At 38.7% G+C, this 72,089-nt stretch overlaps 3 protein-coding genes across 4 annotated transcripts in view; 1 reads left to right on the plus strand and 2 right to left on the minus strand.

Annotated features, from left to right (window-relative positions):
* Nucleotides 1-26,312: 26,312 nt before the first annotated feature.
* mag (myelin associated glycoprotein) lies at nucleotides 26,313-37,995 on the minus strand. 2 transcript variants are annotated; one of them, XM_030782343.1, is made up of 9 exons: nucleotides 37,638-37,995; nucleotides 37,066-37,362; nucleotides 31,769-32,026; nucleotides 31,246-31,506; nucleotides 29,561-29,869; nucleotides 29,002-29,101; nucleotides 27,505-27,607; nucleotides 26,815-26,871; nucleotides 26,313-26,471 (listed from the first exon to the last, which is right to left on the minus strand). In XM_030782343.1, exons 1-9 carry the CDS (start codon nucleotides 37,978-37,980, stop codon nucleotides 26,313-26,315), a joined length of 1,887 nt encoding a protein of 628 aa, XP_030638203.1. In that variant the 5' UTR covers nucleotides 37,981-37,995. The 2 variants fall into 2 exon arrangements, with proteins under 2 accessions (XP_030638203.1, XP_030638204.1); XM_030782344.1 differs by lacking the exon at nucleotides 26,815-26,871.
* Nucleotides 37,996-51,506: 13,511 nt separating this feature from the next.
* Nucleotides 51,507-62,887, minus strand: lsr (lipolysis stimulated lipoprotein receptor). The gene is made up of 10 exons (XM_030782596.1): nucleotides 62,713-62,887; nucleotides 60,211-60,537; nucleotides 59,327-59,446; nucleotides 56,565-56,711; nucleotides 55,857-56,054; nucleotides 55,308-55,364; nucleotides 54,656-54,778; nucleotides 54,054-54,348; nucleotides 53,354-53,810; nucleotides 51,507-52,199 (listed from the first exon to the last, which is right to left on the minus strand). The coding sequence occupies exons 1-10, from the start codon at nucleotides 62,750-62,752 to the stop codon at nucleotides 52,164-52,166; spliced, it is 1,800 nt and encodes a 599-aa protein (XP_030638456.1). The 5' UTR covers nucleotides 62,753-62,887; the 3' UTR covers nucleotides 51,507-52,163.
* Nucleotides 62,888-71,256: 8,369 nt separating this feature from the next.
* Nucleotides 71,257-72,089, plus strand: part of seraf (Schwann cell-specific EGF-like repeat autocrine factor) — a 1,991-nt gene continuing 1,158 nt past the window's right edge. The window contains exons 1-3 of the mRNA XM_030783010.1: nucleotides 71,257-71,491; nucleotides 71,705-71,800; nucleotides 72,057-72,089. The exon at nucleotides 72,057-72,089 is cut by the window's right edge and continues 72 nt beyond it. Coding sequence (XP_030638870.1) covers nucleotides 71,257-71,491; nucleotides 71,705-71,800; nucleotides 72,057-72,089 — 364 coding nt within the window. The remainder of the gene's footprint in view (nucleotides 71,492-71,704; nucleotides 71,801-72,056) is intronic.

The raw sequence follows: 72,089 nt of genomic DNA on the forward strand, positions 1-72,089 counted from the left end.
TGATGCGGAAATGGCAGTAAAAATGGTCAGCAATGTTCATTCGCTCTTCTCACGATTTATAGATAAGGCCTATTGCGAATTGGGTCGCGATGGTTTGTCACTTTTAAAAGATTGGTCCTCAGAAAAAAGTTTGGGAAACACTAACCATATGGAATTTGGCAGTGGAGCAGTTTAAATGAACGGTCTTTGTACTGGAGGCGTAAAAGGAGGAAAGATCAAGTTTACGAAGACCTCAACAGAATCTCCTCCCCCCAATACTTTTTCTAGGTACTCAACTGACTTTTACTCAAGGACTGTATAGTACGACAGATTAAAACGGATCAATGGCTCAGTCTGAGAAATGTGATACAAAATTTTATTGGGATCGCGAAAAACATGAATGTGTTCTGTGCAGTGACAAGTTTGAGATACGTGAAGGTGAGTGGCGGAAAGTATACGTCAGTGAGACAAACATGTTGATGTAACCTTTCGCAACCGCTTCTCAACTCATTTGTTCGTTGATTTTCTCATTAGGTTTTGAATTTACTTCACACTGTGGCAGGGATGATGAGGGGGGGAGGCCTGATGCTACCTATCGGGGATGCCCTCCAGGCACCTACAACGACGGTAAATTTACAAGCTGCCAACGGTGTTCAATATGTGACCCAAAACGAACAGTGACGGAATGCAATAATGCCTCTGACACACGCTGCTGTGCGGACTGGTAAGAACAGAGCAGATACCCCAGCCTATTTTTTTCTTCAGGTTAGGCTTTAGCTTTGTTTCAAAACTGCCCGGTGCCAAAATCTTTCATTCAGAGTCGCGCATATTTAACAAATGTCTACTTTTCTAACTGCTGTTTTGACATCTTTTGTGAATGTGTGTGGACCCTGTGTGATTTTTTTTTTAAATCGTTTAAGATGTTGACGATAGCCAATATCTGTTTTTAGTGAAACAGAATAAATAGGACGACAGTGAAAACGGCATCTGTTTTCCTTTTCTTTTGCAAGTGTATATAAATTGCAGAGGGCTGATCTGCACAAAATGGTCATTGCAACAGATAAGATTCAGAAATTAGAGTCATAGCCAGTGCCTCAAATAACTTCTAAATGAAACAGAGCTGTACCCGTGATTAAAACAATGCCAGTGAATTTCTAATTATTGTATTGCATCTGTCAAAACCAAATGTGAATCAGCACCAACATTTTACTACACAGACACTCAGGTTAGCTCATTTTACCATTGTATTTCCAGAAATCGTCTAATGTGGCATTTATATACTATAAACTCCATGATTTGGTTAAGGAACATGATTTGGTACTTCTGATCTTGCTCTCTGTGGCATTCTTATCCTACTTCATTACAGCAGCTGCACACAAGATGAGTATTAAATTAAGACATGCTAACTGACTGATGAACACTCTCTGACATACACCCACCTTTCTCTGAGTTCACCACTAAATTTGCGGGTATCCCACTGACACAAGTAGTTGTTGAAGTGTTGCTCAAAAGGAGATTAACATGTCTGGATGACCTACCCAAAATTAGTTGTATTCTTTGCAATGTCCAGCCCAGCTGGTGGTAACGCTGTGATTCACACTCTTAACCTGAGATGGGATGCAGTGTAATTTATCAGTGCTATTTAGGCTTCAGTTTGCATTTGCCTCTCATACCATTGACTAAAAACCCCATTGCCAGTGGACTGAGAACTATAGTTTGGGTGGAGCTATGGCTCCTCTACCTGGACAAAGATCTTAGTGCATTGGATCCATATGAATGTGTAATACTTCTGTTCAGCTCAGTACCTCAAATACCTCAAAGACAAATAAAATCTGGTTAGTGACATTTTGAAATATTCAGCCATGATTAAAACTAACATTAAAAGTGCCATTCTAGTTACTTTCTTGCTTAACATAATGTGACTGATTAGTACAATTACAGTTTGGTGCTGTTTAAACTCTGTCAAATGAAGCCCAAAACTCATTAGCAAAACAGTCGCTTGATCAAAACAATAAGTACTTGCCAAGGAATTCTTAATTTTCTCAGGATCTTTAGGAAAAGGTTCTGCTTTAATCTCCAATCAGAAAAAAAAAGTAATAACAATGGTGCATACCAGTTCAAAGTTATTGTAATCACGATACAACTAAGGCAGCAATCAAGAGCACAGTATAATTTCTGTGGAGCACTACTGCTGACTGCTTGTGTTTAGCTCTTCTTAGTCTTCTTCCCTCTGGTTTCTCCTTATCGAATAGATTGCACTCTGTAATTATTTGAAGAAAGACACGTCAGTGGTATGATTAGTACATTTCAGAGTTTTTAGGTCTATCTTAGTGGCCTTTTGAGTTTGAGAGCTCCTAACAACCCCATTTTGAACTAATAGCACAAATAGTTAGCTAGCTAGTAGTTTCATTTATGTATCATGACTATGGCATGTTGTTTTAACATTTATTCATCCCACTGTAGCTAGCTACCTACCCCTGTATCTTACACCCGTTTCACACAGACGGCCCACGAAGAAATGCTACATAACTAACTAGTTAAGTTGTGTGCCACCAAACTAGATAGCTGGGTTTGAGGCCGATAGTTTGTTAACTAGCTGGCCTTTAGTGCAGTTAATTTGGTTGTAAGGGCAGCTAGCTGGTAAAAATGGCAGCTAGCTAACTAATTTCTGTTAACAAGGTGAATCATATGGGTTGTAATGTAATGCAGAATAAACCGACTTGTTTGTATCATGTCATAGCATATTGTAGCGTGCCACGCTCGATGTATACACTTAGGGGCCGGGGGTCCTAGTGGTCAACTCACACTGCAGGCACCCAGGGACCCAGGGGCCCTCATCACCAGCTCATGCTTTGAGCACTGTGGGGCCTCACATTGTAAGCGCTGCGGGGCCTGGGGCCCCCAGTGCTCAGCTCATGCTTTAAGAACAGAAGGGTCCAGGGACCCTAACACTGTAGGTGCCAAGGGGCCCTAGTGGTCAACTCACTATTTAAACGCCAAGGGGTCTGGGGGTCCTCACATTGTAAGCACTGAGGGGCCTGGGAGGGCCCTAGCAGTGAGCTCACATTTTAATCACCAAGGGGCCCGGGGGCCTTCACATTGTAAGCGCTGAAGGATCTGGGGGGCCCTAGTGGTCAGCTCAGGCTATTAGCACAAAGGGGCCTAGTGGTCAGCTTGCGCTGTGCATACTGAGGGCCCTGACATTCAACTTCCTTTCGAAATCTTGGGCAATGCATTGTGCGCACCCTTAGGCTTGGAGGCCCCCTGGCAGTCCGAGGCCCCGGAGCACTGGCCCGACTGGCCCGGTCCATAATCCAGCCCTGCTGAGGGGTAAAATTAAATTGTAAAAGGAATGAATTATTTATCTTTGCATTTCTTTCACTCAAGGAACTCTGTCTATTTATTTTGTGTATAACTATTTTTTCTAGAATTTGATACTTTCAACTTTTTCTCACTGACTATTAATCTGTCAAACATGTTAAAAGTCAAACTGACCAAGATTACATTCACGAACATGGTGTAGAGTATCTATGGCACTCTTTTTGCGTTTCTGTCAGCTGGAATTTACACAGCTCATGTATGCAGCCATGCAATAAAATCTCATAAGTGATTTTGACAGATTTTTGATGGAAACAATCTGAAGGATTATTAGTTTAAACCATCCATCTGAAATGTGTCTGATCTAAATCATGGTAGAAAGATTTAAGAAAATAGCCTTTGCAAATATCTGAGATAGACCAAGAACTTAAAAAGCCAAGATTCTTTTTAATAAAGGTAGGAAAAGTGAGTGAGAGAGGAGAGGTATGGCTATAGATGAGGCTAGCTAAGTCAGCAAAATTGAAATATGTATGTAAGATACTATTTATTTATTTATTTATCCATCCATACCTCCTTTTAGTGCACTGAGAAGTCGACTGAATCATTTTAAAACAATATTGAGTCAATATTATGTAGTTCTGTTGTCAGGCACATCAGCTGGTTCCACATTAAATGGCGTAGCAAATAGGTTCAGTTCCTCTCGTTTACTTTTCATGTCCTGAAACCTCTAGCCAAATGCCTGAAGGAGTTTTGCACACTCACCAGCATATTCAGATATCATAGCACTCTTTTTTTTTTTTTTACACAGTGTTACCCTTTTCCAGTTGCACTTGCCACAGCTTTAATTTCACTTCAAATGATTTCACATTTGAAAGCAGAGAGCTGAGAGGCTGGTTGGGACCGTGGAGCTTGACGCTCAGCTCTGAGAGGTACTTGGTAATGTCCACCATGAAGGCCAAATCACACAGCCTTTTGCTATCACTGAGTTCCACAACAGGTTTTCCCATCATCTCCATGAATTGTTTTACTTCTTCCCTCAGTTTGTAAAACTGTGTGAGCAACTCAGCCATCATACCTCACAATAGTAAACCAGATCTCCATACTCTGACTCATGATGACTTGAACTGGCAGCTGTTTAGCCCTCTGCTTTTGATGAAATTTATGGTGGAAACAACAGTTGTCATTACATTGTTGAGCTTCAGGGAATGTATCTTGATGTATGATACAGTGGCACACAACTAAGTCACTTGGATCGAGATTGAAACAACTGACTTCTTTTTTTACCAAAGCAGTTAGTCCCTTTTGCGGGCCAACCATGGCTGGGGCTCCATCTGTGGCAAGGCCACTTAACTTTTCAAATGGTAGTTCAAATTTGTTAATAGCCAAAACAACTTGCTCAAACAAATCCTTACCTTTGGTAGTGCCATGCATGGCTTGCAAAGACAGCAATTCCTCCCTCATATCAAACTTGGCAGTAATCCCACACACAAAAATGGCTAGTTAGGCGGTATTTGTTATGTCTGTTGTTCATCACAGGCCAGAGAGAAAAACTGGAAATTTCTTGTGGTGTCCTTCAGTGGCTTTTCACTATCTTGTGCCGTATCAGTAATCCGCCCTGCGACGGTTCTTCAAGACAAACTGACATTCTGGAATAATTTTACTTTGTCTGGTGCTAGCAGCTCCGCAGCGGCAACAAGGCACTCCTTCACAAATTCTCCTTCTGAATGAGGTTTCAGCTTCTTAGCTGTTAGCTCACTCACTACAAAACTTGCCTGCATAACATTGTCTCTGTCAGAATGCGGTCTTGTGAAAGCTGTTGGGCACGCAAACTCCGCCAAACAGCGTTAACTTTATCCAAGTGCTTTTGTCCTTGCAGCTCATCCAGTTTAGCATGTTTCGAGCTGTAATGACGCTTGAGATTGGCTTTTATCATCACTGCGAGTGCATCCCCACAAACTAGGCACATTGGCTGGCCAACAAAAAAATAATCATTTGTCCATTTCTCTTGGAAAGCGCTGCATTCCGCATCTACTTTTCTTTTCTTGACAGTCGTTATGATTCATGTCAGTGATGGCACTACTGTTATGTGCATGTTACGTTCACCCTGACCATTACTCGGACAGGCATACAGCTGGAAGGGACCACTTGGACCTGACTCTGCTATTTTATGTTATTTTCTTTCATCGCAGGAAAAAAAGTAATTGCTTTTTTTTTTTTGTATTTTTTAGTTGCTTTTTTTTTGTATTTATTAAGTGCCTTGCAGGCTGGATCAAACTGTCTTACGGGCCGCACATGGCCTGGAGGCCAGACGTCCCCCACCCCTACTCTAGACAATGAGGCAGACAAACCTAGTCAGAACAAATCCAGTCAGGCAGAAAAATCCAGTCAGGACTAATATATTAAGTTCTAAGCATGAATTAGCTAGCTAAGTTATCCAGATCCATAGAAATGCTAACAATATCCAATTCAATCAGCACGTCTTTTTTAAGAGAGCAAATGCTTTGGTAGTAAGCTGTTTTTCATTTACTTTTTGGTTCACGCGAGTGTAGTGTAGTTTTATGCCATCAAGGCCAAGATTTGACTTAGGACCAGCTTTTTTACCAACTGAATAAGATATGCAACTGCTCCAGCACATAAATGCCCTCCACAGTATGTACTGTTGCTTCAATAAAGAAAGTAAGCACTCTTTCAATGACAATACACTTACTTTATATATACTACCTTACTATATATATGTAGTAAGGCCTCTGTTTCCCTATGTCTGGAGAAACACTGCCACCTGTAGTGTGATAGTAGTCGCATACGTTAGTTTTCTAACATGGCCTGAGCTTCATTAAAAGAAAACAACCAGGTTTTGTGACTGTCACTAAGCTGGTTTCTGGCTAGATCCATACAGTAGACTATTCATACATTAGTAACTAACAAATAATTTTAAGTGTACATAAACCTTAGGCGCTTTCAGACCAAACAGTTCTAAGGACTCATTGAGAGGAACTATGCACTGGGGAGCTCCGCCGAGAACCATATACCTTCAAGGGCTTTTTTTCTGTTTGCATTCGCACCGCCAATAGGAACGCTGAAGTGACGTAAGCTGGCTGACTGTAGGTACAGCGATGCCTAATGTAGCAAGCCAAGAGGAAGTGCTATATTAATAATATTACGGGATTAAAGTCGTAATTTTAGGCTACGTTTTATTTTAGAGGGGAAATTTCTGAAGAGCAACCTGCCACCTGCGTTGAAATGAGGAATGTGGAGCATCTTGTGAAGTTATACTTTAGTATAGGTTTCACAAATAACAAAATGCTTAATCTTTTGGCACATCAGCACCGTGGCGGCAGGATGCCCCTCTGATATTTACTCTCTAAAATAAAAGACCTCCCCTCTAAAATAAAAAAAAGTTGTGACCTTATTGTCATATTATGATGACTTTTTCATGTAAAATTACAACTTTATTCTTGTAATATTATGACTTTGATTTCACCCAACGAAACTGCAATTGTCAACCTCAACCGGTGCATTTATACTAAGACTCACACACATTTACATAAAAAAGAGTAAGAAATTGTCATGCTGGTGGTGTGGTGCAGGACCCAAGTGCAGAGACACGATGATGAAGGTGACCAAACGGAAGACTTTACTTAAAATGAAGATCAAAATACAAGTGCAAACTAATAACAAAAGCCGATAACAAAAAGGTGCAGCGTAACAGTGTGCTCTAAAACACAAACAACGATAGACAAAAGACAAGGCAAACACTAGGGCATAAATAGAGAGGGACCTAAACAGGGCAAAACAGGATTGGATAAAACTAACAAGGTTAATAATGAGACAAACGGGAACAGGTGGGGGGCGGAGACAGACAGAGAACAGGCGCACAAGGACATGACAAACTAAAAGTCCAAAATGAGGTGCAGGCTGTGACAGAAATATAAAAAATATAAAATATCAGCAGTAAAATAAGGAATATAAATATCAGCGATAAAAAAAAGTTCAGAACCTAAGCAATAAGTACGAAACATAAACAATGTAAAGTATGAAATACAATTAATGATAAAGACAACTATCAAGAATGCAAAAGTGCCAGTCGCAAACGTGCAGTAAAGATATGGTGTGGCATGGAGTGATGGTGTTTTGGGAGTACCTATCATGAAGTAGGAGCTAAAAAAAAATCCTCAAAATGGAGTTCTAAGCACTACGATCATCCTCAGTTCCTGCAGTGCAGACACACAAAAAAGGGGTAACTCCTGCAAGAACAATGAGAAAGTTCCTCTGGTCCAGAAGTGCCTATTATGTATCTAAGAATGTGGAAGTCTGAAAACAAGATGATGCAGTAATGGTAGTGTTGGCTGATGTCACTCCAGTTAACATTTAGAACTAAGATCTGAAAATCCCCTAATTGTACGGGCATCAGTTAGAATCAATACAATGGGGAAGTAGAAAAGGGTGTGTATTACTCGCAAATGGACTGTATCAGGTTATTAATATGATGTCACCATGACAGTTATAAATGTAGAAATAAATAAATAAATAAAAAACCCTCCTGCATTTCAGATTCTCTCTCCATATAGCTCAAACAGTCCATTTTGTTATTTCATTCTGCCTTCTTGGAATTCCCCACAGTGGAGTTGGGTGAAATGTAATAAATGCACGGCACACACGTGTGCAAACACACACACACACATACGGCATGCCCCTTTAAAAATAGCCATGGTCATGGAAAGTATATATATATATATATATATATATATATAGTCAGATATATATGAGTCAGAGTAGAACAATTCCAAGAAAATGGGAAGAGGAAGTGTGAAGAGCAAGAAAAGAGGAAGGCAGAAAGAAACATGGTTACCGCAATGACATGAGGTCACATTAATTTCAAATCAGACATTTTTTAACAGAGGTTGCTGCCTATAAAGCTGTGTGTTGTATCCAGCAAACTTGGTTTTCCATAAAACCATTGTTTCAAAAGTGACACTATTTAGATGGACTGTCTGAACTATCAATTGTTCCCCACAGCTCAGTCCATGGGTAAACTCCTTACTGGTAAAGTGGTGGATATTTCCCTCTGGCACCCGACTGATTTCTTAATTAATTACTTTTTTAATTACTTAAAAACAAACGGAAAGAGAATAGGCAAACTGATATGAAAAAACATCATTTAGAATCTTAGTGCATATGAATATAGCTGTAGCCGAGGATGACAAGGGACATTTGCCTTCACACATACAGCTCCTCCAGTTAGTCTAGATTATTTTAGGGTTGCAGTGCATGTGTGAATGGGGCTTTTGTGTGTGTGTGTGTGTGTGTGTGTGTGTGTGTGTGTGTGTGTGTGGTGGTACACTATTCTTGTCTAATTCGTTAATGAAGTTTTTTCAGAACCTGACATCAAGGTGATACACTACACAGCAAAATTGTCACAGTTGATTTTCTGGTGTTAAGCAAAAGTGTTAAATACAGAGTTGAACTGACACTGTAAAAATATGATTTAACGCTAAAGGAGTCAATTGCATAAGAGAGTTGGTGTCATTGAGAAGTGCTGGTGATTCAACTCGTACTATAGAGTTATGAAACCAGTGTAGCAAACAGATAACTTTTTCTGGTGTTAAGCAGAGTTCATTTTTAACTATGCACAGAATTATTTTAACACTGCATCTGAGTTGTATTATTAACACTTTAGGAGGTGTTAACACTGCAAAGATTGGGACAAAATAAGCACCAGCATAATGTTATAATGAACTCTCTCAGAGTAGATTTAACACTATAGAATTTGATGTGTAGTTCTCAGGACTGCAGACGTTTTGTTATGACTGACATTTTGATATCTGTGTAGGTGGCAGTAAAAAGTGCCACATGGTCAGACATGAAACAATGGTCTGACCATAAAGTTTGATCGAAATTGTTCAATGTGTTCAGACGAAGCAGCTCATTTCCTGTTTTACACCTTTGTTGCCTATATAGGTCTCACATACCTTTAGATAGGTAGTTTCATTTTGCACCTGCTTTCGATGTCAAGCTGGTAAACACATTGGACATTTGAAGTGTGTATTCTGGACAGCTGGCTCAGAAGAAAACAACCCAGAAGAAAACAACTTTTCAATGTTCAGAGTAATGATAGAAGGAAGTGGTCTCACTGGAGAAAAGAGGTGTCATTGTAGTGATGGTCTCTGTCTGGTTGAACATTTAGGATGCAAACATGGCGTGTGTTGGTGAAGTGGTGACTGATCTGTGAGTTTTCAGTTTGTGTAAGGTGGCCTTTAAATTTCTCCAATGGGTGGGACAAAAACATGTGAATGTTGTCATAGACCAGTGGAAAGATTCATTGTCATTGATCAATTTGTTAAGCAGACACAGCTCCCCTCCTGTTTAACACATTTGCTGCTGATATTAGTGGTAAGATATGATGGCTTTGCCTAACATGTAACTTTGTGTGTGTGTGTGTGTGTGTGTGTGTGTGTGTGTGTGTGTGTGTGGTGTGTGTGTGTGTGTGTGTGTGTGTGTGTGTGCGTGCGTGTTTGATGCAGACACTGGAGTAGTGTGTTGGCTTTGAAAGTGTGAAAACACTAGCCCTGGCCAGTGATGGTTTCCCCACCTCACAGTAACTCACAGTATGGGCCCTATTTGTAAAACCTTTCTTCTACACCACAGCCTGTTTAGTCAGTGTTTAGCAATTCAGCTGTCCCAGAAAGCAGCATCAAATCACCAAATCACACTGTTCAAGTCATAAATGTGGATCTAATGAAGGAGAAAATGTATTATGTGAACTGTCTGTATTGCCTTAGGTACCATCCTATTTATTCAATTTTGTGTGTAAAAACAAACGGAGATGACGAATATGTCCTGTCAGAAAATCTTCATTTTTAAAAGCAGAGATGTGAGCATAACTAGGCATTGAATTTATGACAGTCATCAAGAGTCAATGCACTTTTAAACTTCTCCTATGTGCTTTGTCTCTTAGACAAATCTGAAACTGGTGCTGGTGCTGAAACTTTTGAATTTGAAGTCTTAACTGGGAACAAAACTTTTTCATTTCATTTCAATTATATGTAGTTCCAGGAAGACCTACTCACATTTAGAACCTCTTGTTTTATAAAGGGGGATATTAAGCCCTGAGAGGAGTGTGTTCCTCTCCAAAAACTTTGGGTAACTAGCAATAACCAAGTCATATCCAGGGGAACTTAAACCCACACAGCAGGAAATGAACACTGGGATGTGGTTTGTGTAGGCATGTCTGGGGATGGCTCACGTTTTGAGCCTTGATAAAGCAAATAAGTAGAACTGATTCAACAGACTGTACAGTCTTGAAAAATTGCTTATCTCCCCAGACTATAACACCAAAGAGGAACACAGTCCTCCCACCAACACCTTGGACCACATCAGCAGGGCCCAGAGACTGCTAGAAAGTGACAGGCTGTGTTTTGTTTTTCCATCATCTATTTTTATTTCTTCTTGTTTTACCGAAAGTACCTATACCGTGGAAACTTATTACATCCCTTATTATTATTTTAACTTTCAAGTGTCACATGTTAGGTCATAAAGGTTTTTGAGTGACTTATTTATGCAAGAAGGGAAGTGATTAATATTAAGGATCAGCTACATAAAATAAGTTTGAACTTTAGAACATTATAGAACATTCTACCATAACAATCTTTATTCAGCTGTTATACAAAGACAGTCTGGAGTCTGACTTAGAAAAGCAATAGCTACCACCTTCAGTATGACATGGTGATCAGAGAGCTTGCTTCACCAGTAATGATACCTGTGAGACAGCTATATAGGGAGCCATGGCTGTGGTGGGAGGAACAATAATGGAAAGAGTCTTGTTGACTTATGGCTTGAAAATAACTGCATAGTTGATGGTACCATCTTCCCACATAAGAATATCCACACTCACTTGGAGGTCAACTGATGGTCTTACAACTAACCAGATCGACCACATCTTAATCAACGGGTAGTGGCGCAGGTCTCTCCAAGATCTTAGAGCTTGTCGTGGTACATACACCAACATTGACTGCTACCTGGTGACAGCTAATATCAAGCTGAAACTCCGGAAAGTAAAACAGCATGGTCAACGCTGGAGATAACTTGACATTGGCAAACTGAAAATTACTGAATATCAGCAAACAATTTGTGTTGGAGCTGAGAAATCCCCTCACTGCTCTTGGTGCTCTGGTGGATTCAACTAATAGGAATAAGGATAAAGAGGTCAAAAAGAGTGCAAGGAATTACAAAAGGGCCTTTGCTGAGATGCTTGCTTGCAAAGCACCCTGGGCAGCTTCAAGAGGCGAAATGAGTGTTGTATACAAACTCACCAAACAACTCTGTGGCAAGAACTTCAGTCAGTCTGCTCCTGTAATAGATAAGGATGGTAACAACCTCTTAACAGAGAGTGAACAGGCAGCGAGATGAGTGCCGCACTTTTGTGAAGTCCTCAACTGCCCTGAGCCAGAACATCCTGCTAACCCTACACCTGCAGATAACATACTCAACATCAACACAAGCCCCCCAACTGAAACAGAAGTCAAGAGTTCCATTAAAGCAACAAAGAATGGGAAAGCTGCAGGCATTTATCTCCATTCATGCTGAGATGCTGAAGGCTGACCTCAACAGTTCAGTCAAAGTTCTCACAGACCTGTTCAGAAACATCTGGGACAGAAATGCCATTCCTGAGTACTGGGCCAAAGATCTGATTGCCAAAATTCCAAAGAAAGGCAATCTTCAAAACTGCAACAACTGGCGAGGCATCACATTGCTATCCATACCATCCAAGGTCTTTTGCAGCGTCTTGCTGGGCAGAACTGAAATGGCGATTGACACCAAACTAAGGCAGGAACAGGCAGGCTTCAGGAAAGGAAGAGGGTGCACAGACCAGATCTTTGCTCAAAGGAACATCATTGAACAACGCCTGGAGTGGAACAATCCATTATGCATCAACCGACATCCAGAAAGCTTTTCACAGCTTAGCACCCAATGGAAAATTATGCAATCATATGGAGTTTCCCCAAAGATGACTGCATCGATGAAGATGTTTTACAATCAATTTGAGTGTAGTATCATCATAAATGGCAGCCTCACTGATTGTTTCCCCGTGGAATCTGGTGTATGCCAGGGATATATCATTTCCCTGATACTCTACCTGACTGCCATTGACTGGACCATGCGAAAGGCCACCTCAGATAAGTCAAGAGGCATCCAGTGGACTCTCTTTACCTAGCTAGAAGATCTTGATTATGCTGATGACCTGGCTATTCTCTCCACAAATCACACTCACCTGCAAGAGAAAACAGACAGGATTAACAGATTTGTGAAACAGACAGGTTTGAATATTAATATCTCCAAACCCAAATGATGTGCATAAATTCAACACCACATGCACCAGTCACTGTGGATGGTAACCCTCTTGATTATGCCGAGGAGTTTACATATTTGGGAAGTCTCCTCAGTAAGGATAATGCATGCAGCAAAGACGTCAGTATAAGGCTCAGGAAAGTTCACAGTACATTGCAAGCCTCCAAACCATTTGGAAGTCAAAGCAGTACAGCTGAAGATCCGACTGTATAAAAGTAATGTTAAATCAGTTTTTGCTGTACGGCTCAGAATGCTGGCAAGTGGTTGAGAGTGACATGAAAAAGATCAATGCATTCCACAATGGATGCCTTTGGAAGATATGTCGCATCTTTTGGCCAGAAAAGATATCTAGTGAAGACCTGTATAAAAACACAAACTGTCGCAATGTGGCGCCGGAAATTAAACACCAACGGCTCCAATGGCTCGGACATGTCCTTAGAATGGACCAGGACTGTATTCCTAAAGTAGCCCTGAGATGGACTCCACTTGGCAAGAGAAAACAAGGGAGGCCAAAAAAAAACCTGGGGGAAAACTGTGACTTTAGAACTGAAAGCGGCTAACCTAACTTGGGGCGAGGCACAACATACTGCACAGGATAGGACTAGATGGAGACAGATAGTCGCAGCCTTATGTTCCACAGGGAGTGAAGAGGAGTAAGCTAAACTAAGCTTAGTATGACATGGAGGCAAACATGTAGTGGTTCTAGCTTGAAAACTATTGGATAAAATGTATTTCAGAAACCAGTATGGAAAAAGAGAACAAACTAGATGATGTAAAATTTGTAGAGAAACTTTGAAGCCTGGTCACTTTCTCCAAAGCCTAATGCTCACTGCATTAACTGAAAAAGTGATGTGTTGTGTGCAGGCAATTATGGTGTTGCTAGGAGGTCAACAAACTATAAGTAGTAGCAGTAACAGGTTTCAGTTTGTCTGTCATACTCTGGATAACATCCGAGCAAGACCAATGAGTAGTTTGCTACTACTAGTTGGGTGCACATGAAACCAGCGGTCACTGTTACATTTTAAGTCACAGCCTTTTTCATGACACCACAGCTGGTGTTCCACCCACTCGTACAACACAGGTCTGTGATGGAGTATACCAGGAAAATGACTAGTTATCTGTTGACATCTCTATGTTCTTAAATGTGTGTTTTGGTCAACTCCAAAGCTCTGATTTCATCTCGTATGTTTGCAAAGGACATGTAAGATTGTTGCCTGCATGTGCATCACCCTGAAAAGGAAATGAAAGGAATAGTACTGCTCACCAAATCATTAGAGAGCATCACTCCCATTTCATTTTGTTTTGCTCCAAAAGAAAACTGGTGTTTCACTTTACCAATGACAGTTTGGAACCACCGAAGCATAAAGTGCAGGGCTTTTCAAAGAAGCCAGATCTATTCCCTGCATTTATCTGCCTGACACTGTCTACTCCCACATTTATGTGCCTGACACTGTCAGAAAGTGAACAAAGATATACAAGCTGCAGGTTACCACACAAATTAAATGCCATGTTGGTGTGGGATTTCTGTCTGTAATTATATTAGTGTTTGTTATGACTGTTTTAATATGTTTTGGATTATACTGAGTAACTTTATGTTCCAAATAATTTTAGTATTTCATTTTCTTGGTGCTGTGGTTATTGCCTTGATGATACTATTGTATCCTTGGTGATACAGTCCCATCCAGTATTACTCATACACATGAACCTATCCTTAACATGCAAGTATTTTGATGTAAGTAAAATGTTTAAAACTTGCTGATCTTCACTGTGCCTGTCTGGGGGAAAGATTGTTAGCTAAACAAATCTCAGGAAGTTTCAGCATTTAGGAGGAAGACACAAGGTCAGTTCTACTTAAACCACAGTTTTATGAAAACACATTGTGAAACAAGGGTATTTACATACCTTTGCAGAATTTGGACTTTTTTTTTTGCTTTTTTGTATAGAAAAGGGAACTAAAACTGCAAAAAAATGCAACAACACAAGAATGATGCAGTGATGATGTTCTCTGTCTCCTTAGGGAGGTGAATGGAGTATGCGGGAGTCAGCATACTGAAGTAAGTTGATGGCCTGAGCAGTTTCTCACTGCAAGAAATGTTTTGTTTTGACTTTTTTCCATTTCTTTTTCATTCAGTTGCATTACACTTAGAAATATTCTCTTTCTCTCCCAGTATCTCTTGCTTCTTCTTCATCTTCAGATGGATTGGAATAATTTCTTTTCTTTTATCTCTTAAAAATACCCCAGGACTCGTTATTTGGAAGTGGTACTCAAGTTATTTCCGGCCATATTATAACAAGTTTTTGTAACTATATACATACCTACGTTATACTACATTATAACTATATGTTTAGTTATTTTATGCCATAAATTCCACTGAGAGTAATCAATATCTTTTTCAGGACTAATCAGTGAACGTAATAGTCACTCACATAAAGTATTAGTAGCTTGGGGAATGTCAATCAAATGTATAAACTTGGATACTGGATACTTCACAGGTGTAAAAAGATTTCTTTAACTGATTGATGACCCCATCAAAGAATCAAACATACTTTTTGTTTCAGCCACTGACAGCTGCACCCATGAACAGGAACGCTGGAAAGAATTTTGTGTATAGTGTACAGTGTATAGTACAAAGTCATACTATATGCTGTACTTGTACTCCATTGAACTAAACCGACAGGATAATTTATCTCTAATGATTTTAGCCAAAGAACCTCACACAAAGCAGGAAGCCAAAACAATTATATAATTGCACAAAGCACACCAAAAGACATGAAAATTGTGAAACCCGGCTTGGCATACCAGTGATATAGGCTTACGCAATGTGCAAATCAAAAGAAATCATCTCTAACTCAGTTACCAAAAACTGCATTAACAATACATACATCAGTTCAACAACTTTAACTCTTACTACTGTTGAATTCGTAAGCAATGGTAAATGTCTTGAAGAGCAGATATAGAAAAACAGCCAACTTAAACTACTTGGTAAACATTGTAAATGTTACGTGTCCCAAGGCTGGTACCACAGTGACAAATGATCTGGGTTCAATGCCTCTCAGTTCCCTGAAAAACACAGAAGTATCGTTCGAAAGAATGGAGACATGAACCAAAATTTCTCTTCCCAATTTTCATCTTTTATTACAGAATTTCTATACCATGAAATAAACATTGAAATCTTTCCCTAGTGCATTAGTGTCTCTTTGTTTCAATATCCATTGTTTGTTTCACTGTCCTTGCTTTGTTTCAATGAAGTATATGGGTATGGGTTTTTCCCCTTTTAACTCAGTCAATTCCACCATACTCCTTAAACCAAATGAACATCATTGTTTGTTCCATTGAATCTTTTCAGCATCTGTGCTGTTTCCATGGCTACAACTACATAATACAGTTCAATCAACTAGAAGTTACATTTTACTTATTAATTCACTGAGCAGCATAAAACAACATACTTTCACTTTAAGCTATTTTTAGTAGTTTAAAACATTCATCACGTCACATAGGGAATGTCAGTTAACTCGAGATGTAAATTCGATTCACACTCACAAAATTGAGAACTCTCGTCTTAACTTTAACTAAGTGCGTTTCTGCAATGAACTCGTTCACAAATCTTATAAGCATCCTATCAACAGAAATAATGTCGCTGTACAATCATGCCAATAATGTGACCATCACTATCCTCCAAGAACGCTGCCGTAAGCAGCTCTAAAATCTCATGCATCATAACTTGACACTAAACATTCAAATCCGCCAACAAGACTCATCACACTCGTGCCACACAACGTTCAGTTCCGGGAGGTGGAGTTTTGTGATTTTCAGGGTATACTAAGACAAGAACTAAAGTCTCTCTTCCCAATTTTCGTCTCAGGAGGGGGCAGAAACCCCCACCTTAGAAAACCTGGGCACAACACATCCTGGGGGGTATTTCAGAAAGCAGGTTTAGTGAAAACTCAGAGTTAGTTAACTTAGAGAAAGTAGTAAACCTCCTAATAGAAGAGCCCTATGGCTTTGTTTTGCTAGGAGAATGAAGCCACAGGACTCTTCTATTAGGAAGTTTACTACTTACTCTAAGTTAACTAACTTCTCTTTCCCAATAAACCAAGGCTTCTTCTCACATGTGAAATTAATTACTTTGGGTCAATTGAATACTTAAATGTTTGACGTGCTACAACTAGCATAAATAAATAAATAAATAAATAAATAAATAAGTAGATAATCCAGCAATAGAAAATAATAATAATAATAATAATAATAATTATTATTATTATTATTATTATAGTGACTACAAACAAACTAAAAAGTCACTGAGAGGCTAAGTGAGGGAGTATTGCACCTCTGACTCGCTACAAACTCCAGCTCCAGCTACAAAATCCAGCTTCCAGGCATCTACATTCGATCGTTTATTTCCACTAATAAAAACAAGACTATTTCAGACGTCAAACCTGAATACTTGCACAGGAATGCAAAGCAAAACAAGGCAAGATCATGAGCATCCCAACAGTAAGTGGTCAACAAAAAATTCACACTCCCTACTCACCCCCTCTCCATGCTGCCATACTGGTGAATAGGTGAATATTTTCCCTTATTCTTTCAAACGCTACCTACACCTACACCCACGTGACATGTGTGACAACCGTAAACCCAGAAGCTGATGCGCAAACACAAACACAAAACAAACATTTCATAGGACATTGCATATGGCTCTACTACTACTACTACTACTACTACTACTACTACTACTACTACTAATAAAAATAATACACAATTATTCCAGAAACAAACTCAAAGGTGATCACAGATTTTGAGTGTACCACATAAACATAAGAACACAGAAATTACACATGGGAGAGGAGTGAGATAAGGAGAGAGAGGGAGAGAGAGCAGATGGGATGCCAGACTACAACAACCCAGTTCGACGCAAGTGTTAGGGACGGACAGCGTGTTGGGAATTGGACACTGTGGCTGAAGCTGAATCATCACTCGTCCTTGAAAGTTTTGCTTTAGTGTTTTTAAAAAAGTCAGAAATTCTCTTTTTCCACATTTTGAACAATGCTAAACGCATGCGGTGCGTGTTGCGTGTGTAACAGAAACTACATCCCTCTGTGGGTACGTCAGTCGTAATCGGCAAAGGCAAATCTGACTGGTTAATACACATTTTGAAAATAAGTAAATCAAACATAAAAATAAAATCTCCACCCTCTCTGCTCATAGTTTTACACTAAACCCAAAATATCCCAGTTTAAAAAAACATTTCATTAATATATGCATATTTTTAATTGCCATTGCAGTTAAACAATACAGAAGAAGCAAGGGGTTCTACAGTGCCGTCAGCATCCCCACCTCTCACGTTTGTACCTGTGAAACAGCATCAACACCTTCAAGGTAAATAATTTCATAATCAACTTTTGGTTTGCTTTCTCAGCCATGGGTGAACGGCAAGCTTCTGGTGCAATCTCAATTTTATAACCATGTGAGGAACATTATTGTGAGAAGTGTGGTAATGAAAGGGAAAGCAAAATGTATGGCAAAGTCTCACTAACAGGAAATCAGGTTTGTCTTCATGATACATGCATCGCATCCTGTGAAACTTAATGAAGAAATTCAGCATAAAGTAGAGCATGACAGACTGGACTTCTGAAATCCCACTATCACACCTCAGAGGTCAAATATTTTAATATGTTTATTCTTGCTCAGTCATCTTCTATTGCTATAGGCATAATTTGGTAAAATTTGAACTTTATTCAAAACTTTATTGTTTCAAAATTATATTTAATATTATAAGTTATAAACATACTTTGCTGAACATGCTGACTGACTACTGGTATCTCTCATTATCTTTGTTACCTGTGTGAAAACAGGAAATGGTGCTTATCTGTTTCTCTGTTCACAGCTGTTACTAGGAGATCTAAATCAGTAACGGCTAGATGTTTGTAAATACGATTTTATGAAACAGCTTATCATTTTCAAACTGCAGTATATTGTTTTCTTATGATTGGTTAGTTGCTGAACACATATAAGATGATTCTTTTTTTTTAATTTCATTTGTTTATTTAGTTTGATGTTGTATTAAGGACTACTATTGCAACTTTGTGTTGAATTGAAGAAAAAAAAAGTTATGCTGCTCCTTACTTTTGGCAAACATGCTAGGGCCCCCTAATCAAACAAAAACATCAATGAGATGTCATGAATGTGTAACCCAATTTAGATGTAAATTTGGAAAACTGTGTTCATTGGTTTCATCTCTCTCTCTCTTTGTCCTCTTTTATATGAGTCTGTGACAAGCCCATTGACGCACTTTTTGAAAGCTGACTTAATAGTCAGCGAATACAGAAATGTGTCACACGTTAAGTTTTTTTATAGGCATAACCAGGGTCGGCCCAAGCTTTTATGGGGCCCTAAGCAGAATTTGATTTGAGGGCCCCCCACTGCCCTGGTGCCACTAATACTATTGACTATTGTCAATACCTGATTGTTTGCACACCTACTGTACATATAACACACCCATTATCAATTTTATTAGTTGTAGCTGTGTTGCTTACATCATATCAATGTCAGCCTGGCATGTTTTTACCCTTCTATGGTGGTCTGGTGTCAATTTACACTTTAATATCCAAAGTGATACAGTACTAAGTGGCATACTGAACGTAGTGTATGAAAAGTTACAAAATAAACCAGCAGAGAATGCACTTACTGTAAACATGTTAACCACTTTAATTTCTTTTGGTTTAAAAAATTTGCAACGTGCACAACAACTACAATGGAGTTATAGGGCCACATGAGGGAAAAAAAAATTCTGAGATTACGAGAGTAAAGTCGTAACTAAATGAGAATAAAGTCAAAATATTGCAAGAAAAAAATCATAATATTACGAGAAAACAAATCATAATACTATGAGTATAAAATTGTAAAATTTTGAGAAAAAACATAATTTTTAGGAAAATATATTACCGGCACCCTACAAAATGGGCAAGATGCTACCAGTTAATGGTAGCCTGATCCTGTTTCTGGCAACTGCTGTTTGTCTCAGGCATCGTGCCGTGCCACACACGTCAGTCAGCTTATAATAATGTGGTGCTGATGTGCCAAAAGATTAAGCATTTCGTTACTTGTGAAACCTATACTATACCCTCATAAAATTACTTTATTCTCGTAATATTATGACTTTTTCTTGTAAATTTAGAACTATATTCTTGCAATATTAAGACCTTATTCTCGAAATCTCAGAATTGTTTTCCCTCACGGTGGCCCCTAATACTCCGTCATACACAACAATCAGCTACAATTACAATCAAATAACTTAGATAAACAGTACCTCCCTCAGTTTTGCACATATCCACACTGCATGATAATTACAAGGAAAACAAGAATGTGTCATCATCATCATCATCATGGAGAATCCTCACTATATCACAGTGTTGAGAAATAGCACCAGCAGTTACTGTGACTGAAATGCAGCATTTTTTTTAATTACATTAAAATGTTTCATGTTGCATTAAAAATGATGGCTGTTCTATCCAGGACTGACTCATTATAGCATGAAGGGAGTCATCCAGTACAGCATTTGTCATGTTATGAGTTGAACTCAGAGAGTTGCACAACACAACTTCTGAGGACTTTTGAAGCAAGCTTATTTCTCTTTCTCTAAACAATTGTCATTATGACTTTAATGTGGTAGGTAACTTAGGCTTGCTTTGTACTCTGTGGTTAGGATGTTTGTTTGTGGAAGGTTAGTTTGATAATCTTACTGATGGTGAACAGTTGTGTTGCCTTTTGTCTTTACAGGAATAATACCAGGGGCAGTCATCTGTTTTGTCTTACTGGGCCTGCTCTGCTTCATAATAATAAGAAGACGAAAAGGTCACTGCAAGTTTGGAGGTCAGTGGAGGGGAGCCACCAAGTTTGGAGGTCAGTGGAGGGGAGCCACCATACTAAAGTCATATGCTTCAAATCCCGGTTGCTATCCACTTAAACTACATAAAGTTAGTGATGCTTTCACAGGAAATAGGTGGTTGACTATTCCCTTAACTATAAGATAAATGTTTATATATTCACTTTGGACATCCTTAGTAACGGGCCCTATTCGCAAACTTTTTAAATGGTATAGTAAACATCAGTAATGACCAACAAATGGCAGATCAGTGATATGGTTCTAGGCATCACTGATATGTGCTTTCTATAAACTGTCTTCTTTTGAAAAGCACCAGTTGGGTTTTGCAGCAGAGGCAGAAATGAAGATTTGGCCCTTGAAAATAAGGCTGTACATGACAATCAGCAAGTGAATGGAAAGGCATTTGTTCAACAGCCCGACTTCAAGGATCCTAACAACTTTTTGGGTGAGTATGTGAGCTGGAGAATGATTTTGTAAGATAAATGGGGCTAAAGCATATGTGCTGTGCACACAGCCAACTTTTGTGTTTTAGAGTCAGTAGGTATGACAAGGAGGGCGGGGTTTATGCCGGAGGAGAGAGGGTTTTAATCATCCTCAATGAGAGAACTGAACTTCACCCAGATGGTGGGGCTTCAAAAATGTTATTACAGCCAGAAAGATGTTAAAGCGTATTTCATAGTTGTGTGGCTCATCTAAATAAATATGTGTCACAGTCTGTCATGCAGCATCATGGGTCAGAGATGGGTGTCAGTAGACCTGTAGTTACTGCTGAATGGTATGACCCACCATTTAGATTTAAGAGTTTGGGGTTCAGCATTTTTATTTTTGCCCTGTCATGTGGATGCCAGCCAAAATCATTTTCAAAATGTTAATGTTAAAATGTTAAAATGTTCAATTTCAGCCTATATTAAAAAGAAGCTTATGGTGCATTTCTTACTATGTTTTAAGAACTGTGGTCATTGAATGGTTATTATAACTTATAGCCTTGCTCTGTACTTACCTGTTTGGTTCAGACTATAAATTACTCATTTTGTGATACAGAGATGCGGCTGGCCAGAAAATGTATTTATTCATTGTAACAGTTGATTTCTCTTATGTGCATGCTTGGCTAGAAGATTTGACATCAGATGTTGACATCTGTCCACATACGTTCATATCTAATGTCTATTTTATGCGATAAGCTTCAACAGAAAGAAGTTACATCTGTAATATAAATGCAGTCACAATATACTTAAGATTAGTGCAGAAATCCTCAAATATATTTTGAGTGCAATGTACACATCTCGAAATATTTCCATTAATATTTTGTTCATCTTTTTATTTTTCCATTTTTTCAGCTCCAAAAGTTCAGGCAGCACCCCTGGAAACAGTGTTAAACAACCTGGATGTGCTTGAAGAGCTAAAAATCTTGCTAGATCCGGACACTACTGGAATCAAAAACACTCGCCACCTAGCTGCCCTCTGTTCCTATCCTTACACATGGATAAATTATGCTTACTCAATGAGAGATAGCAAGAGCCCCCTGACTGCTGTGCTGGAAGGCTTAGTCTCCAAACACCCAGACTGGAACGTGGGCCATCTCGCACAGCTGCTGATAAAGTTGGGCCGTACTGATGCAGTGGCTGTGCTAGCAAAGCTTCCTGTACTTGTGGAGACAGTGTAGCTGTAGTCTGACTGTGTGAAGAGTTTAGTGGGGAATTTTTTTATAGTTTACCTGAGCTGCTCTTTTTCTGTGTTGAGTGCTGTGTGATTGGTAGCGATTGTCATTCCTCAACACTTTCACTAAATCCTAGTTGTTTTTCCATCTCTCTTTTTTGTAAGATTTTATTCCAGTATTTTCTTTTGTAAAGACATTATCCTCTCAGACTTTTTCTGAAGAACCTGAAGATTTGAAGACTTAGTTTGGGAGGCTGTTTCCAGGTCCTTTTCTAAGCTGTATCTACTAAAATAGGACTCTGTAAGAAGGTTAAAGAAGATTAAGAAGATTATTAATTATTAGATATATAGCTAAGATGCACCTAAAATCAACATCTAAATATACAGTAAACAATAAAATGATCATTGATGAACTCAAAATACTTTTTTATACATAGAATACCTTTCTGAAATACTCTGCTATAAATTCCAGGAGATCATTCTTGGGTGTCCCACAGTTTGCATATGGATACCATGAGGTCACAGTCCTCCTGATGATCAGTATGTCTGTCATTTGTCATCTGGTAATGTCAATGGTGCATCATTGTCTTAGCTGGACAGCTAACAGTATCTGTCAAGTTATGGAATCGTATAGCCTTTTTTTGAGTTTAGCTTATTGCCTCTAATCAACACAAAGAAGCCGAAAAAAGACAGTGGACAATAACCATTTCCTTTTTTTGTTTTTTTGCTTTGAAAAAAGACAGCATTGTTTGAGATGGAACATATTTCTTTCAAATAAAACAAAAAAGCTAGCAAAAAAAAAACCCCTCCAGAAAACAATAACAACAAAATTGAAATCAGTGTGAATTCATAGACAATTGCACAATTTGGGTCAGAATTACTGTGTCAATGAGAAAAAAAAATTACTCATAATTATAGTCATCATACAGTCAAGTCCATAAAATATCTTTACAACACACAAAGTGAAAAATTAGATTGGACTGGAAAAATTGCCCCCTCTATATTTGCCCATGCTTTCACATAAATGAAATGTTCTGAAGCATTTTTAGGTACATTTTTCAAATACATTTTCAGAGTTATAATTTCTAAATGCATTTTAATCTCTCCTCATTGTTTATCTGATTTCCTTCAAAATATAAAGCATGGTGATACATATTCAGAAGTACGCTAACATAGCAATGTCATGCAAGGTATTGACAACAAATGGTTCGACTTAACCCATTCAGCTACTTCATTTCAATTGCTTTACGAATATGAATTAATTCTTTTACGTTAATGCTTTTGTAAATGCATGCTGCAAGAATCAGTTATTTGAGTTGAATGGCTCAAGCTGTCTTATAAACAGGATACTTCCTAATCGACAATAACAAGATTATGCTTAGAATTAAAGAATTATAAGCTTATCTGGAGCATTGTTTGTCAAATTCTTACTTTTTCCACCTGAAGCACTTTGTCCTGTTTTTGATTGAAAAAAGAAGAAATAAATGACAGAGATGGGACCTCAGGCCTGTGTAAATGCACATGAGAGGTCATCTTTATCAAACATACCACTGCATGATCGTTATTGTGATCAGATTAAGTCTGCTATTGAAACAATATATCCATCTTTTTTTTTTTTTTTCAAAAACTGAAAATTTGATGATTATATGTTGATAATACATTATCTTAGGTCCAATGTACAAAAAAGCAACATTTTTTCGAGGAAAATTTGTTCATCTTAAATTTCAGTTAGTCTTTAAGGATTCATTACTTGAATTAAAATTAAATATATGGAAATGGGATAAAGTCCTCATCGTTGTAAAAAGTTTCTAGAGCTGGAAAACATTTGCTTTTTTTGTTTTTACTTTTATGGCTTTGACTTGATGTTAATCTCAATCTCAACCTACAACTGTAATCGGAGACGGGTATATATATATATACATATATATATATATACATATACATATATATACATATATATATATGTATATGTGTGTGTGTGTGTGTGTGTGTGTGTGTGTATATATATATATATATATATATATATATATACACAGAGACACACACACACATATTTATATAGTCTCAGACACATAACAGAGAAAAGCAGACATAATGGAAAATGAGTCAGAACTGGACAATTCCAAGAAAATTGTCTGTTTAAAACTGTTGGTTTAAGAAAAGGAAGTGTGGCTCTATATAGCAGAGAGAAATCAGGTTACCACAAAGAAATGAGGTCACATTCATTCCAAAACCAGATATCAGTTTTTTTTAGCAGAGGTTGCTGTTTACAAACCTTTACGTTGTGTCCAGCCAACTTGGCTTTCCATGAAACATTGTTTAAAAAATGACATTAGATGGACTATCTGAACTATCAGTTGTTCCCAAGGGAACAGTCCATACTCTTTTCATGCCAGCCTCTGTTATCATGTAGTTATTATGCTTATTATATATATATATATATATATATATATATATATACACACACACACACACACACACATATACATATATATATATATATATATATATATATATATATATATATATATATATATATATATACACACACACACACATATATATATGTATGTGTGTGTGTGTGTGTGTATATATATATATATATATATATATATATATATATATATATATATATGTGTGTGTGTGTGTGTGTGTGTGTGTGTGTGTGTGTGTGTGTGTGTAAACAATGGCTATTTATTATTATTTTGGGGATACTTAGGCAATACTAGGCTTCATTTTCTTAGGTTTTGGTTAAATAATGACTTGATACTTTTCTTTTTCCAAACTATTGTTAAAAGCATATTTTGAAAGTCTTTTGACCCAAAGGTGGGTTAAGCACCTGAGAGGTAGCCACTGATGAGTGCTGACATCACAACATGTGTAATATTTTTAGAGTTTTCTGAAAAGCAAAAGAAAAAAAAAACAAGAAAACAAGATCTACATAGCTTTCTATTGAAACATGTCAGTCTGTAGTTGTGTTATGTACATGTGTATGTATATGTATGTATGCATGTATGTATGTATAACAAGGCAAACATATTTTCAGAGACAAACAGTCATCCATATTTTTCCACCTTTCATTGCCATAGTAGCTGGTCTCAAAGAGATTTAACATAAACATAACATAGAGAAAACAAGGAAAACATTTTATCAGTTAAAACCTACCACTGAGTCACAGCAAACTCTAGAACTATTATCATTTGGGGGCAGGTGATGAGAAAAACTGTCTGGATTGACACTTCACTGTAGCCACAGTCTTGAATGTTTAAGATGTGAGTACAATAACTTCTAGGTTAAATGGAGTCTTCTATCCAGGGACTCAATGCTGAAAATGATGCGAGAATAATGAAGAAAAGAAACAAAGCTTTTTTCCCCAAAAGTGTTAACCATCAAAGACCATGATAAGGAAAGTAATATGGTTAGAAAACCAGACACACTGGCTGCACCTCGTTACACATTTCCCATTTTACATTTTACACAATTTTCTGTCCTAACTGCTTGTCCTCAAGAGAGACTACACTGGTAAACTGAAATGGGTCTAGTTCTTGAAAATCACAATCTTTTCTTGGTATTTCTATTCTCAGCCAATGTGTTTACATACTTAGGTTTCCTTGGAATAAATATTTTCATACATAACCTTTTCTGTGGGGAAGGTTTCTCTTTTTTCATTTTTTGTTTGCATTTCTCAAATTTGTGAAGGACGCAGCCAAGGACAGGCAGGAAGACAGCAAATGTCCAAATGTTAAATGAACAAAACCTACACAAAAATATTGTTAGCAAAACAAAACTCCAAGGTATTCTGGTTGAAACATATTGTGGGAGAGGCTAGTCATACATGAAAGGAAAGACGTGACATAAAGGTGGTACAGGGGGAAGAAAAGGACACTGAGATCATGGTGGTACATTGTCTGCCAAATCTCAGCCTCTCAGCATGTATTGGCAGCTATGAAAGGATAGGCCTGATCGAATTCTAGTGTGGGCAGAACACCCAGTTTGTGGGCTAAGTGATGTAATGGAACTGTCCAAAACAAACTCTTTTTGGATGAGGTGGTTGGGGTTGGGTAGAGCTGATGGGGCACACAGATGCCAAAATATCATGCCAGGCTAAGGCGTTAGGGGAAGGATTGCAATCTATTTGGTCTTAATCTCAGTGTATTCGCTGCTGTCTTCCCTAGTCCCTGTTGCCCTGCCTCGTGGAGACCCTCTAATGAATGACAGGGCAGCGTAGTTCAGCTCCTGTCTCTCCAGGCTTGCCATAGAGCTGACAGGTTGAGAATCTCCTTCCTCTCCCTGCAGAGAGAAAAAAAAGTACCAACAATAAGGGTAACTGGCAAGTTACCATCAGCATTTGTGACATGGAGGAGTGACATTCAACAAAAGGTCAGGGTTTACCGTTAGCCACAGGTGAGACCAGGAAAAGCCATTGGCATAACGAGTTAGCACACAGGTCATAATGAGAAAGCAGTGTTACAGATGAAATATTGAGAAACAAAGAAGCATGTCTAGTGAGAAACTCTGTTGCGATAATCTGTTTTATTTTATTGTAGTTTTGGAGAATTGGAGAATTTGATCTGTGTTGTATACAATTTGATTTTCCATGTCTCAGTTTTGCTCTTGATAGTCGTAGCCTTACCGTAGAACTCTCCTCTAGGATGGAGTTAAACTTAGAGCCCAGGAGCTCAGTCTTAAGCTGTTATGTTATAGGAAAGAAACAGACAGAAATGCAGAGAAGCAATGAAAGAGGAGAGCATAGAGGTCTGGAAAAGCCGCAGCTAACAGCATACAGGTTTTTATTTCTCTATTCATCATCCACACATGGCATGATAACTGTACATCCATTTGTATTAACTCTGCAAATTATCAGTTGCTTGCTTGTCAGTAAGCACTGACAACATTGTAATGGCTGAATACAATCAGTTGTATAATAAAAGCTATTTCAAAAAATCTTGTCAATGCTTTGCCATCATATTGGCGTCAGTGATCCTGCCCTGTGTGGATTGGCCTTTATCAACACTGGTAAGAGAACTTACACTGTAGGTTACATAGGTGCAATAGAGGGACAGGTTTTGGGGGGGAAAGGGAAAGGTATGTTTCTTTACCTTCACTGTCATGTATGTAGCATTAACTGACCTAACAACAAAAACAAGTTCCTTTCTATGTAAGGAGAACAGCTAAAATTCTAAAGGTAAATAAATAAATAAATAAGTAAAACTGACTAAACATCACTAAATGAACAATCTTTTTTTTTTTAAATCCAGCTATTATTGCTGCAGTCATTACTGCATTTCCATTCAAAATTGTATGCATCATCACAGTATCTCACCACTTTTTTCCTCAGACTCTGTTTGTCCTTCTTGACTGCGCTGTAGAACATTGAGGGGTTCTCCGGTTTAGATCCCAGGTCCTGCCCAGGATTCCCGTTCTCTCTGGAGGACGGAGTCAGATGATCATACTCTGTCTCACTGCCTCTCTCTAGCTCAGGGCAACACAGTAAGCCTGGGCATCCATTTTTATAAGAAGGGTATCCTTTTTCACCCCCACCTAAGTTAACCTGAAGGCCATTGCAATCCAAATAGTCTGACATTATGATTTAGTGGTTTGGATGGAAAGAGATTGCAGGATAAATTTCATGTTTTTTTTTTTCAGAGCAAAATATTGTCTGGTTGTTTGCTGAAGCACTTTTGGTTAAGTGCCTTTGCTTAGCTTAGTTTAGCAGTTTGGGGCTAGAAAGCAACAGAAGAGCAAATTGAGCCTGCAATGATCTTGTTAGTCTGTTTTTGTTTAAAGTTTAATTGATGTATGTGGCAGCTGTTTTCTTTTTATCCATGTCTGCAGTAGCTGTTTTCTTTGCTTATTATTTGCATACCCCCTCATCTTCATCATCACCTCATCATCTTTCAAAAGTGTATTTTTGCTGATGCTTGTTGTGTCTCCATGGAATAGAGGTAGAAGATGTGGCCAAACTAAATGGATGTCTAGGCTTGAGTGTTTCCTTACTCTGCTCTCTTAATGACATGAATAATGGGGTGCCATGGCACATAGTGACCGTAGGACCTGATAAATAAATCTCTTTACAATGCTATTCAACTGAGTGCGTACCCTTCATAAAGAAAGAAAAATCTATAAGCATAAATAAATAAAATCAATGGCCTATATATTAAGATGCTCTCTTCCTTGACCAGGCCTGCTCATCACGGCACCAGTGGTTTTATGTTTCTTTAATTATTAGCCTAATAGTGAAAAGTGTTTTGAAGACCAGAGTAATTATGTTGTTGTCTGGGTTATTGGATTCTATCTCAAACATGGCAAACATGGGTGTAAAAAGACGTGTTTCCATAGAAATGTTACAATTAACGTTCAATATTTTCTCTAGGTGGTTATATTTTTAACAACCAATATATATTTGTTCCATTTTCAGTAGAAATGCATAGTTTGCAAGCTGTACTGCTCTTTTCATATGACATCTTTTTTTTTTTTTAAAGCATTGATAATTTTGGAGTGTACTGCATTGAAAATGATAATTTATTCATTTGTTACTTATGAAAAGGGAATTTTGTCCTGAGACTTCATAACCTGGAATGTGGTGATATCAAAATGAGACACTGTCACATTAGTATGTTTAATGAAAGTCCTGGAAAAGGTTTTTGACTAAGCAATGAATTCCTGACAATAATTGTAATAATTTCAAATAATAAGATCAATTCAAAATGCAATGATGATTTAATTGTGTTTCTATGGCTAAGACCAGATGTGTTACAGAAAGTTATGAACAGACCCCAGCTGCGAGGTCCCAGCTCCCAGCCTAAAGCATGTAACTCACTTTTTGTTGTTGTGGCCCACATATCTCACTGCTGCGATGATGAAGGCAATGACTGCCACACCTCCAATTGTCCCCACAATCACAGCCATCATATACTTCTCTGGAAAATAACATGTACAAATTCTCACTGATATGCTTTAATCTACCTCATCTACCACACTGGTCAAACAATATTCTGATCTTCTTAGGTTTTATTTATTTTTCAATGCAGGTCATACTGTCCTACATGTATCACTGACATAGCTTGCTTCCTTCAAGTCACAGGAACCCAAACTACCACTTCCATAGACTCAGCTGACCTTTAGAGAATAACATGTAATTGTAGTTTCAGTAGAGTTAATTTTGATACTGATCATAGCTTTTTCTGGGGGGGAACAGGGGGTCACAATTTTAACAAAGTCGTCTTCTATGAGCAACTTCACCTACATAAAGTTTTGAGTTCAAAATAAATGTTTTACCACATGATAAAGGAAAGCGATACATCGTCTCTAAATCATCAGCTGCTTTCACAGAGTAGAGCCCTGTCTTGGGTGATATTCAGGATTGGTGGCCCACTCACTCTCTTGCTGTAGCTCCAGTCGGATTGTTTCTGCCCCGTACATATTGGACATGCTACAGTGCACATGCACGGCTGTGCCTCCATTGTTCGCCTGTTCACCCTTCCCGCGGAGTTTTATCACAGCAGTGGAGGTGTACCCATCGGTGTGAGTGTAATAACTGAAGCGTCCATTCGTTTCATTGATGGTGATGTTAAGGTCAGGCAGGTAAAACTCGATAACAGGCTCTGGGTTTCCTGTCGCCATGCACACACACTGCACACCCTCTCGAACCACTGTGCACTTGGAATCATCCAGAAAGATTGGGGCAACTAGAGAGGAGAGGTTTTAGTTTATATATACATTTTTTTCAATTACATAACAAAACACTTTACCAGGTAAAACAGCATTTCTGTCCGTACATTATTTTTAGGAATATTTAACTGATAACAGTGCTTGCTCTACCTTCATTTTCTATTAGCAGTATTGTAACTTGTAAATTTTTGCTTTCTTTGTACAGCTACATCACACAATCAATTGCGCAGAAGAACTGTATTTTTAGATGGCATTGAGGAGCCAGGAAAGCTCCTCTTTTATGGGAACAAATCTTGTATAGTGCTTTGTGTCTATACAAACATGTTCAAAGTTTTTGTTTTTGGTCAAATTTATGATATTTTCTCCAAGTAATCCTCACTTGTTAATAAAGTATGTACACCTGCTTTATAAAACTGTAACCTTCTAGTTTTCTCTTTATAAAGGGTTCAATTTACAGCAAATAATCATCAGTGTGGTTTTGTTAGATTTGATCATAACTAGATTATTTTAGTAAAACAAAAGCTAGCTATACATCTTTTTAGTGTTTTATATCAAAATCAAGGTGATAGTCAGACACTTTAGCTTGCAATTGTATTAAGCAAATGTATCGACTCTGGCTTTAGTATTTTGGTTACTTAATGAATCTCTGTTCATTTCTAATTAAAGAAAACAGTAATGTTTGGATTGCAAACATGATAACATAGGAAGGGTGAAAATCAGATTATAAAACTAATTATATGATTAAGTTTTGGCTTCTCCCAAATCAATGTCAAGTCCCAACTGCTAAATAGTATGATTTGCTGGCAGACATTTTGTCTTGTTTAACTGATGGTTGTAACCAGAGCTGATCTCATGAACCCACAATTAAACGATTCCCCATCGATCTCAGAAATCCAGAAGTGACAACATAGACTCTCATCACTCAGAGACTTTCATCATAATAGAGATTTCCTCCCTCTGTCTTCTACATTAGCACCATTCTGCCTTGTAGTTCAATGGACAAGATAGCATACATTTATATGTTGGAGAAATGGATCATTTGCGTTTGCTAACCCTCTTCAGCTCGGGGAAAGTAGCAGACATAAAAGAAAATCCAAGTTGCTTGATAATCCTTGGTAAGGGGCTATTTTCTTTGATTTCCACAGTGTAATTAACAATCAATTATTAACACATACTGAATTTATTCATTTTTTAATTTAACCTGCATTTGACTTCTGAGATGTCCTCTTTTTCTGCGTGGTGGCAGCAAATACCACTATTCTCATACCATGACAACCACTTATATATTCTATGTATTGAGCTATTCAAATGGCATAAAAACTAATCCTGAAAGTTAGTACAATTACTATTAGTTAGTACAGTTACTATTTATCTAGTGTTTTTGACCACTCACACTCAACAGTGATGTTGAGTGAGCTGCTGGCACGGCCGTATTCATTCTCAGCCAGACAGCGGTAGTGGCCATGGGCCTGCGGCGTGACCTCTACCAGTTCCAGCACAGACAGCTCATCAGCTGTGATGGTGCCCACCAGTTCCCCATCCTTCAGCCAAGTCAGCGTGGGTGCAGGGCTGCCCTGTGTGCTGCAGTGCAGGGCCAGAGAGGAGCCCTCCTGCACAGTGAGAGATTCGTTCACCCATGGCTCTCGAGGGGGGTCTGCAGTGGGAGAGAATGAGAACAATGAGAAAAATTTGGAATTAGAGATTAATGTGTCCTTTTATTTCTGGTATAAACCTGGTTACAAGTTACAGTGTATGATGTATGAACATAAACCGTAGAATTAGAATGAACAAATGGATAAACCAATATGAATAGATAAACAAATTTTCAGAGAAAGATATGCTGATGGACAGCTGACTCAAATTTTTGACAGAGAAATTAATTAGACGTAGAGTACAAGTAGAGCACAGAAACTCACATTTTATGGCTAGGTACATGGAGGTGTTCATGGACCCATAGTCATTTTCACCCACACAAGTGTAGACACCCTCCTGGACAGGAGTCAGGTCCTCCAGATAGAGCGAGGCATTGAAGGCTGAGTCTGATGATAACTCCTCATCTCCAAAGTGCCAAGAGATTCTGGGCATTGGGTTACTGTCTATCTCACAGTGGAGCACAACTGAACTGCCCTCCATTACCTCCTGAGAGATGTTCACCCACACTGAGCGTGGGGCATCTGGAAAATACACACCAAGAGAAAGATATGGTCACTATTTGATGCCATGGATATGGTCAGTATTTAATGCTATATACACATAGCATTGTCAAAAACCACCAAAAGCACAAATTTTGAGGATACATCTGTTTGAATACGTTATTTATGCTGTGATACATACTAGAACCTGCAGTAACATATAAAAGAAAGCACAAATTCCAGAACAAATAAATACTGAAGATCCACTTCCATTTTTCCAGTCAACAGTTTGCAGCTGAGTGACCATTCTCTTTTAAAAGTGTGTATGTATGACATATCTGTAGAATCCCAATTAAATAGGGAATTTCAGCAAATTTTCAATTTTTCACTCTTGTGTCCCTACTTTAAAAGAACTCATGATGAAATTTGGTTCTTGACCATCAAATATTCACCTGTGGAGTTGTTTTAAAGTAAGTACAACCAACTACAACCAGTGCAACATTAAAAGTACTCTGTTTTGAACCTTATGGTTGCATAGATATATCTAAAATGTAGTGCAGTTTATAGTTTCAGCCTGTTCACAAGTGGTAAATCATATCACTCATGTTGTAAATTGGACAATATGCAAGAAGACACGGCCATCAGAAAATCAGTAATAGAAAGCAGCGACACATATTGGCTACATACCAGAGAAGACCTGGCCAAATTGTTGCCTGCCTGTCAGATTTGGCCCATATTCATGTGGCCTATTTCATTTTGGCAGACATGACACCAGTGCTATTACTAGTGAAATATGTAAGAGCAGGACATAAAGCTGCTGCTTTTCACTTCCAATCCACTAGGGGTCACTAGCTTTAGAGTACAATTGTTGCCTCAAGAGTTGGATTTAGATAGCGGCAGAAATATCTCTTCCCAGCCACTAACAGGGCATTTCTCAATATGTGCTCTTCTCTGTGCTTGCGTTCCCATGGACCTGTGAAATATCATCGGTCACAGCCTAAATACTGTTCCATTTCAAAGTTCGCATCTAGCCAAGTACAGATCAAATACCTGGAAGTGTTCTCGATTCATGGGTTTTATCAAGGATGCATCAGGAGGTCATTTGTGTGAACCTGAGTAGTCAAGTATCCCAGAATGCATTTCACACAAATTGGCAGCAATGGCAGCAGAGGAACAAACACATAACTGTAAGTTTCGTATTATGGCTGTTGTTCTGTCACCAAGTGTGGTTTTAAGACTTTTTTAGGCAATAAAATAATCTGTCATATTTCAAATATGGGTTGATAAATACAGCACCTTTTATAGGCACACATCGTGAATATATATATATATATATATATATATATATATATATATATATATATATATATATTTTTTTTTCCCCATTAATATCATAATTAATATATTTTTTAAAATGAAAACAAACACAGGCAATTTGTTGTATTATATTATGTATTATTTTATTGTAAATATCAATTACAGTGAAGATAAAGGTGAAAATGCAGGGTAGACTGTAGAGCCAAGCCGAGCTGAGCTGGGGTGTCAGCAAAAAAGCCACTGTCCCAAATGCAGACTGAATGTACTCCATCCTTGGGGGTCTGGACTCAGCTGAACTTTAAAAATCAGAATTCCCAAGAGTGGGAGTCCGTACTTGACGTATTCCGTATTGAGAGACACCCATATAGACAACAATATGGAACAAGATGACGTCACACAGTCCTTTGTAAAGCACCACTTTATAGAAAATAAGAGCAGTATTAATTTTGACTCACATATTACCACATTTTCAAAGTGCTCTCACAGAGTGAGCAAAGACAAGGCTAAAGAGACTGCTGTTGTCCAGGTATTAGCAATATACATGCGTGCATAGCCTAGTGAATGTGAATATAATTAGGATGTGAAATCGTGTGTCGTTTTCTTTTCCTTTAAATGAATGAAACAAGGTCATATATCAAAAAGCTTCTGGTGAAGAAATCACTCTCTGACTGGCTTCTGTCCTGTCTGAAAGCTGATTGTTTCCAGTAGTTATCCTTTACACAAAAATATAGGCAAGGTTTTACAAATTATATGCTTTTTAAAAAATGTATTTCTTCTGACCATAACTCATTATTCTATTACATTTTTGGCCCAACAAGCCAAATAGAAGAATCTATAATTCAATAACTAATAATTTGGCTATGGAACAATGTTCACCATCACAGCAGATTACTTGATGGACAGGATATTTCTTGATGGAGGAAAGCATCCTGCCTCGCAACACACTGACTGGGTTGATGGGTTCAGTTTCAGTCACATTTGAAGACACTTGTCTTCATCATACCTTCAGCCTTCATCAGGATGAGATGAAGGATATCCTCTGGAACTACTTTGCGCTTACAGTCCACCCATAGTGAAGCTTTTAGAGACTTGAAGTCCTTCTCCCAGGCCAAACTAAGGTGAAGCACATTGGGATAATTGAAGTGGAAAGTAAAATGGTTTGGAGCCAGTTGTTCCCTGTAATGCGCATTAATCAACCCAAAGGTTGCTGCTGTGATCAGAGGTCACAGATCAGAGCTTGAATGGCTCCCCATTGTGAACTGTGAAATGATTTAGGTCTAACCACAGGGAATCGGTGCTCATGTGGCTGAGATACCCACACACCAGGTTGGCAGGCACTTTAACCTCACTGCAAATGGTCTGAAGCAGTCCATCCTGGTTGACTGAAAAAGCTGGCTTGTGGACATGGAGACAAATTACCGGAAGGTCAACATTCCAGTCACTGGTTTTGATGCTGCTTATGCCCTCAGTGAAGATGTACTGAAATACAGTGGACTGAGGAGCAAGATAACAGGGTCAAAATCTTGAGTGATGTTTATGGTGCAGGGTACAACACGCATAGCTCCATGACACTTGCAGTTCCACCCAGTGCTATGGTCACATTCCACACACATTAAATTCAGCATGGAACTGTGCCGTTTTCTTGTAGCTGGAAATTGTCTTTAGGAAAAATTTGTCCAGTTTCATTTTCCATTTGGCTTGAGGATGTTGTTTCAGCTATCTCATGAAAGACCATCAGATGCTGCTCACCACTACGACCATTAATTTGTGAGCTCTACCAAGTCTTCAAGAAGTCTTACACTCTTCAGCTTTCAAAAATGTAAGGTTCTCAGGATTTACATTGGACTTTGACAGAGCATTATCAGAATTCAGAGCTGGATCAGTGTTCTTTGACTGGTGGAATGGTGACTTAGTGCTGGCAGCTGTAGTGTGGTTGTTGATGACAGTAGCTGATGGTGAGAGCTGACAGACCAATCTTGCCTGGTAAAGAGGTTAGGGCCAACGCCGACCAGCTTGAATAGTGTACAGAACATACAGTCTGGGGAGGAGAGACAAGTGGTGGTATAAGAAAACAATCTTCTCCTTCAGCAAGTGCTGCAAGGCATGCCAACCAGGGCTGGGTGCTGGACTAACTTGATTTGGACTTTTATGGTGATGCTCTGAGGGATCGCCAGGCCTTGACATGGCACTGGTAAAGCTCCCGGTATATCCCCACACACTGGCACTGCATGCAAAGTTATGCTCTGCCTGATGGCAACAAATCAAATTTTGGTAGGCAAGCAGATGTCCTGGCACCGGTAGCAGAAAGGATAACTCTTGATGCAAGGGATAACAGAGGATTATGTCACTGAAATACCTTGGTCTTTTGGAGCAGACTGGGCAACTGAAATACTGGTCCTTAACTAAATAATAGTTCAGTATTATCTGTGGACATTGTTTGGTTAATGTGCGATACGGATCAGGTAGGACTAAGGGGAAATGTGGGGTGATGAATTTCTGGTATGTGACTAACATAGGCTTTGTCTTTGGTAAGAGAGATGGCTTGATAGATTTGAGACATTATTACAGGTAGCTGTGATATGACTGTGTTTGATTGTACATGTATGTATGTGATGTCTCTGAAATGAGAAATACATACAACAATGTCCATACACATTAACTAACTGAAGGTGCACATAGGTTAGTAATCTGCTTTACAGGATAGAGACACTACTATGATTTACATGTTGATGAAAAAAGTCAGTATATTTGCCAAAACAAAATTATATGACTGTGATAGATTATAATACATTATAACCTGTTTGATTAAAAGAACGTGGTATTTAATAACTCTCCCCATAATTAATAACCAACAAAACTAAAGTTAAAGCTGTAACAGCTTATGAACAGAAAAGCTAACACAACCTAGAACTTTATATCAACCACAAATGAACACTGTGTACTGTCAGATATTTACCAAATCTACAGGGATTTTTTGTGTGTGTTTGTTTTGTTTTTGTTTCACTGACATAAAATGTGTTTTTACAATTTAATATGCATGACTGTGTAAGACAGGACCTTGTTTCCAGTTTTAGAGGAGGTTGGGGCATTTTAGATTACCTTTCCTACTTTTTTTTCTTTTTTAATTTTGAGTGGTATTTTCTCAGATTCTTGTCAGAATCTATTGTCTGTGTTTGTTATCTTGGATGATATATCTTACATAATTTACCATGTGTTGCCCTCATCAAAAAAGTATTAGGCAGCTATTTCTAGTTAGATTGTTTGGCTGCATTGTTTTAATATACACATGTAGTCTGTCTTTAAACCATTCCTTTAAGGGTTTATTATTTATTTATGAAATGTTGATATTCTGGAAGTTTACCGTCAAATGAATGATCTGCCCTTCCCTTTTTGTGGGTTTTTTTTCCATCTTTTTCATCATTAGGAGTGAGAATAAATATCGCATTACAGCCCAGTTGTGTTGATATAGAATTTGTTTATGTCATCAGAAATATGCTCTTATGGTCTGTTTTTTACTTACAAACACATTACACAACCTGAATATTCAAGCTCTACTACCCCTACACATGAAATGAAGAGACAACAGTTTCTGATGCATAGTGTATGTGTCTGCACGTTTTCTTTTACAACCGTGCCAGCGAAATCAACTGTACCAAGTTTGTGAAAATCAGAAACTTGACATTGTCAAGCCCCAAATATTTTTCCACCAGTTGCTGAACTGCATTCGGTAGGCACAAAATGGGAACTCTTGGGGTGTAACTTACATTTAATATCCAGCGAAATGAGCCGTTCGTAGATGAACGTGGTGTTAGGGTAGTGAACACGGCAGCCCAGGAGCTGGCCATTGTGCACAGGTCGAGGTGTAAAAGTCAGGGTGCTGGACAGCACAGCTGTGTTGCTCTCTTCTACGTAGTCTGTAGTGAAGAGAGGTTCTGGCAGATAGTCTGTGTACATCCAGTGAATCTCAGGACTCATATCTGGGCAATTGTCTGGGGCATAGCAAGTCAATTCCAGACTTTCATCGCTGACTATCTCCTCGGGTACATCAATACTAGGCTGATCTAAAACAGAATGAAAAAGAGGGTGAGAGATGTAAAACCTGCTTTATTTTAGTTTTTGTTTAAAATTTATACATTAAAAAAGGCAGAAATTAAATATTAAATATTTGACCAGAAGCATTAACAAATCTTCTGACGGTTAGCATTGAATGAACTGCTTAAAAAGATGCTTTAAATTCAAGAAAATAAATAATTTGTGAGCTCTCTTCTGATTGTTCAACAGCAGATGACCATGAGCCCACTTATACGGCAAGCCTTACTTCCCTCTGGACACTTACCCAGGACCTTGAGTTCAGTGAAGTCTGGGTAGGTGAACATATTGGCCCCGCCCAGGTCTGCACGGAAGTAATACCTCCCTGAGTGTTCTGGACCAATGTTACTGATTTGCAGGGTGCAGTTCTTCTGTGTCAGGTCACCCAGGAGCTTGGTACGGCCTTTATAGCTCTCATGCACAATATCCGTGCGTGACTTGAATACTACAGGAGGGAAAAGTTGCGGATAGGGTTGGCCAAAGTACCAGATTCCATGCACACCACGGTAGGGCCGGACGCCTGAGGGGTACATAAATGTGCATGGAATGACTACACAGGAATTGGTCATGGCAGAGATGTCCCGTGGCATCCATACATTCCACTGGGCACAGACATCTAAGAAAAGTGGAGAGTGGAGAGAAAACGTGAGTGAGAGATAGATAAAATTGGGGGGAACATAGCACTCTGTTTGATGAAGGAACAGACAAAAAAAATGCAATGTTTGAGGAACACAGATGTCACCATTCATCCATTTCAGTATTTCTTAAACTGACTTAAGTGCATTTTTCGCTTTCCTTCTGAAATCTTCTAGGCCCAGTTGTTCTGAAGTAATCTGATCGGATTATGGCTATCGGATTGGTTCAAATCTTGAAAATGGGTTGTTCAAAAGAAAAAAAGGATTCTGAAATTGGATTAGATCACGTAATCCAGTCTTGGTTTTGATCTAGATCAAACCCTCAGTATGTGTTGTTCAAAACAGGATTGGGATATCTTTGATCCAAAAAATCAGGATTATCCTGATCCTAGCAGAATAGTGGATTCAGGGTGGATTTCAGGAACAAAATGTAATAAAACTTTTAAATCGGTCTTTAACTTTAAAATCAAAATAATCCCCTAAACAGCTGTTAATATCAAACAAAAATAATATATTTCATTTTAGCTGTCATTTATCACAGTATATTAATTACAATGACACAATCATCAGAGATAAACCAATCAAAGGTAGTTTCTAACAATTTCTGTCTCTTCAAATAAAAACACTTAAAATGACCCCACACTGGTTATTCTACCTAGTGTTCTTTACATAGCTAATAACCAACATTGTCATATGTAGTCCCATTTATAGCACTGGTAATCCAGATTTGGTAATCTTGAAAAGTTTGTATCTGGATCAAGGTGATCCAATCCAATGTTGCTTTGAAAAAACAGATTAAACCAGATCCAGATCTTCTTGTCTCTTGTCTCTCTAGGAGATACTCTACGCTCCAAATCACATAATAGAATGTCTCAGAATACAGACAGTGTGGAGGATGGGAATGTGGAGGACAGCACAAATATTTTGGAGCTGAACATTGGAGGGTTGGTCCTTTTATGTGTGCGTGCATGTTTGTGTGTGTGTGAGAGAGAGAGAGAGAGAGATTTTTGTTTTACCTCTAATGACTATTAAAACAGGTAAGAGAAGATTCCAGCACTTCATGGTTCCAGCTCGACACACCATAGACGTCTAGAAGACACCTAGCATTAGATTCGATGTAACACCGATATAAGGGGAAGGAAGATATTTAGTATAGTTTAAAGGTCATTTTTACGGCGTCACTGACAAATAACGTTAACAAAATGGAATAAAATAATATTTACTCATTTCTAAACAGGATCTCTGAATTTATTGTCATGTTGTTTAACCTTATATTAATATAGAATAATAAGCTTTTCATGCACTGCACTCAAATAAATTCATGCGAGTATTACTTATTGTTCTGTGTAAATTCCTTTTAAATTTCATTACTTGTGGAGCTTTATGTTGCTATTACAGCCACCTATCTGGTAGTATTCTATCTTAATCGGTTTTTGGCAAAATAACTGTCAAAACTGTTACTGGTGCAAAATTTTGCATTTGAGACAAACAGGAGAAAGAAGCCATTCCTTGAAAATTTCAGTTGACTGCTGTAGTGCAGCCTAATGTTTAAATGAAAAAATATTTGCAGTATGGAGGCTTGGGGAGGCCCTATGTATTAATGCCATCTCCAAAATATTATTTATACACTTGTTACACATACTAACTGATATTCTTTATTGGATATCACTGTTTGGCAAGACATAACAATGAGACATTAAACCCTGTAACATCAAACCTCAGACAGATAACTAATTTCCCATACATTCACTTTGGTATATAATCACCAGGATCACTGTGGCATATGTAGTCATTTTTTGCTAAACCACGTTAGCTTTATTTGCTTCACCGCCTGATTTTTCAATCTCAGGTCACATTTTCTGTTATTTGCTGAAATATCTTTGTTGTGATTTGACCTTGAACTCACGTCTGTGCACACTTTTGTTTTTTGTCTTTTTTTTTCACTAATGTATGAGGTGTGGCTATTAAATAATGAGACTAATGCTGTAATTCAGTTTTAATGATTGTTTAATAACACTTTAATAATAGTAATAATGACTGTATAATAACCGTCTCTTTATCAATGGAGACCATTTCTGCAATCATTCTGATGCTGAGTCGTCGATCATTTTGAATGATCTGTTCATTTCGAATGCCAGGTCTTGACGTGCATGGGCATCGACAATGTTCATCATTTTCAACATCCTCTCACCTTCACAAAATCTCTTGTGCCACTCAAACACGTGCATGTGACTTGCATTCTTCCCCATAAACTTCAGTTAGCATACGAAAAGATTCAGTAGCCATTTTGTTCATTCTCACCAAGAATTTCAAATTGATGCGGTACTGATTGATTAATTGATTTTTGAACTGACCATTTTTACAACACATCAGTAAAAGCACGTGTACTTCAAGCGATGCATAACAGCGAACTGAAGACGCAAGCAGACTGAAACTTTCAGGGGTTGTTTATGTTTATTCAGGGGGCAATGCATACCACGTGGTTCATGCATGTGCGCTGTGGTTCGACTTACATAAGCCCAGTCTCATTATTTAATAGCCACACCTCGTACATTTAACACATACGTATTTTCATTGTTTTCCTGAGGTTTGTATTATTTGACATGGAAAGTTGAAACTTTCTGTGTCCCAAAATGTCAATTTGTCTACTATTTGTGGGAGACAAAGTGAACATTTTTCTTCCTAGTAAGGTCATATCCTTTTTTATGGTTTGCTTGAATGTACATGACATGTAAAGGGTTATTACATTGGTTATGATGCTTCACATTTAGTGGAATTAATTATGCAAGCAAAAGCTTTCAAGTGTGACACTTTTTCAGATAAAAAAGAAAACCATAAACACTTGACTGTTTGACAGAAGTAATCAGTCACAGAAATTCACTGTTAAATTGTGCTTATGTTTCCTCTTGCCCAGGTCTCTCCTCTCCCTCTCCTTCTGTGAGATGGTTAGGGTACAGTGACAGGTGCATATAGTCAGTTTGCTTTACACTCTCCATTACAGTTTTCTCCATATTGCTACCATAGCCAGTCATAAAGCCCAACCTTCTGCTGTCTTGCACCACTGCCTATAACATTCAGATAGGCCAGTGATTCTCAACTCCAGTCCTGGCGGCCCACTGTCCTGCATGTACTATCAGCTGTTTCTATGGGTTATCAATGGGTTGAAAGTAATGCTTTGCTTTGTATTTATATATTTTTTCTACAGCACGTGATCAACAAAAATCAGATCAGAACATCATCAGATCTTGAAATCAACACAGCCAATAGCTCTGTGATTCCCTCCATCCCTCTAGCTTGGTACAGTGCCTGTAATTCCTTTCACACACACAAGATGAAGTAATTTCACAAATAGTCAGCCGGGTTGCCTGCTTGACTTCTCTGTAAATTACACCACAATTAAAAGGTGACATCAGGCTTTCCAGCTCAGCCCAGGCGATGTACTCTTAGAACAGTGACATTCACACACACACACACACACACACACACACACACACACACATGTGCTCATACCACCTGCTTGCATTCCATTCAAGGCCCACAGTGTGGTAAAGAAGAATTAGTCACTGTGTAGACTACATGAGTAAATGACTCTTTGCTCAGACATACTGAGCTACTGTTTAACTATGTGACACATCAGACAGAGAACCTAAGCCTCAGCTTAGTGGCATCACATTCAAATGTTTTCCTATGACCTCACTGATGAGTGACACATTAGTGCTGTGTCTGTCCCAAAAGACTCACAGGAGCTGTGTACATGGAAAGAGACATGTCTTAGACCATAGTGATCTACACCAGAGTGGTGTAGGAGTTCCCAGAGACAAGAGAAGTGCATCTGCTTTAGAAATCTACTCAAAGTAAAAAAAAAAAAAAAAGCACCTTTTCACACAAAAATAACATAAATTAATCTTGCCCATTGGAAATCCAGACAAATTAGACTGTGCATGAGGACAGCAGCACTGAGGCAATGCTCCATCAGAACAAACAGGCCATTCATGAAAGAGCACAAGACAAACACCCTGTGTATCACAAAAGGGTTTGCCTCATACCACCCGAAGGTCACTCCATCTCAACACACACACACGGCATGACATCCAACACACACATGCCGTGACATCCAACACACACGCGCCACAACATCCAACACACACACAGCATGACACCCAAAAATCCTCATTCCTAACCTTCCAAGGGGCCTTTTGTTTTTTAAACTTTCACATTTTTTCACCTTTGAACTGCATAATCAGATCTTCAGAAAATAGTTTTATCACAGTATTATATGCTGTGACACAAAGTGGAATGATTATTCTCTTGGAACTCGTGAGACTAAATAAAAAAGAAAACAGTGCTGAGTAGGTCCCAGCCTCACACTTTGCCTCATTTTTGTTCCTAGAGAGCTGATGCTGGGCACTGTATTCTGGAATGAATCTGGGAGGTGTTGGAGCTCCAGTTGGCAGGTTTGACCATTTGTTTGGATTCATGGCCTAATCATTGACAGTGGGAAGTCTGGGACAAACTGAAGATAGGAGAATATTTAGATTGAATATTTTGCAATAAGAGTAATCCATTTTGAGTTCAATTAATTAGTCTCCTGTTCCTGAATGTCAAATGATCCTGTAACAATATTATTTTTACAGGCATACTCATCTTATCTATATTAAATTGTATAAAACATCTAAGAACAATCTGAGATGATGTATGTCAAAACACACTCTTCTCAGCAATTTCATCTGGAGTAATTCTATCCTAAGTTCTCAACAATGTCCCTGGACCCTATGTTATTGTGAGAAGGACTTTTCCATAGTCCAAAATGTGCACTGCCCTCCATTCAGAGAGCAGGGCAGATGACAGGGAGAGATGGAAAGAGATTGAGTGAGTGATAGACAGTGAAAGACAAAGAGCAGAGGAGAAAGGACTCTATTAAGCTAGGCCAGTGTGTAAATGTGTGTCGTGGGTTGTCCTGGTTATGCATCGAGTATGCAGATATTTCTTTCCATACTCTAGGGCCCACACCATACATTCTCTATACTATACGTCACAAATGTCATTTGGGACTAAACTCCTGGATTTACACTTTACACTGCAGTGGCTTGCTCATCTACAGCACACAGACCAATAAGGTTACATGATGGTTTCATTTTGTTAAATAAATTCATATAGAATGTTTTTACATTGATAGTGATGAAGCCAACCACGGCAAACTGAGCAATGTTATTTTTCAATGCCACACAGTACAAGCCAATATTAAGCATTTCTTTATTTTTCTCCACCTAAATGTATCACAGGTTTGAAAAAAATATGGCATGAAATTGCACAGTGGAGCAAAACTTAACAACAGAATTTCTTCCTTCATCTTTACACAAACCTATCAGTAAGCTACTTGCCTGACTTAGCACCAACAGATCAGCATGACACAACCTGATGCCTGATGTTCATTCATCTGGGCCAACCAACCAAGAGAAAACTACTTTTGGAGAATTTTGGAGAGGGACATTGTGGATTGCCAGTACCTCTGGGATACTCCTTTAGAGATGACATACAAGCTCTTTATTCCCTCCAAACCCAGTGTTACACATCATCACACTCTATACGGTCACCTGAAAGCCACACCTTTCTGCCCCTACACCCGAACTCTCTCACTTCACTCTACGTCAGCTCGGTAAGGGCAGTGAAATGAGTATGTGGTTACAATTAGTATGTATTAGTATATACAACTTGACATCCTACAGAACACAGTTGTAAGGTATAAAACAGTACAGTGCAGTGTGGTGAAAGCTAATCTAAATTTCTCATGTAGGTCTAACTTAAGCAAGGCAAAAAAAATCTGTGCAGAAAAACAAACAAACAAACAAACAAAAAAACAGTGATTTGTGAACTATTGGATAAATATTAATGTCTCGTTTATCACAAAGCGTGTTTCTGTGCTTAGCGGTGGAAAGAATGAAGAGTCTGTGCACGAAACACTGGCAACTTTGTGCAGGAGGAATGGGAGGATTTTTCCGGAACAGGCGTACTCACAGCTTGCCTCACTGCTAGCCTGTGACGCGCACTTGTCTGTACGTCCAGGCATCTACTAGACTTGCCATTGGAGCAGATGGTCCTAAAACCTTGCTGTTTACTGTTCCCTGCTGTGTGTGTGGAGGAGGAAAACACAACCTACACCAGAGCATGGCTACTCCTATGGAAAACTACTGTGTGTAAACAGATGAAAATGCCAATGACATAACCAAATAGTTGCATTATGAGAGAACAATACTCCATAATATTGTTGTTTTTCATTTGTTAACGGCACTCTTTTTAAACTGAACACATTAAGCAATAACACCATTGAGGTGTTCATTGTACTATAATAAGACAATAATCCTATGCCACTGACCAAAAAGATCAAGTTCAAATTCAAAATGTGAAGGTGAAGCTGAAGTAATTCAGTCTATGTTACAACATTTCTGACTTCAAAATCATCTTAATCAAAAGTTAACTGGAGAAAATCCTGATGCAGGAAGACAGTTTGCTCTAGAACATTTGTTTCATTTAGGCAAATCTCTAATGTGAAGTCCATATTTTAGAAGAATAGATATCTAATGTGTATTTCATTGAGATAAACTTATGTTAAGGTGTCACACCCTGGTCCTTTCGTTCCCCCTCTACTGGTCAGTTAGTGTTACTTCCTGGTTTCCCTTAGTTAGTCTTGTTAGTTCAATAATTGGTTCCATCTGTTTTCAGTTAGTTCAGCCTTGTTCAGTCTTGTGTAAATTGTGTCTCCTATGTTGTGTTGGTTACTCTGTCTGCCAGAATCTGCAACCTTGTAAGTTCCTGAATTCTTTTGTTCATGTTCAATGTTTCATTTAAATAAAACTGAACCTGACCTGCACAGCCTCTTTAACCCAGTGTGACATTAGGTTAGCATGCTAAACCAGTTGTTTTCATATCTAGGAAATTGGTGATTAGATTTTGATGTGATTCATCTGACTGCTTTTTACCTGGAAATACAGTGCACACTAGAAAATGCTTGGAGCAAAGTGGACAAAACCCTAACTTTTTTTTTTAATTTTATAATATCACATGTTTAAGCTTTCAAGACAATGTAAATGTTGCCAGAAAAAAGGAATGGAAAAAGTGATTAGCCACTATGCTTTTCTAAATGGTCATGTTTTTTTCAAGACATGTGAATCACAATCCAAATCTCTTGAACATCCATAGTTGCAATTTCAAGTGCTGAGCGGTGTTGTGTCAGAATTCCTCTCAACAGCTGTTTACAAAAGAGCCCCAGTATGACAACACATATTGCTCACCCACATAGCAGACTCCACACAAATTACATTCTCATACAGAATATCTGTGTTCATGGACCTAAATTAAACTCTGTACAGTCACTGAATGTCTCTTACACTGGAAACAGTTTAACTCTGTTAGCTGGACTGCCTTTCAAAACAGAACATAACCTGTCTTTTGGTTTCATGGGCAAATTGTTCAATACCCTGAGCAGAAACAAGCCAAACTGTTTCATTGTGGGAAGCTAAGTCTATCATGTTTAAAAGCACAGTAATAATTCTGCTTTACTTAAATCACAACAAAGTGGTCAAAGCAAAATCAAAATTACAGTGTCACATATCCGAGATTCTCACTCAGCAAGAAGAAAATTTTATACAATTTTTTGCAAACTTTCAGAACACAGCCCTTCACACTTACTAAAATAAAATATGCAGCTTACAGATAATCTATCTTTGGTGTGCTGGTGTAAAAAAAAAAGAAAGAAAAAAGACACTATTCTAAAATGTCCCCAAAATTTGAAATTCACGAGAAAGCTCACAGTGCCACAGTAAATCAACCTGTTGTCAAATCTGTGAAACATTGTCTTTACAAATAAATAAAAAGATAACATCATTAATGTTGCATTCATTAATCATCCTTAAACCAAGTTTGACAAGAATTCAACCAAAATTTTTTCAGCTCTATATTAGTTAAACGCTAAGAATTGTTTTCAGTCAGCCTCACAGAGATCAGCAGTTCAGGGTTTTTTTTTTCAGGTTCTGTCCCATAATTAAACACGTGTCTCACCGAAGAGAGAAGCTGAAACCCTTGGCATCACTCCATCACCACTTGAGAAAGGCCAGTAACTTTGCCAAGTTCTGCATGGCTGAGGCTTAAGCAAGCTGGCATGCTGTTTTTGTGTCACCTCCTCTACCTGACCATGTCTTTTTTCTATCTCACTCTGTTTGCATCTCACTCTTCCGGTGGCTTAACAGCTCTACCTATCTGCCAGAACCTGTCAGTTTTCCATAAAACACAAGATATTTTCTCTAAGTCTAAATCTAAAAAACAATGTGGTGTATGATGTGCTTTTGTAGAGCATGTCTTGGCTGAACAGTGAAGGTACTGGCAAAGAGACAGTGCCAGTTCTCAAACATAACAAAGTCATACGCTGTGTATGGCCACGCAACGAGTCAATCAACCAGTACAAAAATCAAAGATTAACCATTTTACTCCATGTTTGGGAAATTAAATAAAGCATCTTATAAATATTTTAGCAAAACATGTGATGCATGAATAAATTACAGTAAAAATACATGCATGTACAGCATTACCAGATTTTTTTTTCTAAAAATTGATGACATTTTCATTATCACTGAAGTTACTGTTATCTTTTCAAATTGTTAGAGTATTTCTCAAATCGCTCTTTCTCGCTCTTCTCTTTTTAAAACGTAGTGTGAAATAAACTAGAGACTCACCAAGCAGATATTGTCAGCTAATTTTGCACGATGCCTTCCTTTAATGGCAGATCTTCTCTCCTGGCTTATCTATTCCTGGGTCTAAAACTGCTAAAGACGCTCTACTCCTATGACACAGCGCAGACAGTGCACACACACGCCCTCATGCTATCACAAGTTGTGATGAAGACCTATCTTGAGTCTCTCTGTACCAAGCCCCAACAGGGAGAGAGATAGGACTGCACCCCCCCACACACACCTCCTCCTCCTCCTCCTCACTCCCTTTATTCGATATGGAAATATCAGTCCCTCAGTGTACCAAGCATTGTTCTGTCCCTGATTCCATTCATAAATGGACACCCCACACTGTCAGCATCACAATGATCCACACTGTTCTCCAAAGCTCAACAAATATGGGTGAGGCCACGGGAGTACAAAAATTTGTTCCATCCACAACAGAAAAGATGAGGAGGAGTAAAGGGAAACAGGCACATCTCTTACTCTGGATGGTATGGGAAGAATGTCCAATAGTGTTTTTTTTTTTGTTTTTTTTTAGTCAGAGACAGTGCACTAGACACCAAGACACCAAACTGAGCTAAAGCTGACATTTCAGCACGGACTTGGTGATTTTGTAAAGATGCAAATGTTTCAAAGTGATTTGCGATAAGGAGGGAGAGAGGGAGAGAGAGAGGACACACAAATGCATGCACATCGGAGACACAAAAAACTGTACATTTACCATAATCCAGATCTGTTTTCTTTTGACATATTCACAATCGTTCAAGATCTCTGTCACTTTCTCATGTCATCAAAATGAAATACAAGAGTATGGTATCCATTCAGGATGATTAGATAAGATTTATATTACAGAAATTTGCTCAGTGCTCACACAGAGGATTGTTATAAAGAGAAAGTCTTGAATGAAACAGTTACAGAACTGTGTGCAATGTGGAGCATTTCACAACACCTGGAATCAAGCCATTGGTTCTGTAGTAAAGGCCAAAAGGGCATACATTCAGCCTTCAGAAAAACAGCAGCACTGGAATCAAAACAGAAACAAGGTTGGAATCATAGCTGTAACTATCTCTAAATTACAATAATATCACTTTGTGACACAAACAAAAAATGGATTGTGAATGAATGAAATGAAATCTTCTACAACGCAGTGAATTTGTCATTAAGACTGAAGATGGAGATGACAGGTGGTAATTTTCTTCAAATCAAAATGTTTCACACATACCTGTGACTACAGACTTCATAATAAGTATTGTGTTCAGGTTAAAATATGATTGTAATCAGCATTGACTATATTAAAATCCTAGTTACCCTGCATTAGGAGGTTTCTAAGGAAATACAATACTGTTTAAGTAGTATACCCCAAAATCAGTTTCCTAATTACTCCTCGTTTAGGAGGTGTCTAATGAAATTCAATAGTGTTTAAGCATTATGCCCCAAAACTTTAACAGCTGACAGCCAGATGACCGACCAGTGACTTATGGTTGCAGATTGGAACCCAGCTACAGTTCTGTGTTTTGTTTTGACAATAGAGCACACTTACAGACAGGGAAACAAGAGTCTTATGAGCAGGACTGCAAATGCCTCATGCCCACTGTGATACCCCACCCACACCCTCCCCCGGCGAGAGCCTAACCCTACACCCCCCTCCCCCGGCATTGCCTGCATCCTCCACACACAGTGGCTATTGTCTTCAGCGTCCCGAGTGGAGAACGGGACAGGACGATTCGAGCCTGACACCACACAACACAGAGATGTCAATGTACACAACTAATTGTCCCTGACATCACAACAAACCCCCTTTCTGCAGCTTCTCCTTCTTTCTTACTCTGCTGTTGGATCTTTTAGTTCCATAGGAGGAATTAGCTAACAGGGGTCACTGCCTTGCTCTCTGTCTCTCTCTCTCTCTCTAACTCAGTGTGGTCATCAGTAGTATATTGTAGCATTCTCCTGAGTCTGGTTTTCAGTCTTTGCCCATTATGGTGCACAGCCACACCACCACTCTATACCAGTCTCCACCTCCTCAGGACCTGCTGCCCATTTCGCCTGTGCTGTGCATGATGTCAGTGTGTCTCCAGGTCACAGCTCATGCTCCAGAGATGAAGGATAAAGAAATGAAAGGACCCATTGTCCAGGCATTGTTATTAGACAGATGAGGCAGGAGAAATGAGCAAGTATAATCTGATATTTGCTGGTGGGTTAAACACATGGAAGAAGGAAGAAAGTGAAGAGGAAAGATCAATAAGGTGATTTCATGCCATGCAAGAGCTTAAATGAGATTCTAAGAGATTTTAGGGAGCCATTTTAAAGGTTATTTAAAATCTGTATGATTCAGGAGGTTCTATGATCTAGTTTGGTTTGGTTTTCATGTGTGTTATGAAAAATTGAGGACAAACATTTCCAGGAATTGCCCCCAAAGCATAGCAACTTTACCAAAAGGGGAGAAAAAAATCTTTAAAAACTCCACCTTAGGATTGTTTCTAATAGCTAAGAGTACTATCTCTAACAAGATTTGCATTGAAAAGAGTACATTTTGAACCCCAGTCTGATACGGAAACTTGTTTAATCATATCTCACTAGCATATTTGCCTTTGGCAGGAAGTTTCAAATAGTCTCCCTGAAGAAAGTCATCTGCATCCCTATTAAACAGTTACTTAAAAAAGGTTTTAGATATTCAGTTCTCACAGAGCTCAAGCAGGATTCAGGTTTTAGGCATTCAGTTCTCACAGCGTTCAAGCAGGTTTCACTCTAAGTTAACAGAGCCCAGCACTGTGTTCTTTGTTGTGCTAAAACAGGCACAAGTCACAGTGCATAACCCAACACTTCATGAAAATATTAAGCACTCATTTAAGTTTATAAAATTGTTGTAAAAGGAGATTTGTACAGCATGGTCTTCATTCATCATCTTACTGTGCAGTTTCTATCCAGAGAACTTAAGTATTATAAAATGCCCAATGCCCATAACTTCAGTAACCTTGCAGTGTTTTCCGAGCTGTTTTCATGCTCAAAATAATCTGCTTTCATAAAAAAAAAAAAAAAAAAAAAAAAAAAAACATACAATTTCTCGCAAAACTCAACATTAAGCAAAAACATTTTAAGATAGGTGCTACAGTTACATCAACAACTGCTGTGTTCCATGTGATGCCTGTTGAGGAAGCTGGCATGACACATAACAAAGGCAGGATAAAATACCACCACCTTTGCATCTTTTCTTGACTGCTAATGCTACTAATGTGGCTAACCTAACAGTTCATGGAGCACTGGAGTCAGTTTTCTGAAACTGTGGGCCACATCGCCTAGAGGGACTGCTGGCACATTTTTTTCAGTATCTGATGTGACCTCTAGATGGTGCTAAAACTCAGTGGGGGGGATTACCAGGCAAAAAGTTTAAGAACCTTTGAACGAGTGAATGAATGCTAACTAAGAGTAATGCTAAATCTTAGCTTTGAGTAATGTTTTCATTTACATTTACATTTCATCTTTATGTAGATGCTTTTGTCCAAAATAACATAAAAGAGCAAAGAGAATAGGCTTGGATCCACACGTCTCAATACTCCAACAGTAATGCCATATGGTTGTCCTCTTCATCTCTACATTAATGTGTAAGGTCATGAGATGGAACTGCCATGCCTCAGTGTAGTGTGTATGGAATGATGAAAGAATGCATCAAAAAATCTTCAACAGCACGGCTTTGCAAAACTCCAGCCAAACAGCATTTTCATCTGTCTGAGTGAAAACAGGGAGATTCTGTTTCAGCTGCAGTAGAGACAACTTCAAATCCAGTAATTTATTTGAACCCCATGAGAGCCAGCAGGTGGGGCTTTTATTACAATTTTCTCTTTTGACTTTTGAGGTTGTAGTGCAAACTTATATATCAGCTTTTAGTAATGTTAGACTATATTCTGTCTTTTTTTATCTATATTGAATTACTTTAGATGGTTATGAACTTTATTTTGAACTTTTATTTAGCTTACCTTATTTTCTTAAAGAACTTGAACTTCAGACATTAATGCATGGCAGCTGATTGGTCCGAGTGAGACATTCTGTCTGATGGTATAACAACTGATTGCTCAGTGGGCATTCTAGGATGTGAAGTTGAGAGAAAATGTGTTTACTTATAGTGTTGTGTTGCTCTGAGCTCAAGCATGTGGAGCCATATATTATCAATGTCATTTCATTCATCTGGGACCTAATGACCAGCATTACGCCTGCCCCTCCTGTACCAGACTGACTGTAATGTTCACAGTCCTGGGAGGAGACAGTCATTTCTAACAAGGCATTTTTTGGGGGTATTTCTGCTCTATTGCTTAGGGGAAGCGTATGAGGCAGGCCTAGACTCATTAGACTCACTGACATAAACCATTTGATTGTGTACATCTGCACTGCCGCAAGTACATCAGCTGGTTTTATAAATCCTTTCACCTGTGCATGCTTGCCATGATGGAGAATTCTGTAACATCTACATAGAGTGGTCTGGTTATCTTTGTTACCCTTCTTTTTTTCTGACATGTGCCTTTCTTGTCAGTTGTATATTGTCTTTACAGAAACCACAGAAGAGTTGTTCCAGAAGGATGTGAAAGATTTGGTGTGACCTGATTTTTAAAAAGCTCAGCTAAAAACTTCACTTTAACTGTCATCTAGTGGCCACTGAAGACAATCACAGCCTTAATTCATCCACGTTCAGTCAGATGAGAGTTTTGATGCACAATGAATTTAAAATGCAGGGCATCAATTGGACATTATTAAAAAGGTCTTTATTTCATGTTTTTACACAATTTTAAGCAAATTATGTCCACCACTATACTGTTCATGGAACCAAACACCTTTCAGCAAAACAAAAAACACTCAATAAAAAGACTGCACATGCCATTTATACAGTATTTCATATGTTAATATAAAAGAATCACGCAAAATTTAAAATTCAGACATATATGTACACATATAGTCAACTCATTTCTCATGGGAAATCATTCAAAACAAACAAACAAACATGCAAACAAACAAACACATGGAATAGGTTCAATTCAGCTTTGACAATTTTATAGTCTTTGGTCATAAAATCTACTGAACAGTGATCTCTCTTCGAAAAAGCCATGTAAAAGAAAAAAAATATATGTTACAGTGATTTATTTTAAAGTAAAAACAAACTTACGGTGACAACACTGCTGTACATTTTTGTAGTTTTTCTCTCTTTCGCCACAACAACCTATTAAAGACTTCCTTTCTCACAGAACTTTTCAAACCGTTAGCACAGATAATAAAGGCACTGATCTGAAAGCACAGTCTTCACAAAGGCATTAACACAGGCATTAACATTAATAGTTCTCCTTACCAACGAGGTATTACACAACAGAGAACAATGTGACAAATTTAACAATGACGATGGATCCCGTAGAACAACTTCTCTCTGATGAAGCATTACACCACCAGACTCTCACGGCTCACAGCCGCGTTCTGAAAGACAAGAAAAACAAAAACAAGTTATGTATTGCACTTAAGGTACTAGGCAGTCCACACATGCAGACAAAACAGAAGGCTATTAATCCAAAGGCTGAAATTAGCTGCTTTTTTTTTTTTTTAACTTTGCACCTCAAAAGATAACTAACAACCATCCATTATTTTCTACCTTTTGAACATAAAAAATACTCCAAACATCAGCAATCTTAAACACACGAGTCGCTCTCAAAGGTATTTTCTCCCTCGACAAAATGAAACAGAAAATGAACCAATGAAACTGCGACGGCTATCACTACGATCATTTCTATTTAGCGACTAAGTTTTTTTTTTCTTTTCCCCCACAAACAGCTAACAAATCTAGCAACTCACTCTCAGTCACGCCTCTTCCAAAGAACACACTCCACACAGAACACAGCACAAAGTATGTATGTTCCCAATCTAACAGAGCACTTACTGAATGCCTGTCTGCCCACAACACTAACGAGCTACAGCTAGACAGTACGCAAGTTACAGATTTACCAAGAAAAATCACACTGATACTGTTCACTGACTTTTAAATGCACTGTGCATGTTCAGCAGATGTGTCATTTTATTCTGAATGGAGTATACACATGAAAGAGTAAATGGTCTTCATTATTGAGCTTAAAGTTTCCAAATATGAACCAGAAATGACATGGCTAAGCAGTGACAAGAAGGGATAGTAATAGAGCTAAACTAGTAAAATATTTAGTTTAACTGAAAAATATACAATCCTGAAATGCTCACACTGGTGCTTTTTTTTTAACAAGGTGTGTGTGTGTGTGTGTGTTTCTGTCAGTGCAGTTCTGACTCTCTTTAATATTCTGCACTCTTTAAAACTCTCACTCGGGTATACTCAGCAGTATTAGTAATGTGATCTATTGCCTTCTGTCCAATGAGCATTTTCAACTAATTTATTTAACAAAAACGTACCTGAGCTAAAACCATGCACATTTGTAGAAATGCTTGGATAAACTGGCACACTGCATGAAAAAGGCGGCCCTTCCCCAAATTAAGTTGTTCCAAAGCAACTGAATTATTTAAACATTCCACTTCCCAGTCTGTTGAGTCATAGCATTTTACCTTGTGTTGAGTCATAGTATCTTACCTTGCACTGAGTCATAGCATCTTACCTTGCGTAAATTGCTCTTCTTAGATGAGGCTACGCTGTCGTTATCTTCGGTGTAGGGTGGGGGAGGGGGCGGGAGGGGAGAGTCCCGCCTGTGGTCGGGATATCCTGTAGGTGGGAGAAGAGGCAGCGGGGGGGGTCCCCGAGCGCCCCCTCCCCTGCTGCGGTCCGAGCGTTCGCTCTCGCTGTCCAAGCGCTCTCGGCTGCGTGACCTCTGCTGCTCATTAAGCTTCTTTCGCTCCATAGCCTCTCGCAGGAAGCTGTCATCGTACATGTCCCGCCCACCGCGGTTCCGGCCATGATCAAGGTCCATCAGGTCATCCCGGCTACGGCTACGTCGCCCCTGGAAACCAGGCCTGCGGTACTGGCCGTGATGACGGCTGTCAGGGGGGGAGTCACGCGGGCGACGGGCGTCAGAGTCATAGCCGCCGCGAGCACTGCTGCTCCATTCATCATCTGAACTGCATGGTTTGGAAATAAAGACAATTATTTTACTGTCTAACACTGGGTAACTATATTAGATTTATAATGCAAGAGTGACGAGGTCCAAGAACTATTTAAGTTGCACATTAATCATATAATTTGCTCTGACCGTAGAGTTTTGCGCAGTAGATCAAATGCAGTCTTAGTGTTACTTGCGAAATGCATAGTCTAAAAGCTATAATGCTTTTATTTCAGATTCTATGAAGAGGAAATGGAGTTACCCTCTCCTGCCCCCCCTTGCCCCTCCATCTCGTCTGTAAAACGGGTCATCATAGTGATCACGGACGATGTCTAGGTTGTCCATGGAGCGTGCGCGGTTGCGGGAGTTTAGGTAACCCCTGGTTGCGCCGCCCGGCTGATACCTGTCCCGCCGGCCTTGCTGAGAGACACTACTGATGGTGCTCATGTTCTCTTCCACATCGTCATAAACCGTTGTCAGCTGGGGTGGCCTGGAGCGACCGCGGCCTCTGGACTCCAGGTCATCATGCAGGGAGCTGACCTCACTCATACCATCCACTGAGTGACGTAGGGGGACAGAAGAAACACGCAGGGCATTAAAAGTGGCTCAGAGAGAGATTCTGAACTTTGAATTATGAGCTTTGAAACATACACAGAAAGAGAGGAGGAAAAATTAAGCACAAGATGCATCATTTCAGATGATTATTACGTCATTAAAATATTACAGAACTGATAGTAAACTTACCATCAGATCATTCATAAGCAAACTACAGCATATAAATCCATTTATAATCCATTTATAAATCCTTCTGACAAAGTCAATCTAACACCATGAAAAAGCAAGAGCCATCCAGAGAGAACTCACTGCGGCGGACAGAGGCGTCACCTGGGCGACCGGGGTCCATGTTGGCAAGCTCTCTCTCCATATAATATAACACACGAGTTGGGTTTCCATCGTGATCAGCCTGGATGCGGTAGCCACTGCGAGCTTAGAAACAAACACATTTTCACAACATGCATGAGCATGGACTGGATGTATGAGTGACTGTGTGGTCTTCTAACGACACGCTGTTGTAATGGAAGGGGCGAATGTATTCTTTAGTCTATGATAATAGTGTATTTTTTATATGAAAGATAAAACTTTTTAATATCAACTTTCAACGTTATCTGTAATGTGACAGCTAAGATCCATCTAACCCAGGTACTGAAGAGTACAATAAGAGAACTTCAATTCAATTTCAAATAAATAAATAAATAGTTTTCACAGAAAAGGTGATTGATCAGTTCTAAATTCCCCCGTGAATTTTTGTATGGAAAAAGAAGATGAAAACAGTAAAAAAAACCAACGGGTGTCATATGGGGCACATGCACCTGTGGTGTCTTGCCTAGCCCCCCAGTAAAACCAGCGATCACTTCTTATGTATGCTGTTGTAAATCTCCAGCCTGCTAACACCATTAATGTGCACAGACTGTCAATCCTGAGGTGTATCTGAGAGAAGATTTCTTTTCCAACTCACTTTGGTTTGGTCCTCTGTCATGGTCCTGTAGCAAAGGCACCTGTGAACCCTGGCCCACTGTCACACAAACACAGAGAGATTTAACAACATCTATTTATACAATAAAATCTACAAAATCACACTCAGAAACACTGTCAGCTGAAGGCCTGCAGCACAGGACAACACAGCTATAAAATGTGACTCATTAATTTGCGATACTGTTCAACATAGTAGACACTTAAGAATAAAACAACATAAATTAATGCAAAATTTTCTTCATGCCCTGAACAGACTATTTTATTCAACAGTCAGAGAGAATTGTCTCTAAAAGAGAATCTTTTGCCATAAAGTTCCCTTAGGCAAAGACCCTTCCAATGTATTAACAACCTGACTGTAACAAACAGAGAATAGCTGAAGGATGACTTAACAACAGCAACTCAGAGACCTGGATCTGAGTCATCTGAACTGTTCCATGATTAGCATATTCATTCCATTGAAAATGACCTTGTCTCACTCTGTTCTCTGTTCAGTGTGTCCGGACAGTAATGGCTCTAAGAACAGACAACCCACCTGAGCTGGCACCATCGTAGTCTCTTCCATAGTCATTGGACATGGGCATGTGGGTATTTTGGGGCATGGGTAACATGGGTATAGATGGGTTGGCCCCACCCATTCCATAGGCAGGCTGGGAGTACATGCTTTGGGCGTAGAGCGTTGGGGCATACTGACTGGGCACGCCAGATTTCACAGCTTTCCCAGCCTCATACACTAAACCCAAATCATTAGTCAGTCAATTCATATGCACCATTGCATTAAACATATATTTGCATTATACATCACACTTTCCACTGTACATTGTCTATCATGTCTACATATTTATCAATGATCTATAAACAGAAAATCAATACAATCATAAATCACACACACACACATTACGATAAGAATGCTTAGTACCAGGCCACCAGTTACTGCTATTACTTAACAGCTGCTAACAACTTCTTCTATGAATTTCTATCAGCCACACTGGAGAAAATTTGTCACCTTCCCTCATTTATGTCCATAAATGATCTCTCTCTAATCTGATTCATACAAGTTGATATGTACAACTTAAATATTATAATTATAATATTTTAAATAGTGAAGATGTTTAAATAAATACTTCAGTGAGATTACAGAGAAACACAGTGTTGGTATTTGGTTGGGATGTGTGTGTTTTTTTTTCTTTGACTTCGAAAAGGTGTGTGTGTGTGTGTTATGAAATATGAGGAGGGCTCTTACATGCTCGGGGACAACAGCAGCGCTCAGGGCAGCAGGGGCAACTGACGTAGCAGCAGCAAGTGTGAGGACAACACTGACACCAACAGATTCCAATAAATAGCAGTAATAAAAGGAATCCAAGTACCACCAAAACAACCAACAGCCAATCTGTGTGAGAGAGAGGGGGAGAGAAAGAGAGAGAGAGAGAGACAGAGAGAGGGCGGGAGAGAGAGAGAGAGAGAGACAGAGAAAGAGAGATACATCATTTCATGTTCTCAATCAGGTAATTGTGGGACTTTCATTGGTTTGGTCAAGTGCTGAAACAGGGCTAGCAGAGCTGACAGCCTTGGATTCTTTCTGAAATATTTTATGTTGTCAGTTTCTAACGAGGAGTCTGTAATTTTGACTCTTTCTCTTTCAGTCTGTGCTTGTTTTACGACACCACTATTCAGTGACAGCTGTGTGAAGATCATGACCCCTTTTTAAAGTCATCTCTGTTTGATGGCATCAGCTCATACACTGCTCCTCCTCATTAACTACTAGCACAAAAACAAACAGATTTTTTACAGCACTTTAACCACACCATGAAAAGAGAAGAGAAGTGAAAAACAGGGAACAGAGAAGAGCCAGATCCATATCAGCAAATCAAATTCTGACAGGTTTCAGCCACAACAGGTCTTCAACAGGGTATGGCCAAAAACAAAACTAAACTAAATGGAAGAAAAATCAGTATGTTTATAAAGATTCTAGTGAGGCTTTAGATCCTTTTAAAGCCATTGGCTGGGATCAACTAGAAAATAATTGTCAGATAAGAAACATTTGTGTTAACAGCGGTATAAGTCACATGACCTTGGGCATCCACCTGTCAGAACCATAGGGAAGGCGTTTTTCATTAGACTACTCAGAAACAAGAAACCAGGTGACTGCATTCAGTACCACTGACATCCCAAAATCATTTGTAGAGAAGACTGAGTACCATTGCATCAAGGTCAGTGACACAGGCTGAGCCTAAAGGTCTGAGCCCACTATAGGCACAGTGTAAACAATTAACCAATGGGTTATATTTATTACAAAACTGATTATTGATTACTGATTAACATTATCCTCACTAAAGGCAGAAATTAGATAGTTTAAACTATAACATTTACAGTGTAAACCGATACACCTGATTGACTCCCATCAATAAATTATCTTTTGATCCAACAAGAGTCAATATTCATAACACTGAATATTGCTGGAATATTGAGTTTCTTCAGTTTAAGAATATTCAGTTCCCAAGTTTCTTACACTGAAACTCAGGAAGTCTCTCACAGTGTTTCAGGATAACCTCACAATTAAAGACACAGAGTGGAAAACCCCTCAATCGATGCGATGTCAACAGCTGTTAATGCTATTTTAAATACTGTTTAATTATTGTGACCTAAGAAAATATCAGAGAATACTAAAACACAAAAGCTGTACACATCTCTAGGATTTAAATAACATATATACTTCACAGCTCACTTTGTCTTCAGTTTAGCTATGATTTCCTTTAAAGTAAATGTCATTATAATTAATTAATGATTGTAATTAACTTGCACCTCTCATTCCTGCAGCTTCCCATTTCCTTATGCTCTACCATGAGGAAACCGATGTTTAAAGGACTAGTAAAGGACTAAAACAATGTCGCAGTTTTGTTTCTTTTGATTTGTAAGTTTTCAAAACTCAACAACACTTGATTATTTTTAAAGAGAGCATAAGCTCAGTCATTTTGTGCATAAGCCTATGCTTGTTTGAAAATAATTTTCAGCTTCATGCAAATGCCTGCTCTGCTTATCTAGAATAAACAGCCACCCTGCTGCAGCATAGACCTCTCCTGTCCTGACTGTTCTGTCGCCCAGCTCCACTGTACATTAATCCCCATCTGACACATGGCCATCCTCCAGTCCTAATCAGCTTTTAACATGAAATGTACCAAGAAAAATTAGAGATGTTCCCATATTTTCAATGTGCTCTTTCAAATTAAACATTATTACAATGCTGAACTCTCCATTTAAGGCATTTACCTAACAAACAAAACGTAAATCAGTAATCTGGGAAACCAACAAAACCTCACAGTACCATGTAGTTTACATCTCAAGGTGCATGTTCATCACTGCTGTAGTAAAACGAGGTTCAAGGGTGCTAAGAATTAGTGTAAATATCTCAGGACTTTCAAACTCAATATCTTTCAAATATCATACGGTTGTGAAGCAAAGCTTTGTAAAAATCAACGATATTAACTGAACACCTCTTTTTACCACAGTATACAAAGTAATGAACACTATATGAGGTATTAAACAATGCCTTCCCTTGTGTCTCTAAAAAAGAGGCACAGTTCCACAACCCTACTGTGTACCTTCCATGATCAGTAAGTCAATGCCAGGCAGCAGGTCAGTAGTATTTGACTTTCTCTCTGTGAAAGAAAGACAAACCCAGAATTATTGAAAAAGACCCTACTGCCTACTCCCTACTCCTCATTTGGCATTTTATGCTCCTCATCCTTCAAAAAAAAAATTGCTACATAAATTCTCCCTGCTCGAGTCTGTCACAAAGGAATCCCACTCCAGACCCAAAATGTGATTATTTGGATTATTAAACGTGCATTAAAAACAAAAAAACTAACATGAAATAGGGGAGTGAAAGCAACAAGTCTAGTCCTCTGTAACAAACAACATTTTGTTACAGAAAACATGTGTAAAAGCATGTGTAGTACGGGAATGAGACACAGAGTTCGCGAGGGATGTGAATCTACAGATACACACCAAGTACTATGAGTTCTGTGTAGTCTTCGCCGTTTCCTGACAGGTCTTGGGCTGAAGCCACACTACAGATATACACACCGCTGTCTCCCCACGCCGTCTGTGCAATGTTCAGGTCTGCATCTGGGGGAAAAAAAAAAAACACCAGACACTCACTCACTTTCAAAGCCGCTTAACCTAATTAGGATTGCGCAAATGTTCGCCATACCTGCAGTTCAGAACTTGGTCAAATTTAGTCCTGATTAAGGATGTCTATTTAAGCACCACTACATATCAGATTGTGTCAATCCTGTAATTCATTAAAGGAAGAACAAAGATAATCTGCCTCAGGTGTTTTTTTTAATTGTCAACTGGCCTCCGGAGTCCTACACACCCGGTCTCTTTAGCATCATCAACTGAGAGCTTTGCTTGTGTATGGTATTTGAAATGTGATGTGCTCCTGTGAGTTTTAAATGTGGCCCATAAACAGGAGAAAAATCTGTTGGATTTATCCACAGTTCCACTTAGTGTCTAACAGGGGGTGGCATGTGAGTGTTGAAATGAACATTATATAAAGCCATTTATTAGGACAGTCTAGTGCTGAAACTCTGTATCACGATGTAAAGGCACTATTTCCCACATGGGCAGAATTTCCTTACACATCCTGGATTAAAACAAACAAACAAACAAAAAGACTGATGTTCACTTTCTCTCAGCTGTCGAAGTTGTTGAGTTTAATCACGAGGTCATAACCCATAACCATTTTATTTGAAATTGCACACATTTGCCTACAATCAGCCACTCTAAACCAAAACACGAGAAAAAAAGTTTTGAAGTGAGTAATCATTAACATGGTGACTGTCATAAACCACCACAAAATCTCTCTTTGACATGTTCTCCGAACTTACTGTTGATGATACTGATTCTGCGACCCTGGTACTCGGTGCCCAGGGTGACTGACGTCTGCTTGGAGGCCACGATGCGCACAGTCCTGGACTGGTCCGAGCACTCGATGTTGGGGTTGTAATTAGGGTTGCTCTGAGCCAGAGCATTTTCAGCACTGCTTGGATTTAAGGCTGCCTGAATCGGGTCTCTGCAGAAGGACTTGTACTTCCAAGTGACTAGAGGGGGCACTGTGGCACGGGTGTCATAGTTACACTGGAGTGTGACTGGCTGGAACAGAATGACCACGTATTTTTTCACAGGGCAGTTTACATTGACAGCCATCGTGGTACCTGGGCAAAAGGAATGAATGATTAAAAAAAAAAAATCAAGCAGCTACAAATCAAGACAACTGGCATTGGATGTGCATAATATCCAAAAAGGACACATTACTAAGTATGTGTCAATTTAAGATAATACTGGGGATGTGATTAGATTTCTCTCGTGATTAACATGGGGTAAAATAGGGTAAAGACACTCAAATGAAGAAGTCTGATGAATAAACACAGTAGGTGAGGTCTTTTGGCAAAACTTTCAAAGACTTCCACTAAATGATCCATGGATCTTTGATTTGGAATTAAATAAGAACTTTTAATTACATTGTTACTCCACAGACAATACACATTTTCAAAGCTGACCTATTCTCATACAACACACAAACACAAACAAAAACCCATTCAAACTGATATCAGACTCTTTCAAAGATCTTATCAGAGACTTCCAGGCACTCCCTGACTAGACTTATGAGCCATTGTTATACTGACGCTGTTGACAGCCTTCAAATCCAGAGCCCAGAGCGTAAGAGCTGATAACCCTAACCCACTGCAGAGGAGGCTGGGCAGTCTCTGTTGATTTACTTAAAAAAAGAAAAGAAAAAAAAAAAAACAGTGCTAACTCTAATCTCTGCAGAGGTAAAGAGTTTTGAGATGAAAGATAAGACATAAACCTGGGAATACTGACTAGATCGTTTATTATTACACACTTGACTAGGGGCTGGTAAATGAGATTGCTGTCAACAACATAATTTCCAGTGTGCTCTTTTTTGAATATGATAATAACTTGACTGAAGGGAGCTATAAAATGCAATGATTAAAACTATACTGAAGTTCCACTGCGGAACATAATTGAAGTGGTTCATTTACCCCTGGGAATTTTACTGTTTTACATTAATTAATTTACAGAAATATTAATGTGAGTGTTTGATATCGACCGTTTTTTCTACTTTTCATAGTTGTGAAATGGTTGCGGAAATTGATATTAGCCAATTCTCGAACAGTAATTTATCATAATGTCTGCGTTCATTCAATACGTCAAAAAGCTATTTAACGAGATGTGTTTATGTAAGATAAGACGATGTCTGTGAGATAGCCCCTATTAGCGGCAGTGGGGTGGGGGCGTCTTTAGGGTGCTCTTCGTAACACAGTGTTTACTGTGTAGTTACAAATGCAGGCCCCGAAATTATTTAAATACAGGATCGTATGAAGCTTCATTCAAACTTATCATTTTTATTTATCTCAACAATTCAGTTCTGGCACAGAAAAACCCCGATATTCTCTGCCCTTGGTGAATATGGTCTTTATATCTCTAATCGATCTATTTTTCGAATAACAAGTTGGCATCCACTTTTACCAGTAAGTGTGAACAAGTCGAATATAGCCTCATAAAAATGTTAAAGGTACAAATCTTTAAGAAGAGCCATATTTGTAGTGTTTGTATTTACTTATTTGTTTGACTCTGAAATACTGTTTGGACGCTTCGAACACAAATCTTATGGACCACTCTCCACAATTCATTCTACTATCTGGGTCAGTGCTAATACGGATAAAGAGCAATACAACTGAATTGTGGCAATTTGTTCTAATTGAAACAGGGCTGTGAAATTTTAGAATGGAGGAATCGTCTATCTAACCTAGGCCACTGACCTTTGAGTAAAAAACAACTCGATCCTTCTCAACAAATCTATTTCGAAGCTATATGTATAAACGATAACAACGATTCTAATTCTTCCTCATGCCTAAAACAGAAGCACCAATCGCTACTGTCGCTGACCTGTCGTGACACGCCGCGACCGGACTCCCACACTCTGCAAATAACAAGGCCTTTACAATTCGCTCTCGCTTTGTCAACAGAGCAACGCAGTTCAAAAACACCGTAGAAATCTACATGTGGTCAAGGTACAATAAGTCATTCTGATTAAGAATCGATGTGAAAATTAGAATTAAAAAGAATGAACCATTTCACAGAGTACTAGAGAATATCATACTTCAAGTCTATAAAAAGGACAAACAGGTGTTTCCTCCATAAATCCTACATAAAAAGCTGTGGCTGCGACACAACTCTCTGGCATGCTTATTTCAAATAGCAATAATTCACGTCTATGTCCGTATTCACATTTCATATTGTAAAATTACAGTGAGTCGATTGACGTCCATGTTTAAGATTAAAGCCATATGGGGAGGGGACCCTACCTGTTACGGTAAGGACGGCAAGGAAAATGCTTCCAATCATTTTACAGCTTCTTGAAGGCGACGAAAAATACTTTATTTCTAAAGGTTCAACCAATGTTAAGACTGAAACTTTGCATCAGTATTTAAATGATGATAGATTCGTGATTCTTATTTGTTTTCCTAAACAGGTGAGTCCTCCATTTCATCCTGGAATGAAAGTATGCATACTAGACTGAAACATGAAACTCTCCAGGTGTGGTTGGACGGCTGAACTGATACTTAAACTGTGTCGCGAGGGGAGAAACTGGGCATGATCAACAAAAACTGTTCTAATTATCTTGGATAAAGAGATTTTAAACCCTTAAAACTAATTCAGCCAATAACAGTTTTTGCTTGTATATTGTCACGTTACTGTTTTATTGGTTTTGTAGTAGTTTTAATGTGTAGTAATCGAAATAGATAAACCTGCGTAACCCCGAAAAGAAGCGTAAATGGTCTTATCCCTACCCCACAGTGGTTAGTCAATTATTACACCGAAACCACCTTACGAGGCCGTGGGTGTATACAAATCTGAGAGAGTTAACTGGTTTCTAAAACTTGAATTTACGATATTTTTAATGGTGTTCGGAACCGGAGCAGTCATGCATGACCGAACAATTATGGCGTTAATTTGGCGCTACAGTAACCTCCGGGTTTAGAGACAAATGTTTCTTTACGGCCTTTTCGACTTGCTGAGCACATGCGCAGAATAATGCGACTGTATCTGTTATCCCGGACTGAACTAATGTTCCATGTGTTTTCAATGGTTTGTCTGTTTTCTGCGATTGCTATTTTTCTTTACAAAATATATAAAAAGTTATACAGTGAAAGTCGGGACGTAGCCCCAAAGCACTAAGCCTGTTTGCTAAACGCCTGTTGTGTGATTAGTGAAACTGGTTGCATAGGCTGTTAGCTGTAATTCAAATAAGAAAAAATGCAGTTGACACGCTTTTCTAAGAGTGTCAAAGTTAACATGTCTGTGCAGATAACCCAACCAACAATATTTAGTTCCGTTCCCTGACAGTTTTTTTCAGGTTCTGTGAAGTTATGACAGTATTATCTTGTAGAAATCAAGTGCTTTCTTTCTGGTGAAAATGTGTTGTTCCCGGCACATTCCTAATTCCATAGAATTCAAGTCTTGGAAAAGATACCAGGAATACAACAGAATTTCAGTTTAATTGTACTTCACTAAAAAAATTAACTGTATAGTTAAATGCCTGCTGACAAAATATGCATGAAGTCCTCAATCTGTGTTAAAAAAAAAAAAAAAAAGATTGCCCACTCATTTTAATATAACCAACCACTATAAGAGAGGTGTAAATTCAAATGCTGTCCTAAAGAATTGCTCAAATTCACTGGCCTTGAGATATTTAAAGTATATGTTTTCTGTATCCAGACTGTGATACAGCTACACAGTTATGACAGAACCTCTGAACACGAATGTTGAATGAGACCTGTAAAATGCATTTCACTTATTGAGTCCCACTGAAACATGTAGACTTTTTCACTCTCTTTTGCCAGTGCTTTGCCACTGTTGAGTCAGAAGTGTAGTCCAGAGAACAGCCATGGTATGAGTAAGGCTGTCATCATTTCTACTTTATAATGAAACGGAAAGATGTTCTGACTGCATTACAGTAAAAAGAACCAAGAAAAGACTCATTCTCATAGTGTTACTGATAATACAAGTTCATGGTCTGCGTCGTGACTGAAACAAGTACAATATAAAACACTGCTGAAGAGCCTTGGCAGAACTGTTAGTTGTATGGGTAGGGATTTGAAGCTACCTATTAGATAACCTCTTAGTTAAGGTATATAGTGATCAGAAAACACATGGTCTTACTTTTAATCTACCGAGACAAAATTGTTATAAGGTAAATGGGAAAAATAAAACAAATGGGTTACTCACCATCTTTCATAAAACATGAATGAGAAATACACACACACACACACACAGGAAAAAGTGAGACATATGACAACGGTAGCTACTGCCATCGACAAATGACATATCCCATGTGAGTATCAATAATGTGTGCTATATGCAAATGGTCACTATCCGTTACTGGACAGAGAGGCAGTTTAATTTCTAACAATGTGTAGACATGTAAGATCAATATTCATTTGTTTCTGAAAGTGACCAGTAGTTAATCAGTGTACATGCCTAGTACATACTGCTGATTCTTTGACCTGTTGATTTGGCTTGGAGCTCATGTGACATAGTATAGTGACATAAACTAAAAGGACTTTTTCTTAGCTCAGTGAATCAAAGTGTGTTAGGTAGTAAGGCGTGTTTGTCAGTAGCACACATGACTGCTCTGATGCAGTCAAAGGCCTGCATGTGAGTCATAGTGTCATGAGGTCCACCCTTCTGAGAGAGAGCAGAATTTATTAGTTCTTAGATATTGCAAATATAGGTCATTCAAACTTCCTTCATCAGAACCATTAGAGAATTGCAGACAACCTTCCACCAAAGTGGTCTTTATTGTTAAACGACATAAAGGGGCCTGTATTAATGGAACAATGTAAAGCATTTCTAGATAAATGTACTGCTATAACTACTTTAATAAATGAAGTACTGAGTGGAAATGATCAGCAAATGGATAAAATGTGCTACAGTTCTATTAAAACGATCACCCTGTTGCCACTGATCTGAGAGTGCCAACGTCTGAAAAGATGACTTGACGTGAAGCTTTCCTGTCTGTATTTGAGATAATGCAGTACAGTTTTACATACCAGCAGTTGAGATACCAGCCAAGCTAACTTATGAGAACCAGCATATTGGTCAACATGATTCAGTTTGTAGCTACAATCTCAAAATGAAGTTTTGTCGCTGGTCAGATATCATGAGTTTTGTTGTTTTTTATTTAGCTGAGTTGTTTCATGATTTAGAGCACAACTGAAAGAGGTTATGGATAAAACTGATGCCAACTTCCCAGGACAATTCTTGGACAGCTGACATGAATCAGCCCAGCCAATCAGGGAGCACTGTAAAGGCAGAGGAAAAGCAGGGCAAAACCCTAACTCAAACCCATGAAAAACATCTTCTCTGACAAACATCTGTTCTTTTTTGTTTGGTTCACTTTTGTGCACATTGTGGTATGAAATACACTTAGCCGTGGTACCAAAGTTGAAATCAAGCTACATGTAAAAAAAAGAAAAAATTTATTGTAATAGTTTTATAAACATAGTTAGAAAATGATGGGGACCAGGGCCAGAAAGGGAGAGTTCAGGCTTCTTATCCCAGTAGACCCAGGAACTCACTCACCACTCAAACATGAGCCACTAGAGAGGGCTTGTTCTGTGGAATGATGCTGGGGAGATATTATTCAGTGACCATGAAGTACTCATAAGTGAAATAAAGACACACAGAAGAGAGGACAGACAAAGTTAAGTACACCAGTTATACATTAGACATGCCTTTGAATGGTCACCTTGTAAACAAATATTCATAACTGAATGCACAAAGGTTACTGAAATAAAATACTGAAAATACAAAATACTGAAAATACTGAACTAAAATGTTTGTGTGTGTGTGTGTGTGTGCATGTGTTTGTGTGTGTGTTTTGTCCATTATATCTATATGCACTATATCTTCATCTTCATTTTAAGACAGTAATTTTAATAGCGTGACATTTTAATACTGAGCATCTCAGCTATTGCTAATTTCATGTAATACAAATATTCCTCCCAAGATCCGCTGTAAATGGCAGCGTCATGTGTTGCCACCCATTCACTCTAAGTAACTGATCATCCACTGCACATGCTGGGATTTAGAGGAGGTAGAGGGCTCCCCCTGCATATATTTGGTCCATATCATCTCTCCTGAGGTCCAGCAGCAGCCTCTCTGGGACCTGTACAACATTTCTGTCCTGTTCCTTTTCTCTTTTTTCTTTTCTTTTCTTTTCTTTTCTTTTCTTTTCTTGATCTTAGTCTGCTTGAAATTAGCTTCTCCTATAGCTTCTCCTTCGGAGTTGGGGAATCTGAGTTCAGGCCAATTGGACGGGCCTTACTTAGCATTTTTACGGTCATCACTATCTCAGGTTCAGTGTGCACTGAAGTCTGTTGGAGATGAGCAGGGACACCCTGTTGAGCTCCTAGAGTGTTTGATATTTTTCATAGTCTGTCACCAGCAGATCTAAGATAAGCATTCCCCATGCTGCTGAAGGACACCTGAGGTATATCTGGGTTTTCTGTTTGGCTGCTTCAAAATTGCAAGTTAATTTGAGTTAATGTATAACATAGAACTCACAAAAAAATTCAGAACTCCTGCAGTTCACCAACCAAACTCTGCAAACCTCTGATATTAGTAAAACAGTTTATGTAATTTTTTTGCTTGTGCTTACAGCTTTACACAAACTAAGCACCAAAGACCACTGCATCCCATTTTATGTGCTGTCTCATTTTTGTTTATGGATATTTCAGCCATATATTTGTATGCACACCTGTTAATTGTTAGTAAGTTAATATGCATCTCTTATTTCCATTATTTCCATCACTTCTTGATGAGTCCTTGCAGTCTCTTTTTTTCTTAGATTCTTGTGTCTTGTACTGCCCTCCATCCCTTAACAGGGGTTATCACTGTGCCCACTGCTAAGAAAGGACACGGATGAACCAGAAAGACTGATGGAAAAGTCATTTTCTTTGAGGTCTCTTTGCATCAGGTGTAGTTATCTGTTATCACCAAAAATAGACCGTAAATCTCCTTACCGGTTCTTTGATAGTTTCTTGGTCTGCCTTTTGTTTCCCTCATGAGATATGGTAATGGATATATATTGGATACTTGAGTGTGGTTGCCATGCGTGGGTAGGAGTGCTGCTTCTAAAGGTACAACAAAGGATTATACAGTGTGTAAATGTAAACTGTAACCATAACAGGTGCTGGGGTGATGTGTCATGTTTTTTTGCACAGTATCATTTTGTGCAGGCTATATAATTTCATATCATCCCTTTTACAATCGTTTCTGCAAAGAACACGATTTCTGTTGGAACAAATGGCCCCTCTCCTGGCATTCACTTTACACAAGTTTGGTTTTAAAGCCAAAAGGCCCATCTATGGATCTGCCCCTATATTAGATGCTGACTAAATCACTATGGAGACCAATGTGTGAAAGCTTCCAATACCCTTCAGTATCCACCTTATCAAACTTGCATTAAATTTCAGTATTACAGTAATCTGAGATAAACTATTTGACAGTCACCATTTGAGTTGCTGCATCGTTATTTTAACCAGGTGTTGAAAGAAAGCAAGTGACTAAACACTTTATCCATCTGCATATAAGAGAGTATTAGCCCCACTAAAATAATGTTCTTTTTAAAACCTTGGGTTGCCATATGTACCAGCATGGATAAAGAGCACAGTGATCGGAGAGTTGACACTAATTTAAAACACTGTTTTAGAAATTGTAATCAAAAAAAAGAAAAAATTATAATTTACAAAAATACTCATGAAATGATCTTTTAATGAGCTTTTACTTTTAAAATATTTTTTACCCATTTTATTGCCTTTTGAAAACATGATAAATGCTTTACATTTACATACTTTTTAATCAACATTATGCCATGTTTTACTAATTTTGTTGCACTCTAGCTTTACAGTGGGCTGGTGAGTAGGAATGTATAGTGGGAGACCAAGATCAACTTCACATGATTCCTGAACAGAAATTAATATTCTCCATATCCTGGATGGGTTTACATTTTGGAAGATCCAAGGGAATCCTTCAATTACACTGTGTTCACAATTTTCAAACATGGCTAAAAATGTCAACTCTATGTCTTTACACCAACACTAGAGGTCACTGTTTGATTAATAGTTCCACTTTTTCTGAGTCCGAGAGGGTCAAACAAATAATTGGGGGCCAAGCAGCAAAGCAGCTTAGGCACCCATTATGTTTCTACCTCTTCTCCATCTTCTTCTTCTTCTTCTGGCTAGGGTGTCTATGGCAACCCCTAGAACCGTATGGTAAAAAGCCGTGATATTTGGCACACTGATTGGGTTCACTCCCCTGATTCTTCTCACCAGGCAGCATGTCTGCGTCTCACGCACTCTAGTACCGCCAATGGGTGAAAATTGGAACTTTGGAACCGTATGCCCGATTTTCAAAAATTAGGTACCACTGGATTCCTTGAATCAAGCCGAGTTCATAGCACGCTAAGTTCAATGCATGTCAATTTCTGCCATATTGGATTTTCCACCATATTGGATTTTATGAAGAAGTTTAGAGATTTTTCACTGGCCACAAATTTTGTCCAATCTTCCCCAGAACTGGCACAGATGATCTTCAGACCAAGCCCCACAAAAGCTATTAGATGGATTTTTAATTTTTGAAACCGAATCGAAATCGTGGGTGAAGCCGGCAAACAGCAAGTCAGATCATATCTCAGCAACTCTCTGATGCATTGACACCAAACCTGGTACATGGACTCGGGGAGCCTTCCCCAGGTTATGCAAAAAAAAAAGAAAGAAAAAAAAGTGTCGTTTGAGCACTGGGGGGCACTGCAATAAGTAAAAACGTATTTTTTCCTATTAACTTTTGACGTGTTTGCCTTAAAAAGGCAATTGTGTGTGGTCTTGTGGTGAAATCCCAAGACAGAGACAAAAGTGTTTGTCCGTTACAGTCAATTGAAATTGGAGACAAAGCCACCAAACAGGAAGTGAGGTCATAACTCTGTGATGGTTTGATGTATCAAAACCAGGTACATGGACTCGGGACCCCATTCTGAGGAAGCACAAAAATTCTGCATCATTTCACCACTTTGGGGCGCTGCAATAAGCAAAAATGTGTTTTGTCTAATAACTGGTGATGTGTTTGCTTTAAATAACTGATTTATGTGTCTGGTAAGACTGTGGGAGGTCCCAAGGCCGAGATATGACCATTCTTTACCAAACTTGGCACAGATGATCTTCAGACCAAGCCTCACAAGTTGTTAGATGGATTTTTGATTTTCGAAACCGTTTGTCCGTCACTACCAATTGAAATCGGCAGCGAAGCCACCAAACAGGAAGTGAGGGCATATCTCAGCAATGCTTAGATGTATTGACACCAAACTTGCTGTATGGACTTGGGATGCCTTCCTGGGGATATGTAAAAAATTTGTGTCATTTGGCCATTGGCGGGGGGGGGGCAGCTGCAATAAGCAAAAACAACTTGCCATGGCTACTCTGCTGGACTGCTTGGCCCCTCTCATCGCTGCTTGCAGCTATATTTCACTGTTATTTTTATTGTATCCAAATTCACAACTTTTATTACTATTAGGATCAGTCCATTTTACATTCTCATCTCTTTTGTGACAGTTATTCAGCTTAGGTCTGAAGTGAAACATGGACCTGAATTTCATTCAGTTGCTTTTACCAGTTCCAAGTTTATCAGACACTTATGCACAGGGACACTTCTGCAAAAATATATTGATCAAGTTCCTGTGAAACCTCTTTGTCTCTTTTCTTCTGTTTTAATGCTAATGGACTTAATGTCTTTTAAGAAGTTATGTGTCAGATTTCAGTGAGTTATGACAGTCTTCAGAGGAAAAGGCAATGGACATCTGTTGATGCCATTACAGAACTGATTCACTTCCTTTACAGCATCTGAAAGACTAGCTCTCTAATTTCTAAACTGAAACACAAATACAATGTCTGTGCTTTTTAGCAATGTTCACAGACTTTTTCAGTAATTAGTCATATGTGCTATTGTCCTTACTGATCATACCCACTATGTGATAGCAGGAAAGTAGGCTATATTATAGCCAAAACATATCCAGGTCAATGTATGTGTGAGATGGAAGGAGGGAAATAGGTCAGGATAAGCATTTCCTATGGGGAGGAAGATAAATCACTACATCTGGGAAAGCCATTACCAAACATCTGGAAAAGTTTAAGGAACTACAAGGGAAAGTTCATCAAGAATTGCGTTGATCTTTTCCTTATACGCTTCCTTTTCATGAGTACAACTGTATCGGCCAGTGTGAATTTGACATGCAAATGCTGATTGGATTTGATATCTGTTCTCTGTGCTTGCAGAGGAACATATCTGAATGATTACGATGTTCAAGTTACAGGTCAAAGTATCTTGAGGATGGAGGGAAACAAACCAGTCAGAAAATCTTGAATCACCATGGCTGTAAGGGGAGATGAGGTTTGATGCACATCTGGTAAAGCCATGGGTAGGAGAATGTGACTATAATATATGATCTGGTAAAGCTTTGCATAAGAGAATGTGACTGTAATATATGATAGGAAGATCACTTTATACCACATAGGTGTCCATCAGTCTCTACGCACCTCTACTGTTGTTGTTTTTTTTTTCATTCACAATTCAAATTCTCATCTTCAGTAACATTCTCTTTGCTGTCTTTTCAGTTGCTCACACCCTGTGCTGTTTCCTTTAGCCAAGAGACAATATACAGCGCAGGCAGTCAGTGTTGTTCCACCTTCCTCCAGCATGAGCAGTGTGGAGCAGGGTGGAGTTTGCAGTAAAGTGATAGCAGCTGTGTGCAGACTCAGTCCTCTCAGTTGCTCTTTACTTGTGTGGGTCCAAAAATGACTGTCCTGAACTACCGCTCCGTCCTGTCGACGATACGACTGGTGCTGGTTCCGTTGGTCCTGCTTGTAGGGGTCTGTTCAGGGGGTTCAGACGTGCCCCGTGGGGTTGCCCTCCCCTTTGTCTTTGACCCCAAGGCGACGTGTGATCCACCCTGCAAGCATGCTGGGATCTGCATCCGCAACAACACTTGCTTCTGTTCGCGAGGCTATGAGGGAGAAGTCTGCCAGTATGGTAATGTACAACTGTGCTTCTTCACACACATAAGAACTGTTCATTTACATATGGAGTCAAGGTCATTTGAGAGCATATAAAGTTACACTGGGCAGTACAAATGCAGTGTGTTTATCTTTTCTACAGAATGTTTTTTTGATTCCTACATTCTATGTGTTGGCAAAAGCCAAATCAAGGTATCCGAGTAATGAATAATTGTTTATCTTGTTGTAGCCAGTTGCTATCCAAAATGCAAGAATGGGGGAGAATGTCTTCGTCCAGGAAAATGCAGGTGTCCCTCTGGATTTGGAGGAAGATACTGTCACAAAGGTAACAGTGAATTAAACTGATTACACCATGTGTTAATTGCATGAGGACTTTGGGAATGCTGGATTCTCAATAAAGAAATTTTTCTTTGAGTTTATAATATACTTGCTTGGCCAGTGGGAGAGAATGACTGTGAAAAGAGAGACAGAGAGAGACACTGAAAGATGGAGAAGAGTGTTTAGAATGTTTGTTGAAAGCAGGCTGTGGAACGCAGATGAATGTTGGGGGATGTAGTTTATGATCTGTTTATGTTTGACAGTGGTGTGTGATGGTGGGTGCTGGAATGGTGGTG

This window comes from Chanos chanos, chromosome 8 (genome assembly GCF_902362185.1).
Source record: "Chanos chanos chromosome 8, fChaCha1.1, whole genome shotgun sequence".
In the NCBI taxonomy this organism is placed as follows: Eukaryota; Metazoa; Chordata; class Actinopteri; order Gonorynchiformes; family Chanidae; genus Chanos; species Chanos chanos.

Excerpts from the sequence above, each read along its gene's own strand:
- lsr (XM_030782596.1), bottom strand. The coding sequence starts at position 62,752 with ATGATTGGAAGCATTTTCCTTGCCGTCCTTACCGTAACAG. Across the intron at positions 56,712-59,326 it reads CACAGAACTCATAGTACTTG|ATTGGCTGTTGGTTGTTTTG; the intron begins GTGTGTATCTGT and ends TCTCTCACACAG. Across the intron at positions 54,779-55,307 it reads TGACAGAGGACCAAACCAAA|CTCGCAGTGGCTACCGCATC; the intron begins GTGAGTTGGAAA and ends TTTGTTTCTAAG.
- mag (XM_030782343.1), bottom strand. The coding sequence starts at position 37,980 with ATGCCACGGGACATCTCTGCCATGACCAATTCCTGTGTAGTCATTCCA. Across the intron at positions 32,027-37,065 it reads CATTTCGCTGGATATTAAAT|ATGCCCCACGCTCAGTGTGG; the intron begins GTAAGTTACACC and ends TGTATTTTCCAG. Across the intron at positions 29,870-31,245 it reads ACTCAACATCACTGTTGAGT|TTGCCCCAATCTTTCTGGAT; the intron begins GTGAGTGGTCAA and ends TCTCCTCTCTAG.